Below are 60,948 nucleotides of genomic sequence, written 5' to 3'. Positions count from 1 at the left end.
TTACCAAGATAGTGTTTCTAAAATGACGTGTATATACACTCGAATATAAATGTTTTAGTAACTTTCGTTTGGATTCCTGATAAAGATATATAACAATCATATTCATTAACAAATTTTAAAATTGTCGAATTTTTAACTAACTAGTAATTATATCTATGCTTATACAATAATATTTTTATAACTTTGATATCATCTAAAAATGAAAACGCAAGCTGCAGTCTATAAAACATAAAAGGTCTTCCAATGTTCACAGAAAGCCCTTCATGGTCTGCATAGAACTATCCTATCGAAACTAGACGTAATGGTGTAGTCATATCTGGATTCATCCACGTTGTTTTCGTGTGACATTTTACAGCGCCACCTGGGAGTGAAAATGTTTTCTGTCAAAACATCAATGGTCAAACGGGAAGAAATTTCTAAAAGGCACACTCCTACAATGACGCAGATGACAAGATGCATGTTCTAACATAGTCTATCTGTAATCATAGACAATTTAGCGGGCGGGCAGTGGCATTAGCAGTGTTTGGTAATTAATTTTGAAATTAGGACGTACATGTAGATAGTAAATCTGTTTATTACATACTTAGGAATAAATACAGGTTTTTGGCATATGTGATACAGATGACATCACACAACTTGTATCGGCCTCTGGGGCTGATACAGGTTATCAGCTCTCTAGGGCTGATACGGAACCGTATCACACCCCTTGCAGAACTCATCTGCCCTTTATCGTTTTTACAGAAAAAAAAGAACATTTGTTAAAGTCGACATTTTTAAGTGTAGTTGAAAACTTCAAATGCTAGCAAATGTTTTGTTTTTGTTTTGATTTTTGAGATGTTTGAGATGTTTGAGATGGTTGTCATTATTATTGTCATTATTGTCATTTTCATTGTAGCAGTTTACTTTTAGAACCTGAGAATATTCCAGTTCTGTATCTACATATTTGTTAAAACAATCACATCTTATATTTTTATTTTAATAATATAAGAACAGACTACTTTCACATAATATCTAAAATCAATATGTTCAAGTTGATGTTGTTTTTTTTTTAATTTTATTAACAAGAATGTAATAAATATAACAATAGATACCCTTTACCATATCACAGTCTGTATCAGCCCTCGACAAATATCATTCCTCGGGCCTTCGGCCCACGGGCTGATTTTGGAGTATCGGGCTGATACAGGCTGTGATATAGAAAAGGGTATAGATTTATTTATGCTCTATAGAACTAAACAGAAAGCTCGCAGTTATAAGCTACCTAGTCAGAGTATACCAGTGAAACGACGAAAAGTGACCCCCGTCAAATATTGACCCGGGGGTCAAATTTCTACGGAGAAAACTGACCCAAGGTAAGTATTCTATAACAACTAGGGTCCTTTTTCTACAGTAGAAAACCATTCCAGACCTCTAGATCTACGACCCCAACACGTTGAAAACTGACCCTCATAGAATTTTGACCTCGCTTATAAACTACATAGAAAATATGAAAATTAGAGGTGATACGTGATGACATTCATGTTTGGCGAGGGGAAAGGGGGCAGCAAAAACATACTAGTATAAAAGATGGAAGCTCCCGTTTTACCCTGTAACATATATAGCATCAGTTTGAACAAAAAGAGATATGTATTTAACTTTAAGTACTCACCAGCTTGCATTATGTTGCCCCTTTGCTAAGCCATTTTAGGGATGTGTCCTCCCCCAAAAGGTACATACATGATGATGCGTTACTGGATTTTCAAAGACAGTCAAAGAAAAATATATGCATTTTCAGGACGATAGCCACATTTTTCACAGATTGAATTTTCACGAATAAAATCATCAAAAAGGTCACCATTTAAACTACTAGCATTGTTTCTTTATTGAAAATGTATAATATATTCGTTATTGTTGCAAAAAATGAAAAGTTTATTTTGAGTTTTGAAATATTGTTTCTTAATGGAGTTTGATAAAGAAGACAATGTTGGGAGACTTCTGATATCCAAAGGTAGTTCATTCCATTACTTAATTGTAGAAGGTATAAAACTTCTTTAAAATATGATGTAGGTTTTGCTTGAAGAATGACAAAAGTTAAACCATCATGATATCGCAAGGAATAATTAAGTAATTTCAGGTGAAATACAGGATTCTAAAAGATGTTGTACGTAATTTGGCACCATACCATTTACCATATTATAAAACAAGATTAATTCATGGACTTTCCTTCTTTCTGACAACTTATCCCACACTGGTTTAGATTACAGAGTAATTTAAAGGAACATGGTCAGGATTTTGGTCCACAATTATTTTTCCGATTTAAATGTTTACAATGCTTCAGTAATTCATTTTTAATAGGCAATCAAAATTTGAGTGTCATTCGTTGCGTTATAAGCGAGTTACAAATCTAACTATCTAAACAAAGCTTTGTTTACCTTTTGAGTGTTGAAGTGAAAATTCCAGATTTAGACCTAAAATGAATGTGTTAAACGTTAGGAACTGTTTATTTATGCTTAAAATGAATAAAAAGATAGACAAAATTAATCAGCTTGAAAAAGATCTTTTACTGGTATATCAAACCTATGTAAACAAAAGCATGACACAAGCTTTGTTTACAAGACAATAAAATGGGAGCCCTGTATCTTGCGTATAACTCTACAACTGACTCTCAAATTTCATTTGATCATTAGAAATGCATTCCTAAAGCACTGTAAACAATAAAAACATACTTTTAAACTCAAACTGCTCTCAGGATCGGACAATACCTAAATATATTTAAAATACTTGTTTGAGAAAAAGAGACCAATTTGTTTATTTCAACCAACATGAAATGTCTCAAAATGGGTTGCTTTGTTCAATTCTGATATCAAAGTTCCCCCATAGAAGAAAAATTGTTTCCTAAATATACAAACAACAAAATAAAAAAAAAACTCTACTCTTATCAAATGATTAATAGGATCGCTGAATCAAATTATTGGAGAAGTCAATGTTACAGTGATTCATAAATTACATTATATTAGACTATGCACATGTAATATTTTACATGATAAAATATTGATTAAACCATTAACATTTTACATGTATTAGACCGAATGCTGTTTACCTGACAGATGCAACTTGTCTCAAATAATCTTTTATAATATTTGTTATATACCGACGTTTGCAAGTACATAATGTACATTTTAAAAGTTAATTTTGATTACAATAGAGATCGATTAGATTCATGCTAAATAGATGGAATTGTCTATATAGTATTCTGTTTCCTTTGTTCAATTTTAAATTTGAACCTTCAGAATTTGTGACGTTTATACTGTTTTTAAAAACCTGATGTAACAAGATAATAATTTTGTTAGAAATGTCCAATGAGATGTTGCACGCAAGCGTGGATTTAAGGAGTGGGGGAATTCAAACTTTTTAAATTCACTAATCAAATTTGCAGATGAAAGGTCTAGATCCCCCCCCCCCCCGCCCCAGTCTTTGGCAAACATTGTTATCCCCTGGATCCCCCTCCCCCACCTAAGTATAAAATTTTATGGATTCATGCAAGTGATAAGATGTGCCCAGATTTCAGACCCATGGTAATTAAATCTCTCATGGCGACATAAAGCGTGTTAAATATTTTCTCTTCCCCTGTAAATTAAGTGGTATTTCTGCATACAGTAAGTACAACTTCATTTTGATTGATAGCATTCCTATTCAGTCATGGTTTGACAATTAATGTAAACATAATTATATATTATATATCATTACTCCCTCCCTACCAAGTCCCCAAACCTTTCAATGTTGTTCTAAATTCGGGCCTATCTTAACTATCTATGTCAAAATTTAGATGTTATATAAGGTACGTCTTTTTCTTCTGTGCCAAAATGTAAGGAAGGGGAACATTTTATATTCAGTGATCTTAAATTAACAAAACATGACTATACCTTTTAACTTAAAAAATTAATAGACAGACTGACATAATGATGATAAGCAAAACAGGTGATCAGAAAAGCGCACTCAAGCTAGTTTTTCAAAACAATCTAGGAATCAAGCCTGCAACCCCCCTACCCCAATCCAGCACCACCCCTGTTTCCACCTTAAAGAAAATTATAATGATACATAGTCGATATTCTACAGGGTCATATTTCTACAACCCAAACGGAGAAAGATGTCCCCATGACCATATTGTCTACGATGTAATCCAAGAATTCTGCAACCGAGTGAGTCATTTTTCTACGTAGGAAAATGACGCACTGTCAATATATTCTACGGGGGGGGGGGGGGGTCACTTTTCGTCGTTTCACCGAAATTAATGTAGACAGGTTTAGACAGGGTGAATATTTCACTCAAATACACTTGTAAAAGGTTTCCATCATCTTGAATTCGCCCAGACATAGCTGCAAATATGTAGCCCTCTCTCGATATTTTTTTGGGAGGTAGGGCTGCAACTCCATAGGATCTCCGTCATGATGCAAGGCGGGAGTGATTCACTCCCGAAACGGTTTCGGGTCAAATCGTATATAAATGACAATAACATTTACATTTCTTACCTAAACTCAAACATTGCAGTTGTGCATGTCAAAAATTAATCCAAAAATATCAAGTATAGTCCATATATCAATTATTTTTCGTGAATGTAAACAACGAATGTTGAATTTGTCCGCCATGTTTACTGACCTTGATCGGTTTTATTTTAAAGACAGCCAATGAGATTTCAGGAGCAGACCCTTAACTGAATATATTCCCCAGTTTTAATCACAATTATCGCGGTAAATATGAATTTTCTTTATATACCATTTCCTTAAATGATATTTTAGTGATAGAACGCAGTAAGATTTCTTATTTACACCAACATTCACGTTATCAAGCCCTTCAGAACTCCAAGCCTAAACCCCATGAAATCACGCAAGAACGGTCATGGATGCAGAAAAAGACGACTAATAAACATACTGATGTGTTTTATCTTGTTTTGATTTGTATGCGGCTAGCTTGTTTATCCTGAATTCATTTTAATCTAAAGGAAGTCAAATATAAAAACGATCTTTTCAGACGAAATCAGCCGCATGAAAAAATTAATTTTGCACATTTACGGTGATAATATGGAATTGTAGACCTCTCCAGTAAAAATCAGACAGATATAAAAAAAAATCTGAGAGGGCTACGTTAATGAAGCTAGCCCAGATTTTGATTTCGCAAAGTCTTAATAAAATTTGTACACTGACAATGTAGCGAAGTGGTTAAAATTGAAATGGGGCGAATATTTCTCTGTATACAGTAGTTAAATTCATGAATACATTCATATACTTAGTTTATTGCCTTTAAATTAACTTGTAAAAAAATACCAATTACCTACAATTACATTAATTTGTAAACTGTTTCAGTGAGGCGGATTCTTTGGTGACTCTATCAATCGGGTAACGAAAAAATAAGAATTAAAAAATAACGACGTGACAACATTAGCATTGGCAATTTCGATCGGGTTTGGTATGTTAAATAACATAAACGCCAACTTCGTTACTAAATTCTGTCAAATAAACTTTCGTTTTGATTATCATGGCAACATCACACGTAGAGGAACAAAACTTGACTGATGAGGTATCATTATGTTCTATATGTCTAGAACAATATAAATCACCAGTTAGTTTACATTGTTCACACTCCTTTTGTCGAACTTGTCTCTCAACACATATCAAATCGTCATGTGGGGACTGTGACCCGCCTCTTGGATTTCCGTGTCCTCTGTGCCGCGTGTTTATTCCGGCACCAGGGGAAATAGCTCAGTATTCTGTGGACGAATGGGCGACCAAATTTCCTGAAAACAAGTTCCTTACATCTGTAGCAGGTGTTCGTCTTATTTTGTGCAAACCATGCCAAGAAGACGGAGAAGAGATGAAGGCAAATAGCTGGTGCAAGGATTGTTCTGAGGCGCTGTGTGAAGATTGTACAAAGTATCACAAAAAATGTCGACCTTCTCGCCAGCATATAGTCATTTCTATCAGCGAATGGTCAGACATTTCACAAATTCCAGATACGTTAGAAATATGCGAGACCCACGGTAGTCGAAAATTTGAACTATTTTGTAAAAACCATTTCCTCCCATGCTGCTCTGTTTGTGTAACCACAGATCATAACAATTGTTCTTTCTGTCAACTAGAGGAAGTTGGTAAAAATTTCATAGAATCTGAAAAAGTAAAGGTTTTGCAGAGCGGAATTGAAAAATTCCGTTGGAAAGTGGAAAATATAATTGAGAAAGAAAAAGCAAACATAAACCAAATTGATGACGTAACTGACACATTTGCGAAAGAATTATCAGATTTTACAACAAATATAATTCAGGCTGTGAAAAAACTAGAGGAAGAACATTTAAATGAACTCTCCAAATTATCGAAGGAAAGCAAATCTAAGCTTCAAAATTCTGTGGATTCTTTCGAGCAAAGGCTTCTCTATCTCAAACATTGGAGAGAACTATTGTCAAAGGATCTGTCGAATGAGACGGCATCAGAAACAAAAAGGGTACTTTCATACATTAAACTGAAGAACATTCATGAACACCTCCAAAAACTGAAATATACAAAGTTAAATATTTGTATTAAGACCAAACTATTAGACGATGTGAAAAAACTTATTAAATTGCCTCGTCTTGCTGATGTGTCTGCAAATGAGAATTTAGATCAAGTTAATTTAAATGTAAAGAATATTGATTACATACATGCTAAGGTGAACAAAATTTCTGAATTTACAATAAAAGGTGCTAATATAAAAGGTGGTACTTTTATGAGTAGTGGTAACTTGTTCTTAGCTGACTTAGATGGAAGAAGATGTATTCTTTGTGACACAAATGGAGTTATTTTACAAGAAGTGAAATTACGAGAAGAACCTTGGAGCGTATTTACAGAAGGTCAGAAGATTTTTGTAACGAATCCTGATAATAAATCGATTTTGAAGATAGAATCTACTTCACTTGAAATCAGAGAAACCGTTCCTGTTGGTTGTAAGTGTCATGGAATAGCTACGTCTGGAAACACAACCGTCATTGGTACTGGTAATTCTGTTGAAATCTTTGATAAAGGTTTTGATGTTACGAGACGAAGAATACTGTCAACTGGCCTTGGCGGTGTTTTTGGCGTAGTAATAGACGTAGAAAAAAATGTAATTTTTAGTAGCTTTCATCAACACGTTGTTAAAAAGCTAGACTTGCTGGGAAATGTTTTGTTCACCTATAAACACAAAAAGCTCAAATGTCCATATGGAGTAACAACATTCATTGAAGGAGATATATTCATAAACGGCTTCATCAGTAACAACATCCATATTTTGTCAAGGGATGGCAAACTCCTACGTATCGTGGAAGGAGTAACGCATCCAAGGTACATTAAATTCCAGAATGCCACACAGAGATTTTTTGTAAGCAGTGTAAACGGAAATGTTAAAGTCTTCGAATTCAATGAAAGATGAATTTTTATTTGTCCCAATCAATTGCTGATTATGTTTTTATGTATCTCCGAACGATCTTCAAAAGTCAATGTTTGATGTCTCTAGTTGTCTCTATCTGTTGGATATTCTACAAGAATGTTTAGGAATTGATCATGTCTGATGAAATTAGATAACGAGGTGATGACTTTAAATGATAGTAGCTAATAGGTATTCAGTGTTTTATTATTACTTTCATTAAATGTATAAACTTCATAATTTTTGTTTCATTGTTTATAAAAGGGAAAAATCAGAGTTTGAATTAAATACTTATGCTTTCATTTTCAGCAATAACTGGGATTTATTTACACATTTAAACACGATGCTAATTATAGCGTCATGTTAACATATTGTATACAAACGAGAACACAAATTATATTTCTCATTCAGTCCTATATATATCATCCGATGCTTATGGTTTTGTGCGTTTTAAGAGATCATGTATATCTCTTTCGAAGCGGTGTAAATGCCAAACTTCAATTGAATTTTTTAAATTTAATTTCTGTGAAAAAAAATTTATCACATATTTTTATCACCATTGGTGATAAAAATATCCGAGTTGTCACATTCTATACTATTCGAAGCAATGATATCTTTCCTTTAGAAAAACTTAGATTATTTAGATACTTAGATACAAATCAACATTTGTACATGACATGTCAACTAGTAAAAATAGAATTGTATTCGTACTTGAATTTAATTTAAAACTAAGACGTATATTTATTCTGGTGTTTTCGGATATTAAAATAAATCTTAACTCTCAATATGTTTTGGCAATAACAATTTCAATCATATATTTAAATTTCTTCAATTGGCTTCCCTTTTTTAAAAGAGATGTCATCAATATCCTGTAAATGATGATAATTTTTAATTCATGATGGGTATATGATGTATCATACAAATAGCATGACTTTTACACGCTACAACTGTTAGACACTATTGATAAAGAAACAGATCTGATAGAACCGTCTATTAAATCTCAGAGTTCTTCTAATGTCCGGAAAATGCCTTTAGTGGTCCACATGGAACTGTCTCCTTCGTAACTAGATATGATGGTGTTGTCATATCTGAAATCTTCCAGGTCATGTTCACGTGACATTGTATAGCGCCACCTGTATGTGAAAATGCTGATCAGAGTCACAATAGCTATAATTAGAAGACACAGTCCTACAATGGCACAGATGACGAGGATGTTCTCCAGGGAGTACCTAGTCCCCACACTCCATCTGTAATCATAGATAGCAATGAAGCATGAGTGATAAATGAAATATTGTTTAAAAAAAGGTAATAAATTGCTTCGAAAAGCTTTATTTTTATGATATTGTAAAACGGAAATCAAATCACTTTTTTACATATGTAAAGCATACATTCGCGTTACTCTCCGTGTACAGCGATGAATCTGACGCTAAAGAACTAAGTAAAGGTGATGAGATGATAATCAATTAATGTATACTTAATCATATAATTAACAATTATTGCTGTTTTTCGATAAATACGATGACTTAGCTACCCTCGAATACAATATTCACCTCGTCCTCCGGGCTCGATGAACATGGTACTTCTCGGAAAGCTAAATTAAACCATCGTATTGACCTTAAAAAACCCAAAACAGCAATAGTTGTATGATGTTTTCATATTTTCATAAGACACATAATATATTTATAAATATATCTAGAATATTTAGAAGTTATGCCCATCATTTTGTAAAAAAAAAAATATACACCATGGAAATGTCCTGCTTTAAGTACATTTATGAAGAGCTAAATTCGCCATATGGTTTAGCAATTGACAAAGAAGGATGAATATTCGTCAACGGAAAGGAGTAACAATGTCCATATATTGTCAATGTATAATGTCAAATGTCAACAGTTTTGGTCAGTATCTTGCAGAAACAATCTTGTTCAAGAGATGTTTTTCATCCTCAAACGTACAAGATGGTCGCACACCCCCTTAAGAAATACATGAAGAGGAATCATTACTCAGTAGATATAATATAGTATTATATATGGATTAATATAAAAGAAGGTAAATTAACAAGATGGTGTTGCTACAATGGTGTGCATGTACATTCGGAAACAAAAGTTTTCATTCAGTTAACTTTTGTATGAGTTCCAGATAGAGATATAAAACAATCATATACATTAACAATTTTTAAAAATTGTAGAAGTTTGAATGTACTAGTAATTAATTCCATGCCTTTGATACCATCTACAAATGAAAACGAAAGCTACAGTCTATAAAAATCTAAAAGGTCTTCCAATGCTTACAAGGTGCCCTCTGGTCTGCATAGAACTATCCTCGAGCTCTCGAAACTAGACATGATGTAGTAGTCATATCTGGATTTCTCCACGTTTTTTTTGTGACAATTTATAGCGCCACCTGAATGTGAAAATGTTTTCAGAGTTAAAACATCAATGGTTAAATCTGTAGAAGTTGACAGAAATCCAGTGTTGTGAGGTTCGTAGTGACATGCTATAGTCAGAGAATACCCGAACTAAAATAAATGAGGACAGAGTTAAACAGGGTTTGATTTCGCCCCATATGTTTTTAAACTCTTTACACTTGCAAACGGTTTCCCCCATCTTGGAATCGCCAAGACACAGTAAGATATATACACTCTTTCTACAGGTATTAATTATAATAGAAATTGGGGGGGGGGGGGTTATTGGCCAACTCTTAATTCAATGTGTATACTGACAATGAAACGAAAGGGTTAAAAAAAGCCGGGGGCGAATGTTCTCTTTATAAATTATAAATCTCAAAACCTGCACCAATGAGCCAGAATTTAACAAAGGTAGCTCACTACACCGCAATATATTTTCTCAAATCAGCAGAAAATTACTTGGTTATGATAGATATCATAATGGATAAGAAGTATTTAAGTCTAGTAGGCAAACAAATATGAAATTTTGGATGAAAATTTTTAATTCAGTTAACATAAACAAAAGCTCCAGGCGGATTTGAACTCATGATCTGCCCTTCAGAAGCCCAATACTTTATCCATTGCGCTACGACGCTAAACAACCCAATCGAACGATATAAACAGTTTTAAAAAACGTTTAAATCGCAATCTTGTGACGTAGTGTATTAAAGGTGTAGTGAGGTACCTTAACCGTTTTGTAGAGGTTTTCTTGCTTACAAATATAGTTCATTTAAATACTTACTTAATTGTCTGCTAAATTAACTTGTATTTAAATGGATATCATTTCTTGATATCAAGATAAATATTTCGTTACTTCAACGTAATCATGTCATGTAAATACAATATATCTTCTCGTTATACCAATTTTCATGTACTTATTATTATTTCAAATAATGAAAAGATTTTTTTTTCATGTTTACACTTTTTCTATTTTAAAGGTCAACAAAATTAATTTGTAAATAGTGTCAGTGAAACGGATTCCTTGGTGAGTCTATCAATCGGGGAACAAAATATAAGAAATAAAATTCAGAAGCAACGTGACAACATCAGCATGGACAATTTTGATCGGGTTTGGTATGTAAAAAAAGCATAAACCGCAACTTCGTAACTGAAATGAACTTTCGTTTTAGATTATCATGGCAACATCACACATACAGGAACAGAACTTGAATGAAGGGGTATCATTATGTTCTATATGTCTAGAACAATATAAATCACCAGTTAGTTTACATTGTTCACACTCCTTTTGTCGAACTTGTCTCTCAACACATATCAAATCGTCATGTGGGGACTGTGACCCGCCTCTTGGATTTCCATGCCCTCTGTGCCGCGTGTTTATTCCGGCACCAGGTGAAATAGATCAGTATTCTGTGGACGAATGGGTGACCAAATTTCCAGTAAACAAGTTCCTTACATCTGTAGCAGGTGTCTGTGTTATTTTGTGCAAACCATGCCAAGAAGACGGAGAAGAGATGAAGGCAAACAGCTGGTGCAAGGATTGTTCTGAGGCGCTGTGTGAAGATTGTACAAAGTATCACAAAAAATGTCGACCTTCTCGCCAGCATATAGTCATTTCTATCACCGATTGGTCAGACATTTCTCAAAGTCCAGATAAGCTAGAAATATGCAAGACTCACGGGGGTCGTAAATTTGAACTATTTTGTGAAAAGCATTTCCTCCCATGCTGCTCTGTTTGTGTAACCACAGATCATAACAGTTGTTCAAATTTCTGTCAACTAGAGGAAGTTGGTAAAAATTTCATAGAATCTGAAAAAGTAAAGGTTTTGCAGAGCGGAATTGAAAGATTCCGTTTAAAAGTAGAAAATATAATTGAGAAAGAAAAAGCAAACATAAACCAAATTGACGACGTAACTGACATATTTACGAAAGAATTATCAGATTTTACACAAAATATAATTCAGGCTCTGAAAAAACTAGAGGAAGAGCATTTAAATGAACTCTCCAAATTGTCAAAGGAAAGCAAATCTAAGCTTCAAAAGTCTGTGGATTCTTTCGAGCAAAGGCTCCTCTATCTCAAACATTGGAGAAAACTGTTGTCAAAGGATCTGTCGAATGAGACGGCATCAGAAACCAAAAGATTCTTATCATACATCAAACTGAAGAACATTCATGAAAGCCTCCAAAAACTGAAATATACAAAGTTAAATATTTGTATTAAGACCAAACTATTAGACGATGTGAAAAAACTTACTAAATTGCCTCGTCTTGCTGATGTGTCTGCAGATGAGAATTTAGATCAAGTTAATTTAAATGTAAAAAATATTGATTACATACATGCTAAGGTGAACAAAATTTCTGAATTTACAATACAAGGTGCTAATATAAAAGGTGGTACTTTTATGAGTAGTGGTAACTTGTTCTTAGCTGACTTAGATGGAAGAAGATGTATTCTTTGTGACACAAATGGAGTTATTTTACAAGAAGTGAAATTACAAGAAGCACCGTGGGACGTGTTTACAGAAGGGGAGGAGATTCTCGTAACGAATCCTAAAAATAAATCGATTTTAAAGATAGACTCTACTTCACTTGAAATCATAGAAACTGTTCCTGTTGGTTGTAGTTGTAATGGAATAGCTACGTCTGGAAACACAACTGCCATTAGTACTAGTAATTCTGTTGAAATCTTTTATGATAGTTTCGATGTTACGAAACGAAGAACACTGTCAAGTGGCATTGGCAGTGTTTTTGACGTAGTAATAGACGATGAAAACAATGTAATTTGTACTAGTCCTAGTAAAAACGTTGTCAAAAAACTAGACTTACAGGGAAATGTGCTGTTCACTTATAATCACAAAGAGCTAAAGTATCCATACGGAGTAACCACAGACAGTGAAGGAAATATATTCATAAACGGTTTCATCAGTAACAACATCCATATATTGTCAAGGGTTGGCAAACTACTACGTATTGTGGAAGGAGTAACGAATCCAAGGTACATTAAATTCCAGAATGCCACACAGAGATTTTTTGTAAGCAGTTTAAACGGAAATGTTAAAGTCTTCGAATTCAATGAAAGGTGAATTTTTATTTGTCCCAATCAAGTGCTGATTATGTTTTTATGTATCTCCGAACGATCTTCAAAAGTAAATGTTTGATGTCTCTAGATTTCTCTATCTGTTGGGTATTCTACAAGAATGATTAGGAATTGACCAAGTCTGATGGAATTAAATAACGAAGTGATGACTTTAAATGATTGTGGCTAATAAGTATTCATTGTTTTACTAGTACTTTCATTAAATGTATAAACTTCATAATTTTTGTTTTATTGTTTATATTGGGGGAAAAATCGGAGTTTGAATTAAATACCTATGCTTCCATTTCATTTTCAGCAATAACTTGGATTTATTCACACAAATAAACACGATGCAGATTCTACCAACAGGTTAAAATTGTGTGTACACACAAGAGCACAAATTATATTTCTTATTCAGTCCTATATATTTCATTGGATGCTTATGGTTTTCAATTTAAAAATTTTATTAACTTATTTCTCATCTTCTCAAGTCAATGGTTACTGATCCGCTTCGCTCTACCTAAACCCTTGACCGAATAGGTAGAATTTGACGGGGTTAAAAACCTCGCACGCTGGTTGGTGTCATACAAGTTGGCATGATCCAATAAAAATGTTGTTTTAGTATGTTAAAGCAATATGAGCTGTATTTTTTAGAATTTTATTTTGCTGCAAAAACCTGCTAGTATGATAAGTCTGCCTGTAACTTAAACTTTTATGATAAATAAGATTTGAAAAAAGATCATTAATTTTTGGCAGAAGAAAGATTTCACTTATAAGGAATATATAGCATATCAATTTTTGTACAGGACGACAATAATTCAATTTTGCTCCAATTAAGGCTTCTTAATGGCTTTTCCCACAAAACAGAGCTAACAGAAATTTTAAAACCATGATATTTTTTGTCATTTTAGAAGAAAATAACATTTTCTTCAAAAAAACATTTCAACATGAAAATTGCAGCTCATATTGCTTTAATTGTAAATTGATCAATGTTGAACCGTTGTCAAATGTATTTAAGACAGACTTAGTAAGTATTTGACTTACTAGTACTGTTTTCGACTCCTAGTCCGAGTGAATCCATATTTTCTACAAAGAATGTGGGCGCTTAAGATGTAGATTCGGCAGTAATCTGGGCGCACAAGGAGAGTGAAAATTTCATCAATTGATTTTGAATATTTTTCGAATTATAACCGTTATCTGGTTTCTGTTGGATGTGGAATGAGTGGAAAAATATTTGAAATGCAAAAGGTTTTATTATAATATGGGTCTAAATAAAGCAACACGATGCAATTCATGCAAAATCCTACTTATTTACAACTGTTTTTAAATGATTTTGTTGTCTCTGGGTCTTCTCTCCACAAATTTGAAACGTGTAAAGGTAACATATTTCAACATTAAAAATGTCGCTTTTTAAAAAAAAGATGGAGAGATGACCCAGAGATGACTGATTATGTACTTTTTCAAATTATTTTTTGAAGGATAAAAAACAAAGTCCATTGATATGACAGTGTTGTTTCAAACAGTACTTTATAGAACATATATTGACAAGTCTCCGTGGCTCAGTGGTTTCGTCCTGGATTTAGTGAGTACATTCATTCAGTGTTTTGGGTTCAAATCCAACTGGTGGTATTTTTTAAAAAATTTAAACTTTTTTGTTTTAAATGTTTGTTATTATAACATGATGTTGAATTATAATATACCGGTATATTTTAATTTGTTTTTATTGATTTCTAGATCTGCTGTATGAACACTATAAAAAAAATTCTGTTCTTATTACTAGTTTTTTAGGATATACACAATATAACTTCATTAAAATATGTTTTCATTAACATTTCCAACTAGTTATCGGTTTACCTCTCATTGCCATTTTTTGAAAGCTTTGTGGGTTTTTTAATAACCGGAATAGCCATGTACTTCGACTCTCAACATAATATATTTTTGTTGAAACCTGTACATAGCCTTTCGAGGTTATAGACATTTAAATCTTAATTGATTCGTGTCGAGGATTCCTGCAAACTTACAATCTTGTGCGCTCACTTTCTTTGATTTTGTTCATGGGAGAAGCCATATTGCTATATTGTTTCTCTTTATAAAGCATTTTCTGATTGGTCAGAACAAGAGGTCACAAAAGTTTAAAAATGATTACTCTCACTAGATGGCGAAATCGTTAATCCGCGTATGTTTGATCTTTTCGGTCAAGGGTTTATGTAGAGCGAAGTGGATAAAGATGTTAATTTCTGTGAAAAAATTGTAGAGAAAAATTATTTGTAAGAGCAGACAATACCTAGAGACACTGGTTACCAATATCGGTTTGTGTATTTCAACCTTAAATTAAACATCAAAATCAAACTTGTCTACTAAATGTATAGTTAATAATAACAATAGTGATAAAAATAACCTATTTGTCTCACTCTATACTAACTGAAGCAATGATATCTTTCCTTTACAAAAACTTAAATTATTTATATCCTTAGATACAAATTAACATTTGTACATAATATGCTAATTAGTAAAAATAGAATTGTATTCGTACTTGAATTTAATTTAAAACTAAGACTCTTTATTCGGATAAATAAATCTTAACTTTTAATATTTATTGACAATAAGAATTTCAATTAGATATTTAAATTTCTTAAATTGGCTTCCCTCTTGAAGAGATGTCATCCAAATCCTGTAAATGGTGATAATTTTTAGTTCATCATGAGTATATAATGTATCATACAAATAGCATGTCTTTTACACGCTACAACTGTTAGACATCAGACAAGGAAACATGTATCTGATAACCGTCAATTTAATCTCAGATTTCTTCTAGTGTCCGGAAAGTGCCTTCAGTAGTCCACATGGAACTGTCCCCTTCGTAACTAGATATGATGGTGTTGTCATATCTGGAATCCTCAAGGTCGTGTTCACGTGACATTGTATAGCGCCACCTGGATGTGAAAATGCTGATCAGAGTCACAATAGCAATAATTAGAAGGCACAGTCCTACAATGGCACAGATGACGAGGATGTTCTCCAGGGAGTACCTAGTCCCCATACTCCATCTGTAATAATAGGCAGAAAAGGAACATGAGTAATAAATAAAATATTTTATTATACCTATATGATTATTCTATATAACGCAACATCTGATTGGTTCTAGACAATCACGTGACCGGGCGACAAAACGTCGTGTCTCCTGGGGAATGTCTCACCTCTTCGGAAATCTTGGGTTTTTTTTCATCCTTAAAGTATGAAAAAGCCAATATACGCATATGATGTTGACAAATATGATGAAATCAAAAATATTTAATCATTTAAATTCTCTTTATGCTACAAAAACTAATTTTACTATACTTGAGTCGAATTTTTGAAAACAAAGATAGACAATCAGAAAAAAAAACCCACCAAAATCACGACGTTATTGATTTCGCCAAGTCGAAAAATTATTAAAATCGATGTATGTTGTATAATCATCTGTTGTTCGGTATAATAAAACTTTTATTGCATGATTGTTCGGGAAATATGAAGATTTATTCCCCTAGAAAAATTATATTTCCCGAGGGCTATTTCTTGGGGGAATAAATCTTCATATTTCCATCATCATCATGCAATAAATGTATAATATTAAAAAGGTAATAAAATGCTTTGAAAAACTGTTTTTATGGTATTGTAAAACGGAAATCAAAACATTTTTTTAACATACGTAAAGCATACATTCGCGTTACTCTCTGTGTACAGCGATGAATCTGACGATAAATAACTACGTAAAGGTGATGAGATGACAATCAATTTGATTTAATGTATCAGTTTGTCACTAAATTATATAATTAACTATTATTGATGTTTTTCGACAAATACGATGACTTAGCTACCCTCGAATACAATATTCACTTCGCCATCCAGCCTCGATGAATATGGTACTTCTCGGAAAGCTAAATTAAACCATCGTATTGACCTAAAAAAAAAGCCCAAAACAGCAATAGTTGTATGATGTTTCATATTTTCATAAGACATATAATAGATTTATAAATATTTCTGTTAATGAAATAGGATCCTGTATCATAAATAAGCAATACAATGCTTTAATGGAAAGTCATGTCCTCGATATTACATGTATATACCAAAGCATACATGGCTATCTTTATAGATTAATTATTGATTTAGGAATACGAAAGTTTATCCTTAAAGCATATTATACTGAGCGTGCAATTGCATACGCTATAGGTTATTAAAGAAATTGACGGAATGTAGATATGCATAATGAGTTGTTGGGGAGAAAAATAAACCTAAAACATTTTTGAGGATGGTTTTAAACACTCTTATGTACGTAGGTTAGCGTTACACTCCAAATCTACCCTAGACACGTTCGCTCAACTTCTATTCTGAAGTATATACATGTACATGTAGATATTCTCACATTTCATTTTATTGGTTGTATATAATGTATATAGTTTCAAATGAAAGCCCATATTATCAGTGTAAAATCCAATGGTAGCAAGTAGATACTCTTAGTATACAATGGTGGCCTGCATATACTTAATTAAAAATATTGTCAGTGTACAATAATCCCATTTAAGCATTTTGATATAACTTTCATTGTAAATTCCATTGGTGTTTAAAACGTATACAAATTATTGATATTGAGACATTGCACTGCGGCGTGTAGAAACAGAAATTGTGCATTTAGAAAGGTATGTACAACATCAATAACATTCATGAGGTAAAACTCTAACCGTGGAAATCTCGAACGCACTCAATAAAATGGAATGTCCTGCATGACATTCCTTTGAAATACACTCTTACTGCAGCTAGCGGCTGAGGGAGGGATATAGTGAACCTTGAGGAAATACTGTGAAGTCAAAAGAAGAAGCAAGACGAGGAACAGTACAATTGGTATTATAAGAGATGGGGAGTGCCTATGCCATCAGCAGTATTAGGGAGATAATGTTGGAATTATAGTACTTAAAGTAAATCTGTAATATGAATCCATTACATTGTATTGTGAATTTCGCGGTAACAGAATACTATAGTAACTAGTTAGTGTAAACCCTGAAAACCCACCCACCCACCCCCGGAAAAAAATCAAATTAAATTTTCAAAACCTGTACCAATGAACCAGAATTCAGCAGAATTTCATCCAATATTTCACCCTTTTGTACACGGATCAACGAATCGATTTACAATCAGCAGCAACACAAACACACCGTTGTTGAGTTAGTGAAAGAAAAAATCATTGGTAAAATAACGGGAAAAAAATGAAAAATGATATTCACCTGTGATGATGTTGCACTACCTTTTTCTTGCGACCCTTCAATCAATATACGTGTAGATGGGTTTCACTGCGCTGTCCTCTCGTGTTATCAAGATGTTCGGAGAGGTGAATCACAAACCTGGCATCTCGGTCGAGTTATTTTTTTTTCTTCTTCTTCTTTCTTTTTGATAGATGCCCAAATGTGTTTAATCAATAAACGTGCGGCCGCAATGAATAATTAACCTGTGTAGAAATGTTTCGGGGCTCCATTAATTCACCGCCTATCTATCCATATCGACCTATATTTGACAGCTGAAGTTGTCGCCGTCTATATGTTTATTAATTGATGAGAATCAAGATAAATACCAGTAAAAAGCTGTGTGTAAACGTATTTCAAAAGTATCAGTAATCTACCAGAATTTCTTCATAGATTCTCTCTCTCTCTCTCTCTCTCTCTCTCTCTCTCTGTGTGTGTGCATGAGGAATTGGGTTTGTAGACCTGTACTCTTTTTCTATTAAAAAAAAGGACTACATGTATATACCGGTATTTCAAACTCTCTCTTTCTTAATATGTACGTACATTCGTTCGCTACTATCTTTTAAAAAGAAAGTTGTTTAAATGTTGATAATACATATTAAAAAAAGATAATACCAGTATAATATTGATGTTGACTTTATTTAGGTTGCATTTCAACTCTTTTTAGACATCAAATAAAGCCCGAAATAGCTGCAGTTCTGTAGCTCCCAGTCTGAAAAAATTCGGATGGACGACCTGGGAGCCACAGTGCCACCAACTGACAAAAAATTGTGTATTGCGCACAAAAATTTGCGCTAGTTTTGGAGTGATTAACCTTATTTATAGCGAGCGCAGCTCGCCGGCGCGCAGCGCCGGCTAGCGAAGCGAGCTCTAAGAACCAGTGTGCGCGGGAAAAAGAACGAGCTAAACCTACAGTTCATCAAACAAAATTTTTTGTCTACGTCCCATAATGCTCTCTAATGTTTTCACCCGTGGTGCTATGCCAAAAATGGCCGACTTTTAACTCGTAATTTACGGTGACTTAAAGTTTGAAGACACGTTTTGAGTACCGCATATGCTTTGGCGAGACTCAAAAGATTTGTTATATGCTTCCATACCTTCGTATTGAGTCGAGAAACGTAAACAAAGACGAACAAAGTCATGGATGACGTCACAGTGCACTCACGCCATATTTCCCGCGATAAATTTAGAGGTGGATCAAACATCTGTAATGAGTGTACTGGCTATTTCAGTATAGTCTGCGATACCTGCCTCCTTGACATATGATTTGTTTTTAATCTTTTTTAATATAGAGATTATATATATATATACTAGCAAGAGCCATACTTTACTGTCATATCGATCCATTTTTAAGCTAATTGTGCATGCATGTACAGTAGGCAGGTAAGTATGTGAGTAGGGAGGAAATAAACAATAGGACATTTTGAACTAAATAAAAAGGAATAAAATGAAACAATAAACAGGTAAACAAAAATTATGTAGATATTGCATATAGTCAGACCATTAAATTTAAAAGTGGGAAATTACACACCTACAAACAGGTAACGGGCTCTCTCTCTATCTCTCTCTCTCTCTCTCTCTCTCTCTCTCTCTCTCTCTCTCTCTCTGGGTAGGGGGTTGCGCTGTATGTATCATGACCATTAAAATTTGTACCTTTGGCATACTCATTGTAGAGCAATACTCTCAAAAAATTGTTGACGTTCGTTGATACCTAAATAAAACTATAAGTTGACAATGATGCAAGGTATGTGTAATTCTTGCTGCGCTCGCTAGAACGGTAGCACCGTAAAACATATTACGCCAATCCTGTGAAAACAAATCATACCATTAAATTCTTCATGCAATGTGTTTACTATTGATATCGCCTCTTTACTTGCCTCTGATATTCTTTTAATCACCCAGGTCGTCCATCCGAATTTTTTCAGACCGCGAGCTACAGACCTGCAGCTACCCCGAACATTGCGACACGTACAGTAGGGATTCTTTTACCGTGATATATATAAGTTTTCTTTTATTCTGGTGTACAGAGCATTCTATGTAATATGGAGACTCAGAGAGAGAGAGAGAGAGAGAGAGAGAGAGAGAGAGAGAGAGAGAGAGAGAGAGAGAGAGAGAGAGAGAGAGATTTATTCTTTATTAAACGCATGCATGTGCGGGCCATAACAAGAGGGTTAGTAAGAACAAGATCCCGCTAAAAAGACTCAAACAATAGGCTTGGACTTACCGCAAACAAAATTAAATCGGCTGGAGAAAAAAAAATCTGGATCCGCGCATGGTTGGCATTTTTTTTATTTACCAAAATACCTGTATATTTGCCTTAAATAGATAGTTTTATGTGGAAGAACTAAAGAAATACTATATTTAGTAAAAACTCTTATTAACTGATTTCTTTGTATATAGCAGGTTCTTTAATTAGTGATTGCCTTAATTCGGATTTGATTGATAATTAGTCCCGTTTTAAGAATTCTACACAGATTTTGTAATATATTTCAAATGCAACTAAACTGAACGAAATTGGTATCACAAAATATCACTTTGAAATCAACCGAAGTGTTAAAGCTATACACGCTATAATTTGCGTCAATTTTGAATAAAGGGGAAAATGTATGTGTTTGATTACTAATAAAAGTTACCTTTATTCTGTTAATTATAATGCTCAATTCGATCACGTAACAAATATATCAAATATTAAACAATAAAAAATATTTATTTTCCTGCCAGGAAAGTAATGCCTCCTCATGAATATCAATCTATCACGTGATATCGACAGCTAAATTTAGCCTATCATACCAAAACTGGTGAAGGGTCAACATCTTCATAATTGTGATAGTTTCACAAAGGAAAGGATATTTTCAGTAAAGCATAAATTTGTCCGATATACGAGTACAAACAAAAGAAAAAAATACAAGCCTGTGAGTAGATATGAATACTTCCTTTAAAGAAATGACGTAGACCTGTGTTTTTCCCCTATGTGCTATTTATAGATCCTATAAGTGTTAATGCAGAAGTAAGGGTATCGTGGATAGCAAGCGTATTTTACTCATTATACATGTATGTATTTCAAATTAACAACTGTTAAGCATATTAAAAATCAAGTTGGATATTTAATTAGGCAAACAATAACGACCACCTAGTTCTCCGCGGACATGCGCAATGAGGTCGGTTTGCTCTTCCTTCATCAATATTCATGAAAAGGTATATTTTCCTGGCAGGAAAATAAACAATTAAAAATCTATATCTTTGTAACGAGATGGAATTCACCCTTGTAATTTACAGATTAAGGATAACTTTTATAAGTAGACAAACACATGCGTTTTCACTGTCATATAAAATTGACGCAAATTATAGCGTGTATAGCTTTAATGAAAATTTGTTCCGGAATAAAATCGCCCATACGTTTTCTTTTTTCTTAAGCGTTCGGTTGCTATTGATTAACAAGCGTTGAAATAACATTGATTAGTTTGTTGTATGGACTTGTAGTCGTTGTAGTTTGATCCGTGTGCATGAAATTGATCTCAGGGGCACAGTTGGGCTTATTTTGATATTTCTAGCAAGCATTGAAGAAGTGAATAACCATGGGGTTGTTTTCCGGAGATTTGTTTCCAACGAAAATAAGTTTTATAATATTTATCTCGTATATGGGATTGTTTATAAACCAAGGTTAGTAGTTGAAGCTCTTGAGGTAAAAAGGAAAATTAATCTAAATTGATTGACTGATAATGAACGATTTAAATGAATTTAAGATTGTCAGCATTTTAGTAATTATTGGTAAATGAATATTTACCCAAATGGCCAAATCATACAGTACTAATGTAACAGGGTGGGAGAAATAATGAAAGCCCAGACCAGGATTTGAAACCGGGTCCCCTGAATCTCAAGTTAGATGCTTTACCAACTAAACTATCTGGCAGTCACATTTTACCCCTCGAAATGATCATATGGCATTCTTAACCGATCAGCATCCAGCTTCTTTCCCTGTGTTAATCTGTCAGTTCCAGGAGTTTGCTTAGATTCAGATGTAACTAGATGGGAGAAATAATGACAGACTATAGACTTGGATTCTAACCCTGGTTACCTGAATCTTTAGTTGATACTCTACCAACTGAGTTTTTTGGGAACGGATGATTGAACCGGTCTTACCGTTACACTAAAATAGATACATATATATATAACTAACATTTATCCTGCAAACGGTTTACTAAAATGTGTTGATTTTTTTTTCCTTGTGTGATAGGATGATTTTGCTCCTCTAAGTTTGAACCTTTATTTATAATGGTATAACATAAATTGTTATTGATATTTTACGTTCAGGTATTTTGGTGACTGCTTCTAAAAACAAGAATAACACCTACAGCTACAATACTGTCACAGTCGTTCTGCTGACAGAACTCCTGAAGCTGGTTGTTTCTACTGTTGTGTATCTGAAAGAGTAAGTCGCAGACTTTTATGATTTTTCATTTTTTCTTTTGAACTCTGCATTTAATTTAAGATTAAAAAAATACATTTTAAAGTAAACTATCATTGTTCTCACATTAAATGATCAGTCCTTTTGGACTATACCGGTACATTAAAATTTTATACATGTATTTGTAAATTAAAAAATAAATCATTAATTAAAAACCCAGAATTGACTACTATTGAAATAACTGAATTGTGCATTGAAAAATTAATGTTGCTTACTATTTAAGTTTTTCATTTTCTTTTTTTCAGTAATCCTGTGTCTAGCTACTTTTCAGAAATCTACAAACATAGAAGTGGTAAGCTTGTATGAATTCATTGACAAATGTATTTTATATTACCCAAATAAGTTTGTTTATAGTTTCTACCAGCTGTGTACATAATTTACAGATATTTATAAAATTGATTTGCAACAGATTCCAGGTTCTGATAATGTATCTCTGAACAAAAGGGCTTTGTTGATGTTTGATTGCTTGTAGTCTGTTCCCAACCAGAAGAAATGTGATACCAAAATGTCAATAGAATTTCTGGTTGTTAATTAATCCTAGCTTTTCTGAGCCAGATGTTTCGATTAACTTTTCTTATTTAAAAAATGTCTAAAATTTGAAGTTGTACAAATAGAATAAAATCATAACTTTAATCAGTGACAGTTTCTTAAATGCAATGTATTTTAATGGATGCAAAAATAATCAATGAATAAAATACATGTACACAATAAAAACTTCTTTAGTGAAAAACATATACACGTTCAAAAAGTGCTAAAAATTAATAATTAGAGGAATCAAGTCCAGTGTCTGCCTACAAATTATATACAATGTGCAAGTAAATTTCATTCTCTGAAGTAAACAGTCAAGAAGACAAGAAAGAAACTATAATCAGAATTTCCAAATGTAGAAGCGACTGTAATTTTTTTCTAAACTTGAACTTAATGATATTTATCAGTGGTCCCTCCCCCAGCTAACCCCCCCCCCCCAAAAAAAAACCCACAAAAAAAAACAAGAGGGAAGACAACATTACCGCAGCTACCTAAGTCCTTTGATAATTCAATACTATAAAAAGATAATAAAAACTCTGTGAGCATTTTATCATTATATTCATGACAATCAGAAAAATCAAACATCAGTTTTTCTAGTTACCTTGCACATAAAACATTGATGAAATTATGTTTTAAATATTGTAGAACCTGTTAATAGGCTGTAAGTTTCTTGCGCCCTCATAAAAAGCCTATGGCCACCGATTTATAAGCTTTGATATTGTATAAGATGCCGTAATTACGTACATATGGTGACTTTCAGTGCATTGTTCTACATGTGTATTTCCAGTGCTGCTGTATTACTTTGTCCCGGCTGCTTTGTATTGTTTGTACAACAACCTACAGTTTGTAAACTTGGCAACCTATGACCCCACAACCTATTACCTTCTTCTACAGTTCAGAGTGGTTGTAACGGGAGTGGTATTTCAGGTTTGTACATTAAATGTTATTAAAAAGAACTTGGTTTGTCATGTGATCAAATCCTGTGAAGCTAGAATGGTTTCTAAGAAGATTTGTTCAGGTACCAACAAGTTCATATATCCTTTTAAACTTTTCAAGTTTGCTGTTCATACATGAACCGTTAAGTCCTAATTTTTACATTTGAGAGTGTCAAGCTGTTCAGAATTTTGAATGTTGTAACCATGTTTTTCTATTCTTTATTATGCAACATAAATTTTAGTAAAATGATAATTGTTACATCATCAATATGACCTCTTGACCCATTTTAAAATAGCTCCCACAGAAAGGTTTTGATCTTCTTTAGGTTCATATAAGGAAACATATTTGCAAATGTAAATACATGTACATAATACATTGTATTAATGTTATGACAATCTTTCCTTGTATATGAGGGAAGTATTATGTTGTTAATAGAAATTGCTTAACACAGATAAAAGTAAGGTCCATGAAAATATATTTTAGTTATTATTTTTATTGATAATTATTCATCTATGATCTATTTTCAAGTAATATTTAGTAAAAATATATGCATAAAAAAATTCCAATTACAATTAATTCTTTCTTTAAAATCCATGAAAATATATTTTAGAGATTTTCTTTATTGATAATTATTCATCTATTTTCAGGTAATATTTAGTAAGAAGTTGAACAGGAACCAGTGGATCTCGCTGATTTTCCTAACCTTTGGTTGTATCATCAAGGAGTATGGCCATGACAGCAAAGCGTCGTCCGACTCCGCCTCTACCGCCAGTCCCTTGGCCGCTTACCTTAACCCCCACCTTCTCCTCATCATGGTCCAGGTGTTCAGCTCCTGTTTCGCTGGGGTATACAATGAGTACCTGCTGAAAGATAAAGGGGTGGATGTCCACATCATGTTGCAAAACGTCTTCATGTATCTGGACTCCATCGTATGTAATGCTGTGGTGTTAGGATTCAAGGGAGAACTTTCCACTGCGTTCACGCCCCAAAATATCTCCGCCATTTTACATCCGGGAGTGCTGATCATTGTTGTAAATAATGCCGCCATTGGGATTGTTACCAGTCTGTTCCTTCGTAACTTGAATTCTATTCTAAAGACTTTTGCCAGTGCACTTGAACTAATGTTCACAGCTGTGCTGTGCTGGATGATTTTTGGCATTGCTATAGACATGTATACTGTTATTGCCATTTTCATAGTGTCTGCTGCTACAGTATTGTATGCTCAAAAACCAGTTGTGAATCTTGCCAAGACTGACATGCAACCACAGTCTGATGCTCAGAAGGAATCTGTGTAGATTGCTGACTGTTGAATTAATGTTTCATTTTTGAAATGTTTTAATTTATACACAGCCATGCCAAGCATGAAATCCTCTTCTTTCTTGTGTGCAAGATACAATCTGTGTGTACATGTGTGTGCCAATCTTTTATATTAAATCCTGTTTTAGCCTGTTTATCATTGTATCTGTGTAATACATTGGTAAATCTGTAACTGACACATGTGTGTATGAAAGCGTAAATGTATGTGTTGTATACATTTATGTATGTATCTGCTCTACATTATTTGCAGTGTTGTATTACATGTAAGATTTAACTTCTTTTAAGACCCAATCAATAATAAAATGCTATTGTTTTGAAATTATATTATGATGATGACATTAATCAACCATTCATCAAATGTAACTTAAAGTTTAGTTAATGTTGTAAGTTGTTAATAATAGAATGCTACAGTCTTAAAAGTATCCTTTGATGATGACATTTATCAACCCTTTTCACATCTACATGTAGCTTTGTGTTTAGTTTATGTTGTACATGTGAACACTTATAAGTATATTAACATTTTTGTATGTCATAGTCATCTCACCAACTCATTGATACTGTACAAAGTAGTCGAATGCTTTTATTTTTATCATAGTCCATCAAATTTCCTATCTTGAAGGTTTAAGAAAATTTGGTTTTTGTGTAAATTATATCAGTAATCATAATGATTCCTACAAGTGGTTTTTTTTTCTTCATAATATTAAGATACATGAACTATTATATAGTTCAAATCAATCTATTATATAATTCAATTGATATATTCTTTTAAGTGTAAAGTTTTTATTTGTATTTTCATCATTATTTGTAATGTGTGTAAATATAAAACATACACTTGTAAACGTATTCACACATTTGGGATTTTTTTTTTGTTCTTTTTGAAACTGTTAATTTTTGGGTTTTCTTTTAGTTTGGTATTAAAGCTCTTAATTTTTGTCATAATGGAATGATCAGGGTGTATTTCTGTCTTTGTCATTTCTTTATTAGCTGTATGAAAATATACGCATCGTTGTGTGTAGATATGCTCGAGTCAAGTAATGTTGAGTAGGTACTGGTATGTTCAAATTCATTTTTTTGAAGCTTGTTAATATTCACATATTGTTGGGAAAGTTTCATGTGTCTTATATGCATTTAATTGGTGTATTTACATGTACATTTATTAACTCTTCTGTGATATAATCAATTAAGGGCAACAGGGAAGCTACTCTTACATTGATTTGAAACAATCTTATGCAGATAAAAGCTGCATATCAAGTAAATGTATTTGGATACTACATGTAATTTTAAAAAAATAAAAGAATTGACCGGAGTCTCTACTAAATGTTTACTGAATAGATTTTGTGTTGTCTCCCAGAGTAATTCAATATTCTAAACAGAAAACAATTAATCTTGAAGTAGCGTTCCAAAAGATCTTGATTAGCATTGCATGTTACAATCTACTTGTATTAGTTGTCAGAGTTTAATTAATTAGTCATAAAAATTTGATTTAAATCAGATTGAGTATCAAAATTAAATGTCCTGTCTTCATACTTCTATTTTTTTTTTAGCATCAGTTTAGTCTGGTGTACTCTTTATTTGATCAATGTCCGATTGGAAGAGGGAAGTGTTGTAACTCCCAGGGCAATCCAGTTTACAAAGATACAATATGATATTTGTCTACGAAATCACCTCTCCTGTCGTACAATGTTTTGTTACAAATTACCTTATATAATACTTTTATATATTTCGTAACAATTTTGATTTATTATTAAAATTTTTTAATTCATCAACTTTTTTTCGCTATACAATGATAGATAAAATTATATGTTTAATATTCGCTTTATCTGCTAGTTTAATTATTTATTAGTTAAAAAAGATTTAACCTTTTTTGATTGGCTTAAATGTATTTTTGTTATTGATACAATACTCCTATTGAAATACATACATTGTAAATATTTAAAGACATTATTTTTAGAAGTGCAATATAGTAGCATTTTTTAAATGCTTATTTACTGTTTATACTTTTCTCAACTCGCTTATGAATAGCTATATGTATCAACACCCTTACAATGAGTCAATAACGGATTCAATTTTTTTTTCTACTACTGCACTTGGTTTACTGTCTGGTTTTTTTTCTTTCTCATACACAACTTATTCATATGACGTTGAAGACCATAGGTTGTCATACAAGCTTAAATGCATGACCAATCTGTGTGTTGGCCTGATTAAATGCATCAATCAGATTTGAATGTTTAACTTACTTATTTAAAAATCAACATTGTGTTACAAATTTACAAATTGAAAAAAACATCTTTAGTTTTTCCTCACTGGTACTTGTTATGATGAAGTGTAAATGAGTAGGGTTCATAAATATCATTAACTTTCTCACTGTTGCTATTTCTTATCTTGAAATTCTCCAAGAACCTATTCTCGCCACTTGTTAAATTGTAACATTTCATCAGAGACATAAATTATGTCTCTGGTTTCATTGCAATGGCAAGAATTGTTCTTAGACCAGTACTTTTTTAACCTCAAAGATGGCAGCCATCGGACAGCAGTTCTCAAAGTGTGGATTATACTAATATCATTGTATGGTCATTGTCAAGATCATCATCGGCCGTTTTCAGCCAATTAATAGTAGAACCATTTTAACAAGAGCTTGGACTTTTGGTTGTTTGTGTCAAACAACAACGTGATATTTGCCTGTCTATTTCATTGTAGGCCACTCAGAAATCAACAAAATTTGTTTGGCTTTTCAGCTAAGACTATGCAATCGGTGCATATTTCACTCGAAACCAGCCTCATTTTTAACTTGTTTTGACGCAAGAAATACAGTAGACGGTAACGTCCTACTGAAAGTCCGAGGCCTTGTTAAAATAGTTCTAAACCTCACAAAATATGATTTTTATTTGATTAGTAATATGATCTATTTTTAAAATCCAATTTCTTTAAGAGGGCTGACTGGTTGTTGCCAAGGCTATATTTACCTCCTGTAACGAAGAGCTTTGTATAAAAATATAGGAAAATGTTAAAATTTTAAAGCTAAAATATTTGGGATTTTTAGGGCCCCGCTCTGCGGGCGCCCTATAGTGATCAGCCTGTCCTTCGGAGAACTTTTGTTTTTACTGTAAATGATGTTATATTTTTAAATATCATACTTAACAGTTTAAGCAGATCTAGCTGATAAAAAAAATATTTGTTTACTACTCAGTTTCCTTAAAGATTAAACCAGATAAAAATATGTTGGCTGAATGTATTGGTCCTTATCAAATCAATAAAAAATTGTTTTACGTAAGCAAACTTCACTTATACACCATTTATTTGTTTATAAGATGATCAAATCAAAAGTCAAAGATCTGAAAGTATTTAAATCAAGTATTTAAAGCAAACTAGGTAGAGGCAAGAGTGCGTTCAAAGATAGTGAATACCCATTAAAAAGTTAATAAATAGGAGAGTAGACGAGCGCGCAATGTATCGACATGCAATAGTTGTCAGGAAATGGAGCAACAATTGGGGTCCTTCAGACCTCTCAGTTCTGTGTCACGTGGTGAAAAACCTTCCGTCGCTCGGGATCTAACTATTTCGAACGCCTCTCCCTCGCTTACATTTGGATGGTCTCTCATGTAGTCTTCTTTATCCTTTTCCAGTATTCTCGTTGCCTTTTCGTAGTATTTATGAGTATAATACTCTTTTCCTTGCCACTCATTTTCCTTGATTAGTTTAGTAAGAATATCATCAAACTTTCTCACACACTCGAAAGGAATGTTTTTCGGATCATCTCCGAAGATGACATGTCTGCTATTGCATTTGACGTTTAATTTAACAATTTCAGGAGCCTCGCACATCATTTTACCTAACTCATTCTCATCATTTTCTAATTTGGAAATGACAAGAATCATATATTTATACGCACTTTGTCCCAATAGATCATCAAGCTTTTTAAGCATCTGCAGGTCTTCCTTTGTGATCCTCTCAGCAGCCGACAGAACCAAGACAATGGCGTGGAAACCTGGGGACGTACAGTACAAGCATCGCCTGATGTCCTCCTCCACGTTCACGGTCGTCTGCAGTTCTTCTGGCGAGTTTACACCCGGTGTGTCGTAGATTCGATACAGAAACCCGTCTCTAGCGGCTGATCCATATTTGCATTGCCTTGTCACTGATGACCAACAACGTTTGCTTTCGAACTTCGTTTTGCCCAATATGCCGTTCCCGCTGTGGCTTTTGCCTGCTCCAAGTTTTCCAATGAGAACTAGAGCAAAGCTCGTTGCAAAGCAACGAGTGGGTCTTCCGTTAATGTCGGAAGTAAAGCTGGAAGTTCCTGTAAGAAGCAGAGCTCTTAAACCAACAACAAGAGTAACTTAAATAAAAAGATGAAAAAATCGAATTATTCCTGGTACGACTAAACAAAATCCGAATGATTTTAAGTACGAATTAACAAAAACCTTTTTTGATTTCAAGAACGACTTAATAAAAAAAATCCGAATGTGTTCAAGTACGACTTGGCAATTATTTTTGATACGAGTTAATTTAACTTTTAACTTTATGCTATTTTTTAAACCAAGAACGTGGAATCAAAATTTCCGGAAAAATCAATTTTTAAACCCCAATATCTCTGTAATACATCATCCAATTCAAAAACGGTTTTCGGTGTTAGATTCAGCTTATTTAGCTCTACAAAATACATATACGTTTTTTATTTGATCAAAAAATTCAAATTTTCGAAAAATTTGATTTACTTCCGGTTTTGACCGGAAGTGACAGATTTTCATTTCCAGCCTTATTACAGAGGCAAAACGATACTATGTACGAATTAACAATTACCTTAACGATTCTAAGAACGACTTAACAAAAAAATAATTCCGAAGGTGTCAAAGTACTTAACAAAATTCGAATTATTTTTGGTACGAGTTTGAACTTCACGCTATTTTTGAAACCAAAAACGCAGAATCAAAATTTCTGAAAAATCAATTTTTAAACCCCGATATCTGTTATGCATCGTCCGATTTAAAAACGGATTTTAGTTTTGTACTCATGAAAATTACTGTAGGTTACATATGTTTAATTTTTAATATTGAAAAACAATGAAAAACTAAAAGAAGACGCACATCGGCCACATCGCTCACCTGAGGAACAATAGGTATGATAAAATCAGCTTAATGGAGTCACAATGCAAACTACCTGGACAATGTACAATAATACATGTAGATCCTGTATAAACAAAATCCATTCCCCCCTAAATATTCTTATGTTTATAATCATTAGTTCCTTTTCTAAAAGGATGATTTTATATTGATTTTATAGTCATATCGCATATTGAGTATTGCAGTTCTCAAAAAGATCCTTAACAATAGTTTATATATGAGATATAAATCTACATCAAACTCTGAACCTTCTTGTGAGGCCAAAGAACTGTCCTGGGGCCAAAGTCTTAACAATCATTTTTTTTTTTTTTTTTTTTAATAATGATTTTATTTGAAATTACATACAAATTGCTTGAGGTAATACCTCCGCAGAGGCCCTCTTTGTATACCTTACCTGGGGTGCCAGGGGCCCCCTGGATCGGTAACTATGTAGCAAAAAAAAAAATGAGGATACCTTATACATTTATATTTTTACAAAGTAAAGTTAATAAAGTGAAGTAATATAATTACAATCATAGTCGCTCATACACATATCTAACTTAATAGTGCGAATTTATCATTTTTTTTTTCCTTATGTAAAGATTTATCGAAAAAACACTATATATATATATATATATATATATATATGAAAACAATTCTAAGTCATAATTTAAATACAATTTACGAATAAACATGTAATAGGAATTGACAATTGTGAATATAGAGAATATAAAATGCGGCACTATGCGGTAGGACTTGCTTCTACAGTCACAGTTCTTTTTGTCCTATACCGAATAAAAGTACGAGAGCCTGGTCGCCCTCTAGTTCATTATATTCTATTACTAATAATACAACATTATTGTTATTACCATTTCATATTTTACAATTTACAGCATTTCAGAAAGAGTTCTAAGTATACAGTAATCAAAATTGACAGTTTGTGCTTGCTGATTTACAAGGAAAAAGCTTGCAAGCGATGACCTTAAAAATAAAATTAGGCCTTCATTTGTGACATTGTCTTCTATCAGTTTACATTTCATTTTGTATTTAAAAATTTTACATGCAATGAAGGATATTACATTGTTTAAAACTACATTGCTTTGGTTTCCGTTATAAATGAAACCCAAAACAAGATGTTTCCAAGCAATATTAATTTTAAGTATAGCAGAAACCTTTTTCCAGATGTTTTTTACAAGTATACAGTCGAAAACCATATGTTTTGTATTTTCAATTTCTCGACAATACGTACAAAATTTATCAATATTTTTATTCCATTTGCTAAGGTATAGATTATTTGGCAACAGATTGTGCAATAATTTAAAATTAAATTCAGCAATGCTTTTATCATTAATTTTTACAATTTTTTCATCATATATTTTTCGCCAACACAATGAGTTTATGTCGCTAAATTCATTTTTCCATTTACTCTCCATGATAGGTTTTTTGGATTTGTCATCAAGTAGTATTTTATAGAAGAAGCCAGATTTCGTTTTACCGATATCTTTTATTTCTCCTTGTAATTTAAAATGAAATTCATTTTTGATATTTATATATCTCCTCCTGCTTGTATCATTATGTATTTTAGAGTGAAAAATGTTTTTTAGTGTTAGATATTCACAAAGATAATTTCTTTTCGATTTTAATATAGTAGCTATTTCATTGAGCGATTTAAAACCATTATCATTCACAAGGTCTTTCACATAATGAAAGCCGCTTTCGAACCAGTTCTGAAAATATAAAACTTTTCCCTTGTATTTAAAGTTTACGTTAAACCAAATATTCTGCCGTAATATTTCTTCCACAGTATCAATGCTTTTTGGAGTTTTGCATTCATTAAATGCAGTAAATACCTCTTTGTAGAATTGTGGAAGTCCTTTCAGACTATTAAAATCAGAAGTGTTTGTTACATTTGATTCTAGAATATATTCGATTTTCATCTTATGATTTGCTAAACATGCATTTAAAAATTTACTTAAATTACTCTTATTTTGTGTAAGTTTTGAAATCCAAGCTGCTTTAGTAGCTTTAATTTTGATTTCTGGGTCAATTATTCCTATACCCCCCTCTTTTATCTCACGAATTAATGTGTGCCTTTTGATGCGTTCACGATTGCCCCATAAAAAAGAAAAAATTAGTTTATTTAATTTTTTAAAGTAATCATTTCCCGGATTTTCTAAAACCGTTGCAGTGAAAATGATTTTTGATAGAATAATCGAGTTTACAATTTGACATTTACCGAAGATAGTAAGCTTTCGACATCTCCACGAATCCAGTATCTTTTCAAATTCCTTTAATTTACATATCCAATTTTTTTCGTTACATATATTTTTGTTTAGTCCAACATATATACCTAAGCATTTTAAAGTATCTTTATTTATTCTTACTTGATATACGTGTGTTTGGCGATCTAATCTTTCTCTAAGAGGTCCTAAAATGATGCATTCCGTTTTAGTCATATTTAAATTTGTGCCTGACATTTTGCCAAATTTTTTTAAAATGTTTAGCGCATTTTCCAATGAAAATTGATCTTCCAATGTAAATGTACTATCATCAGCATGTTGTATACATTTAATTTCTTTTTCTAACGAACTAATTTTGAACCCTTTTATATCTCCACAATTCTGTATTTTTAGATTCAATATTTCCATTACGAATAAAAATAATAAGGCTGATACTGGACAACCCTGTCTTATTCCACGTTCCATTCTACATTTCCGTGACAGCCAGCCATTATTTTTTACATAAAAACATGGGTTTTTATAAAGTATTTGTATCCATTTTATAAAGTTCGGCCCGAAATTGAATTTTTGTAGTGTTTTAAATAGGAAGTTCCATTCAACCGAATCGAAGGCTTTTTGAAAATCAGCGAAAAGTAATATGCCATCTTTGTTATTATTTTCACAGTACTCTAGAATATCTAATATAAGTCTAGAATTATTACCTATAAATCTACCTTTGATATACCCTGTTTGGTTTTCATTTATTATATTATCCATTACTTTTTGTAGTCTTTTAGCAAAGACACAAGCTATGATCTTGTAATCTATATTAGTTAAACTGATCGGTCTGTAGTTTTCTATTTTTTCTAGAGAACCCTTTTTATAAATAAGTGATAAAATTGAGCATTTTTGTGTTGTGGAAAGTTCACATTCTTCGAAAGAATGCTTCAGAGCATTGTAAAAATATGTTTTTAAGTGTTTCCAAAACATTTTATAAAATTCTACTGGTATACCGTCATTGCCTGGAGATTTATTTTGTTTCATATTGTAAACTGCCTCGGCACATTCTTTTAAAGTGGGAAAAATTTCAATTATTTCTTTTTCTTTATCTGATATTTTGTTTTCAGGATTTATTTCACTTAAGTAGTTTTCAATATGCGCATCTGGGACGCGTCTGCTCGAATAGAGATCATCATAAAATATGTATAGTTGTTTCAAGATTTCATCCGTTGTAGTGTATATATGTCCATTATTATCTACCTTATTGATTACATTATGAGATTGGTGTTTATTTTCAAGCCTAAGAAAGTAGGACGTATTTCTTTCCCCTTCATCGATCCACTTTGCTCTCGATCTGATCTGTGCGCCTTTCGCTTTATGTTTGTATAATTCGTCTAACTCGTTTTCTAATTCTCTCTTCTTTTTGACATTAATTTGTGCATAATCAGAACTTTCAATTTTTTCAATTTCCTTTTCAATCGATTGAATTTTATTTCTTATTGTTTTACCTTTTTGTTTACAAAAATTTATACTTAAATTTCTTATCTGTATCTTAATTAAATCCCATTTGATATGCGGATTGATCTCATTTTCTATTTCATCTGGTAGGTTGTTTAAAAAGTCATTCATTGTTTTAACATAATTTGCATCGTGTAAAACAGATACATTTAATTTCCAAAAGCCTTTTCCTCTTGTGTTACCCGATATTCTAAACTTAAAAACTATTGACAGGTGATCACTCAGTCTGCAATCATTCACATTGGGAGCTTTGCGTAAAAATATGTTCTCTGGAGTATAACAAAAGTGTTCGCTCGCTATTACATAATCTATTCGACTTTTTGGTGTCCCATTGCCATCACACCACGTTAGACCTTTTTTGTCGGATTTTAATTCCGACCACATATCATATAAATCAAATCTCTGTATTATTTCCCTGACTATTTTCCCACTTTTATCTTTTTCATTTTGTACGCTACAGTTAAAGTCACCAACAAATATTAAATTTTCTTCATTCATTGCATATAGTGATATCCATTTAGCAACCTTTTTAAAGAAGTTAATTCTTAGATTTTCTAAGTTTGGGGCGTATACATTTACTAAAGTAATAATATTGTTGTCATGTTCAATATTCATTAATAAAATTCGACTATCGGCAGATTTATGTAAATTTAGAGTTTTAAAGGCAAAATTTTTGTGAAAAAATATTGACACACCTTTACTATGTGAAGATTCAGAAAAATTATGAACAGCAGAACCATGCCATCTTAAATCATAAATACTCTGTTTTTTATCAACAAAATGCGTTTCTTGTAAGAAAATTATATCACATTTTTGACTGTTTAACCAATCATATAGAATAACCCTTTTATCATAACTATTTAACCCTCTACAGTTCAGAGATGAAAACTTAATACAAGCCATAGTCTACATGTTTATTTGCTGGATTTACTTGATTTTTTAACATACCCATCCAGGTCTTTCTGGTTGGCTTTGCTGGCGTTGTTAACTGTGGTTTTAACAATCATAAAGAATCATCAGGCTGATTAGTTTCTGAGAGGAAGATTTTTAAATATTTACTCTATATATTCCTATGTTGAACTTTGACCCCCCCCCCCCCCCCCACCCATTGTGGCCCAAACATATCCCCGGGGTCATGATTTTCACAACTTTGTATCTACACTACCTGAGGATGCTTCCACATAAGTTTCAGCTTTCATGGCTGATTAGTTTCTGAGGAAAAGATTTTTAAAGATTTTCTCTATATATTTCCATGTAAAAATCCATTCCCCTATTGTGACCCCACCATACTACCTGGGACTATGATTTGAACAAACTTGAATCTACACTACCTGAGGATGCTTCCACTTTAATTTGTGCTTTTCTGGCCTAATAGTTTCTGAGAAGAAGATTTTTGAAAGATTTTCTCTATTTATTCCTATGTAAAACTTGATCCCCCTCTTGTGGCCCCTCCCTACCCCCGGGGACCATGATTTGAACAAACTTGAATCAACACTACCTGAGGATGCCTCCACACAAGTTTAAGCTTTTCAGGCCGAATAGTTTTTGAGAAGAGGATTTTTGAAAAATACAAACAAATTTTCAATAATTCTCAATTATCTCCCCTTTACAGAGGGCGTGGCCCTTCATTTGAACAAACTTGAATCCCCTTCACCTAGTGGTGGTGCTTAGTCCCAAATTTGGTTGAAATCTGCCCAGTGGTTCTTGAGAAGAAGATGAAAATATGAAAAGTTTACAACAACGACAAATTGTGATCAGAAAAGCTCACTTGAGCCTTTGGCTCAGGTGAGCTAAAAACAAAATAAAGGAAACATAATTGCATACTTTTATTGAAAAACAAATTTTCACAGCTAAGAATTGTAAATTACTTTAAACAGCCATAATTTTGTTTGTTATAATTTCTTATCAAACACAAACCACAACAAGGCATGATGCTTTCCTAAAGTTCCATTACAGTAACTGTTCATGAATTATCCGATTTAATTTTTACTGGTAAATAGTCTGTAGAACAGATTAAGGAATATGCATGTGGGTAGAGGTGACAGGTTAACCTCAAGAGCTGAAAAGAATCAACAGGTAAAAACCATGTGGCCACCAATAGCTGAAATTAAAAAAATCAATAAGCTGCGTTAATACATGTACTGGTATAAAGTTTACATTAACATATGCATAGTATTTCTGAAAAAAATACACTGACCATGCAGTGTAATTAGTATGACATATCCAGATACGTGACATTAGATGGCACAGGACAGTTTTTTTGATACATTTCATAAGTAGCCTGGGGACATGTGTCTTCGGAACCCTGTAACTGGAATTTCCTCAGTTCCCATTCAGCACAAATACCTTTAATTCACTCTTTATAAGGCCAATCACCAATTTCTGAAGAAAATTACTAGTCAAAACCTGTAAAATTTTCTACATACTGGTTTTTATGAGATTTTGACCCTTCCATATTTTGCTAATTTTTCATGATTTTTCAGCTTTTTAGACCTCCCCCAGCCAATTCCCTGCAAAGGGTTGAACTTCCGTACAATGTGCATGTTGCACCATCACATTTTAGAAACTTACCAGTGTATAGTTTATAATGCCCCATCCACCTACTTTTCGTGTTTTTTACCCTCCCGTCTGTAACAGTCATAGCTGCAGGTTTCACATTTTACTTCTGAATCTCATGTACCTAACATATGGGGCCTATATATTGAATATCAATTTCAACAAGAGACATCCCTCTAAGTAATGATAATCATTAAAAATCATTTCATGAATTTTAGCAACACTCATAAGCCTTTAAGTACAGCAACTCTCAATTTTACAAAAATATTGACGGGTACTTTATCCGAAACTGTCCCTTGCTACCTTTAACTTACACTAACATTCTCTGAAAAGTCATCTTGTCTTAAACTTACAAAGCTTATGCTATTCTGAGAAAAAGTATACCTCATTTTGCCAATTCCATTAAGGATTAAGAAAAATATGGCCATTTAAGTGAACCCAGCATTTCCACTTTCCTCTATTTAACACAGATTCATAGGGCTCTCCATAAATAAAGCATCTTTACCTAATCTTATAGAGGTCAACTGTTGTTCAACCTCCCTAAATAAGAAACCTTATTCAAAACTACATACATATACATGATATTATCATGACAAAAGCATCACATCACTTAGAAATACCATTACAAGTATACCCTCCCCCTATTTTTTGATTTTCCTAAGAAGCATTAGTTTGAACACTTTAACCTAATATTATGAAACTTGTGGCAATTCCCCTAAGTCATTTCTCACACATATTTAAAAACAACCATCACTGATATTGAAAATTGATCTTTTCTTGGTAAATGGATGAAATGTAACATTTTTTTTTCACAAAAAGACATGCCGCCATACATGTGATTTCTTGTTTTCATGAAACAGTAAGCTTATAATCATATTTAGTGAGTATCTTATTTATTCTTGTTTCGAGTCTCCTTTTAACTTTGCTAAAATAGTAAGACCTACCAGTGTGATGTCTGCTCTTAATTAAAATGAAATTCAAACACAACCGGGTACCTGGGGACGGATGAGAATTCCATGATAAATGTTCATATTTATGTTTTTCCTACATTTTTGTACATACATACAATAAAAGGGTAAACATTTGTTGTTTCTTGATCATTTCGAAAGTAATTATTATAGCAGATGTTATTTCAAGGTCAAATGTACATTCCATAAACAATTTTACAAAGCTTTGGATTTTAGTTGCACAATGAAAAAATGAGGGATTGCACGATAATACATGCTCATTTTGAAATTTAAAGCATTGTTGATTTCTTTTCCTAGATAGAGATATGCACAAAATGATGTTGCTCTGTGAGGCTTTGCCAAGATTAAAAGCATGAGAGAGAGAGAGAGAGAGAGAGAGAGAGAGAGAGAGAGAGAGAGAGAGAGAGAGAGAGATCTGAGGCACATGTAGTAAAAATTATTACATACATTTGTCTTACTGTAAGAATTGTTTACAATGTAGATGTGTTCTGCATGTAAAGTTTACCTAAAATGAATCAATAAAATTCAATATATATTAAGGATAAACTAATCTCAAAGAATTTACAATGTTCTGTGAAATATTCAAATCTTGAGAAGAATGTTTTATAGATATCAGGGAACATTAACCTAAAATCTGAACTTAAAGTTCTTTTCATCTTGCACTCTGTTTTACATGCTCTTTCACAGGCGATAATCATATAACGGCGAGCCAGACAAAAGTTCTAATTTTATTTAGACTGAATATTTACCATGTCAAATATATTTATTTAATTAAGCACAAGCCTGTCTGAGTTCTTTAATTCATTAATTAAGTGGAGGTGATATGGTAAAGATCTGCTATTTTCAAATATTTAGGGTAAAGTTATCATCATGCAAACATGCACTCTAATCACAACATTCTACTCTTGTGTGCCTTTGGACCCCCACCCCTTTTAATTGCACTGTTTTACAGTGTGTGGTGTGTTGTGCAATACAAAATAAGACATACATATAAATAGAAATTCAAAAGAGTAGTGTGCAAAACATACACGTGAAAATACATTGGACAGATAATATCCCGAGATTTCTCCGACTCAAATGCCCGCTTTTATATTGTTACGCACGTCAAAAGCGGAGGTTAGAGTCAGAGGAATGTCGGATTAGATTGAAAAGTGCACAAACACTTTGAAAAGAAAAAGTCAATACGACATATCCTGTATTGAAACATACCTTTATAATCTGTCATACGTTAGTTGAGCTGAAATTTCCACTATCGCCGTCTTGCAGGCCATTCTTCTGACACACCGCTATCAGCTGTTGTTCGCAGTCAAAACATGGCGAGTTGACATGGTGAATCGTACGATAATTATTTCGATTAAAACTAATAAGACTAATAAAAACTAACAACGTAATTATCGACCGAATTAACGAAATTGTTTCAATAAACACTCTGATTAACTATATAAAAAAAGAGTTCGGTTTTATGACCTGTACGAAATCTTTTCAGCAGGAGTTACTTTAAGTGTGAATTTTGCACTATTTTTAAAACCAATAACGAGGAATCAACATTTCCGGAAAAATCAATATTTAAACCCCGATATCTCTGCAATGCAGTATCCGATTTTAAAACTAATTGAAGTTTTGTATTAAGCTTTGCAAACTATACAATATGCATATAATTTTATGTTTTTTATAAAGTTTTATGATCAGTACGAATTGTTACAGTAGAAGTTACTTTCAGTGTGAATTTTGCACTATTTTTGAAAACAAGAACGTGGCATCAAAATTTCCGGGAAAATCAGTTTTTAAACCCAGATATCTCTGTAATGCATCCTCCGAATTTTAAACGGTTTTCAGAATTAGATTCAGCTTAAAAAGCTCTACAAAATACGTATACGTTTTTTGTTTGATCAAAAAATTTATTTTTTCAAAAAAATTGATTCGCTTCCAGTTTCGACCGGAAGTGACAGATTTTTATTATATAGCTTCATTACAGAGGTAAATTGACCAAAACATAACCATTGAAAATTTCAAGCCTCTATCTTAAAGCGCTTTATAGAAAAGTCCCGGACAAAATGACTTTTTTAAAATTTTAAAAATGACGTCACGTCAAAACGGAAGCGACGTTGTCTTTAAAACTTTAACATCTTTGAGGGACGATAACTTGCTAAAATCTCTGGAAGTTTCATTGAAATCGGTTGAAAACTTTTTGAGTTATGAAGCAAAAAAGGAGTCAGAAAAAAAAGAAAAAGTATAATAATAATAAAAAGAAACCGAAGAAAAACAAAAGGGTCTTCCGTTGGAAAACGGAAGACCCTAATAATGCGTCTTTCCTTAAGTGCGATTGCCTGGGCTGTGGACCCTTGTTAAGAAGAAAATAACAAAGCATAAAACTTCATATATAGCATTGTGAAGAACATACAGAAAAATTGTGAAAGTGTTTCAATGAATTCTACCTTGAAGTTCTTCGATTCCTGCAGGCTTGTGAACTGCCTCAGCCATATTATCTAAAAATTCAAATATCAACATCAACACTGAAGAAATCATAACAAAAATTCATGACGAGAAGTTTTTTTATTGATTTGATAATGAAATTGCATAAAGTGTTTCCTAGGTTTTTTTTTTAAGGAAAATTTTACATATCTATGCCCAATTGTAGAAAGGATTATACATTTGTGTCGAATGCAATGCATCATCCCGGAAAGCTGAAGAATGGCCAGCAATGGGAACATTTCAACTTGTAACCATAATGCGACGTGCCTTTTTAATATACATTGCACAGGTACATTATTTCCATATCGGTTAATAACTACTTTTTTCGTATATATTAAGGACTTTGCTAATATGCGTTCAAACGACCGAAGAATATGAAAGTGGATGTTACTTATCAAAACGGATTTCCTATGCATGGAAACTACAGACTTATAGCATAATGTTATGTTGTGCATGACTTTGTCAAAAAGGATGTCGCTAATTGCCTTCGTTCAAGGTTATTGCAACATTTTTATTTTTTGATTTGATTGAGTCCGGAAATCTGGCAATGTTACTTTGAGATCATGATTACACTTGTGTAGCAATGGTAATTGAATAGCTGAAGTAAAAATGTTGCAATTGATTTTGTTGTAATATATACTAATTTTACAGATCGTGAAGTATTTTTAGATTAATGAGTATAGAGCATGACCTTCCCGCAATATTTAACAAAAAAAATGCGCTAAGGACATTTCCTTTTTTTATTTTGGCTTTTCCGTGTTTAATATTTTTTTTTTTATTGTTGATACACAATTTTTAGTTCTCCTACTCACCTGATATAAATTCCTATTGATAGAATCAAAAAGAGATGTTAATATAAAGAGTAAATTAAAAGACTATATCTTTGATGATTCAAATTAATTGATACATGTACAAGCTATGAAGGTAGCTACCACTGCATACACACTGTTTATGATGCTTTTCTTCCTCTACATCAGTCTTACTCATCAACGAAAGGAAACATTCGATTGGCACAAAAGTTTGGATCAGATAATGAAAAAGTTGATTATACTCGAATTGAATTGTATAATTTAAAGAATAAAATACTTTCTTTGATGATTCATTCGGGATATGAAGGTAGCGGCATTGCAGAAAAAATACATAACCCGCGTTAGCGGGTTATGTAAATTTTTTCTGCAATGATCGCTACCTTCACAACCCGCATGAATCATCAAAGAAAGCATTTTAATGTTTATATTAACATTTTTCTTTTAACTAATCAATGAATTGATTATGGAAAGTTAGTAAAATTCACTAACTTACTGTTAGTGTACATAAGTACAAATGTTAGCTAAAATAAACATCCGTCTCTTGTGAGACTTTGAGTCTGACATCATTATGGATATTTCGTGCAGTCCGTGATTTTTCTTAGGTTGCTGTAGGCTTCGAACAATTGATAAACAGGGCGTGTCAATTTTAGTACTGACAGTTTCTTGTCAGTTTCAGCCGCTGTATATTTCAACGGGGTGTGTAGATTTCAGTCTGGCTGTTTCTATAGAGCTAGGAATTAACTATAAATTTCCGTAAGAAATATAGGTAATAATACTTGGTAGATGTAAATATATTATATATTATGTTAGCGATTAAAAAGGCTTCCCTCCCTCTGTCCCTTCTTAATTGCAAACATTTTACTTACCTATATATACTAGTAATCAAACTACATGTATAATAAAATTAGGAAAGTGGTGTCTTGTATACTGAAAATCCCGGTAACGCGATTTTTGTAGCAGGGAGTAAAATTAAAACCAGAAAAAAAGCATAAACCCTCAACAAAAAAGTTACAAGTTTTGGGGGGGTTTTAAGTTAATTAAATCATATTAGAATGTAAAAATGATGGCATCAGTAAAGAAAACACCCCAAAAAATCGTTTTGTCATGTTAAGAGGAAATGTTATTATTAAACCATCTAGCCGTGGATAAGTACATGTATGTTGACAATATCTGGAAAAACCGTTGATTTTTTTAAAAAGTAACGAAGAGCATTACAAGTATAGCTGGAAACACGGCATCATATCGGCAGAGATGATTGTAATAAAATAAACCCAAAGTTATTATGTTTCTTGACTCATAACATGTTCTTAGTCTAGATTATTAGAAAGGTCGACACATTTCTTGGCCATATACCAGACAGTGTACATTTGCTTTATTTCGTTTAGATCACATGGCTGTATAATTAAAAGCGAAATAAATGCAATGATATGCCCCAAATATCTGCGATCAATCACAATCATTTTTGTGTTTAAATGTAAAAAAACTGCGATTATACGCAATAAAATATATATCTAAATGAAATGAATCAGCGTTGTAGACAGATAACAGAGTGATTACTATTAAATTGTAAATTTTACATGACAAACAACATGCAGTACTTAAAAAAACAAAATGGGCATAGCATGCAGTGATAATCTTAGATCAGAATAGAATACAATCGATAAAATTTTGCTTACTTTATTGACATCTGAAGACCGTACTATAACAAAACACTTGTTAAAACCAAACAATGCAGCGCATTTAGATTCCCGCTGAGTGTTTAAAACGAGCTGACGAAGTGTGTGTACGATGTACTAGTATACTTGTCGCCAGGATTTTCATGAGACTTCCTTAAAACTTACAATAATGACACCACGTTCAAAATGGCTGCGTAGTAAGTGTTAATGGTAAGATATTTTTTCAGCATTGTCTTTGATTAACCATCTTATTAATCAATATCACTTTAGGTAATATTTTGAGATAACGAATGTAACGGGCAAGATGGGTGAGTAAGTTGAATAAAAAATAGATTGACGATGTACTTGAGTTCACGCCATGTTTGATGAAACTCATGTAAGAAAAAGTAAGTTAATGTTTCGACCTTTCATGAAAGTAAAAACAAACTACGTATTAATAGTAAATGCAATAGTTGGATCATTTGAATTTGAAATTCAACCCAATGAGACACCGATTTTAATTTTTTGAAATTGAAACATAATCAATTTTTCTGTTGTCAGATATATCACCACTGAAAATATCATTTCAACAGGTCTACATTAATATTAGCGTTTGCAGTGTCTACATTGCAATGCCATGCATCATGGCTCAACTGTAGCTGCTATGAGTCTAGACCTGTGAAACATTCTAGTTTGTATCTTGAAAAAGACCCCATAATTTATAAAATTCATTTGAAGTATTGTCTTTTAATCTTATCGAACTTTTGTAAAATCTAAAATTTTCAACCTTACCAATTTTTAAAATCATGTCTGCATGTCGACTTATCGTGCATGTTTATGCTCTACTGTCAGTCCCCTTTTACGTTTTTATATAACAATTTTTCTGCCATTTACATTAATTATATTTCCAACCCGTTGTGCAATGGCACAATTGTTTATTACATCATAATTACTTGCAGTGTTTCCTTTAACATACTAGTTACTATCGTTCAAACTAGGCTGAATAATAAAATCAAATTACCAGATTATATTTTCTTCTTCCTTTGTCATATGAGATCTTGCAGCGTCTACAGTATGCTGAAATTTTCTTAACAATGATTCAATGCACAAGGAAATAAATGTTAATAATCGATTATGTAAACTCAGTTCTTACTTTATACTTATCAGAAATATAAGGAAATATTACAATTTTGTACTTGTGATATAGTTATACCACTTGCCGTGCTAAGCAAACAAAAGTCCCTCGAATCACGTTTCAACAATTAATGTAAATAGCTTGGCGGACATTTCCTTATGCATCTATGTATTTTCAGTAAGTTTTATAATTATATACAAATGTTTAGCTTTGAATAACTGATTCAATATTTTGCAGGTACAACCATGGAAATGTCCGAATTCCCAACCCAAAAGGATGTTCCAGTCTCTTTGGTTCTCGTTGTTGGTGGGATAGGGCAAGGTAAAAGTTCCTTCATCAATTCTGTTACGGAGAATAACGAATGCAAAGTAGGGGACACTTGGGGTGTCGATCAAACCATAACGAAAGAGGTCCAAGAAGTTGACTTGAAGCGAAAGGATGATATTATTACTTTCATTGATACACCCTCACTTAGGACGCTGAAATCTAGCCCTAAATTTCAAGACTTGAGCAAAACTGGATTCCATGCTATTGTTATTGTATGTTCCGTGAAGTCATATAAACCTGGATCTCCAGTGTTACAAGAAGTGAACAATTTGTTTGGAGACGATATTTATAGATATGCGTTGATTGTTCTAACTTTTGAGGACTACTTATCTGATTCAACTGTCGAGGAGTTTCTGAAAGCTAACACGGAATTGAAGGAATTCTCGAAGAAAACGGGAGATAAATGTATTGCTTTCAATAATTCACTAGAAAATGGGAGCGAAGAGGCCAGTGAACAGAGGAAACGCTTCTTTGTGTACCTTGACGCAATCCTCAGACAAAATGATGAGCAACCACTGCAAAGAAAAGGCGCATGCGCACAATGTTGTGTTCGACTTTGTTCGTGTTGTCGATTGTGTTTAACGTGGTGTAAACAAATCATAAATGGGGATAGGTAAGAACAAAGCGACACCGGAAACCATATACCCAGCTGAGCTTTCCCAGTGGATTTCTCTGATATTCCTCTTTGACATAACATAAACCGCATTAACGATAATAGCATTTTGGTGACTGATCTTTTACAAATAAAATATTTCATTGATAATTTTCTTAAACGACAACAGTCTGTTATCAAAATACTTCATGTTATAATATTTATATTCTGTATGATAAACGTCCAAACTTTGAACAGAATTGATCTGGTGCGTTTCCATCATATGACGCCATTCACATGTAATTAATCAACTTAGAAAACTTCTTATTACTTTTAAATAATGCAAGACATTTAGAAGAGAAATTAGTTTATAGCCAGTATATATTTTTGTGTGCAAAAATTCGCTATTTGGATGCTAAATTTTTATCTCAGAGAGGCATATTTGAAAGACTTAAGATCTATGTAACGGATAGTATCATACATGTATATGGATTTAAATACCGGAAATTTAGTTAAGAATACACGATTCTTTTCATAAAGCGATACATTTAATTTGTATAATATTTGTTTATGGTAGGATAAAAATATGCAATTGGCATGTCTAGCCATTATAAACAAATCGATTAGGTTAAACGGGTCAAAATCTGTTGGCAGGTTAACATATAATCTTCATAATTTTTTTAGTCTTACGCCCTTTATACTAATTTTTGACTGACCAGCGTTTAGAGTTCAGGGTATATTTTCTTCATGGGAACTATTGTTGCCATTATTGTGTACTTCGTCATCTTGTCTACAAGCAATTTTCTTTTTAAAAAAAAACAGATAAAAAAAATACACATTCGTTCGTAAAGGGATTATTGGGGGGGGGGGGTGCAAAAAAAAAAATAAATAAACATAATTAATTCACGATTGTTTTAAACACTCTAAATGAAGGAGACCAGCCCTAAAGAAAGTGAAACATCTTAAGCTTATTAAATAAGTTAAACTATTTATAGTATATGTATATTGAGATTATTTAAAGAACATCAGACCATATAAAGCTGTATTTCAACCTTTAATTACAATAAATTAAACTACTGTACAGTACACAAATATGCAACACTATACACAAGAATGAAATCTGACTAATTGTTTCGTCATCCCAGGGTTAGTCGCCAAGACCATAAAAAGAATTAAGTCAAAATGCAAAACACATATATACATGCACTTTATAATATAATTTCAAAGATTCAAAGAACTTTTTAAGCGAGTTTATATGTTTGCGTATGATGCAAATTTGAAAACATTTAAAGATATGACTGGAGAGAAACATACTTATTATTTGCAGTTTTATGTTGCATTTACGTTTAATTTTTCCGGAACCTGGATATAAAGTAACGTAAATTTAGTGTAAGTTCAGTGAAAATTGTTCAAGTATTGATATGAATTGCAACGATCAAATCAATCGTTCTTGGTTTTAATATTGGTCAACCATTAAACATAAATCATCTCGTTACGTAATGTAATTCACGATTTTGTTTAAAAACGAACGTGCTTATATGCAATGTACTTACATAGCATATTTCAAAGCTTGTATTATTGCCTCAACATGAGTTTTCTTTAAAGAACTCATAAATAATTAGTGTTTATTTCCTTTTATACAAAAGCCGCGGCTTATTTTCAAGGTTTTAGGGTATAATGAATAAAAGGTTTATAATTATATTCAGTGATATTGTGCCGCATTTGCCAATAATTTGTTAAAAATAAAATTCAGGAGTACATCTATTATGTTCAACATAGTCTATGACATATGAGACGTCTAAAACTAATGCGATTGTAAAATTTGTATAGGCTACAATATTTCGACGTTTTGGGCTGAATTAACACGTTTACAGTTGTGTCATGTTGTAAATTTTGAATTTACCGGGTGGCAGTAAATACAAAATTTACAACATGACAACTTGAAAATTTTGTATTTACTGCCACCCAGTAAATTCAAAATTTACAACATGACAATTGATAAAAGGTAGAAGGACTACAAAATAAAGTTAATTCAAATAAAACACGACACACATGTAAATATTTTGACAAACTATTTAAAGAATGGTAAAATAACAATAATTTTGTCCAACCATTCCATATTTGTTTCTTTCTATCTAATTTATTTCGCAAAATAACAAGTTGATGTTATACGCGTAATTATAAGTGCAACATTCTCATTCATCCTTTTAAATCTCAATAAAAGCATATCAATGTAACAAGCAAATAAAGTATAATATAATTTGAAATAATAACTCATAAAATCAAAAATCAAAGTATACCATGGAATCTCTCTCTCTCTCTCTCTCTCTCTCTCTCTCTCTCTCTCTCTCTCTCTCTCTCTCTCTCTCTCTCTCTCTACAGGAAACGGGGTTCATAGGTACTCTTTTTGTGTAAAAGATAGTATATTTTTTTTCCAACCCCCTTATAACAAGTATATATAATCAACTTTGCGAAATGCAACAAAAAACTCCAACCTCATAACCGGGGGGGGGGGGGGGGGGGGGGGGGGGGGGGGAGGGGTGGATATAATACATTAAGTGAAAAATCGTTAATTATACTATTTGAAAGCGAACATAATTTAATGGCTGGATTTTAGAGCTTAGAATCCAGAAGTAAACAGTTGCAAAAAAAATGAACAGCTGTCATAGAGGATTTCTAAAATCAAATTTATCTCCTTAAAATCAACCTAATATGATTAAAGAGAAAACAGTACTTATAAGAAATTGCAGCATCCGTTATAGACTAAAACATTATATACGTACAGTGTGAAGTTTACAATTTGTTTCTTATTATACACAGCACTACTAAAATTCGCCGTTGTTTCATTAATATTCGACGGCATCAGTATGTAAAATCGTTGTCAATGGCTTTACAAATAAAATTTAACTTATATAATTTTTTTCCCGATAATCATCTGATTTCGTGTAGATTGACCATACAGCGACATCTACAATAAATTGTTATCAACAAATAAAGATGACACCCCAATAATAATAAATCATGTCATCTCATATAATGTCAATCAAGTTCTGAGCAGGAGTGCTATGTCACACAGAGAAGTGAATCACAATACTAATCACTATCACTACAGTAAACACAACACCAGCTATACACAAAACACGTCGAACTGAGATCTTTGGTGTCTTCTTTGATAGTGGCGAAACGTTTCTCTTCAGTATAACATCTAAATGGCTGAAAAAAGAGTCTCTCTGCTCAGTTGCTTTCGGGCTATTTTTCTCAGCTGTATTACACATAGTTACAGCCTCCACGCCTGTTTTCTGCAAGAAGTCCTTTAGTTCCTTATTTGTGTTTAAAAATTCCTGTAATGTCGCATCCTCCAAATAATCTTCGAACGTCAAAACCACCAACGCATAGTCTTTTAATCCGTCCCCGAACAAGTTATTTACCAGTTCTAGTACAGACGGACGAGATTGCGTGAATGCTTTGATGGAATAGACGATCACAATCGCTTGAAAACCATTCTTGTACAAATTCTGGAATCTCGCGTTTGACTGCAGTGTTTTTAGTGAAGGTGTATCGATAAAGATGATTCTTCCATCTTGACCAGTAAAATCGACTTCCTGTACCTCTGAAGTTATGGTTTTGTCCACTGCCCATGTTACTCCCACGGCGCATTTGTCCTCTCCCATTACAGTGTTGATAACCGAGCTTTTCCCATGGCCTGTGCCGCCAACAACAACGACCTTGGGGGGAGAGGCTGCTTCTCTTGTCTTCATTGTCGTTAGCTCTATGGAGCTTTCCTCCATTAAACTGTCGGACTTAGGATGTCTCTCTGAAATGTGAAAAGATGTTAAGCCATTAAGGAAGACTTAATACATGACTGTATATAATGTAATCGATAGTTCGTCAGGCACGTAGCATTGGGGGGGGGGGGGGGCAGCCCCCACACTTGTCCCCCCCCCCCCTCCCCACTTTTTTGCGCAGACAAAGAATTTACATACAAAAAATTGAATTAACATAGAGTTACCCCCCCCCCCCACTTTTCTGGGACCATATAAAAAATTGAATTGAAAAAAAGGAAATAAACAGTGAAATTGAAGTTAAAAGTATACTTGTACATGTGCCTCCTTTTAATACATTTCTTTAATTATTATTTATCATGATAACACCAGAGACAATTGTACACATTCAAATCCTAATTTTTAATAGACCAATTTTGTGTTTATTCTTTCTCTGTGGAACTTTGAATCCCTCCTGACGCCCGATTATTGGTCTAAAGGTCACGATTTTAATAATTTAGAATTTACATTTAATTCATATAGTCTGATTTAGCTTTATTACCAATAGTACGTATGGCATATCTGGTCGACTGGATTTTGAAAAGATCTATCCGACTTTTACAGTTTTGTGATTATATTCCCTTTGAAAAGTATTTGCTTCTCTATTTTGATAATTTAGATACCCATTCCCATAAACGTGATTTGTATCAAGATGAACCCATTCTTTGGCTCAAGTATTGGTCCTTAGTTGAAATTACGATCAGGTTCCATATGTCAATTTTTTTCTTTTCACTATATATTTCATTGAAAACCAACATTTTTCAAAGAATCGTTAAAAATAACCCCTTCACTGATTTCGAAAAGACTTGGATTGATAAATTTAGTATTCCTCTAGCTTTTTTGGCATCAAATTTAAATATTTTTGCAACCTTCAGTTCTTGAGATTTGATATTCACAATCAAAAGTAAGATTTTTCAGCTCGCATATTGCAAAGGATTTTTAGTAGAGCATTTAAAAAAATATCTTCGTGTTGTGTTTGATATATCAAATTTTACAAAAAAGTTGTCACAAAACCAATTCTATGTATTTTAAAAAGTGCAAATTGAATCTACTTTAATCAATAAAAATTTCTTCAAAATCTGACAAAAGATAACAACAAAAGCCCTTTTAAATACAAGTCTTGTTTTCAATGAAATATATCGGGAAAAAAGAAAAGTTGACATACTTTTGGCACGTTATTGTGTACTTTGTGTTATACAGTAGTTCTAGAGATTTATAAATATTTGAAAAGAATTTCCTTTCTACAGGGATTGATCCAAAAGTCACACTTTACTTAAACACGTTCACTTTAGTTCCATTGAATAAAATAAAAAAAACCTTTCTCTACATTACATCCAGCAAAAATTATTAAAATCGGCAATGTGTTTTTTAAGATCCATGTTCAATTACCTAAGGAGTTGAAGAGTTTTTCTCTAGAGTCTACAGAATTCAGAATTATTCTCAATCGGATAAGTTTTGAATATTTCACGTCATGATCTCTCTCTCTCTCTCTCTCTCTCTCTCTCTCTCTCTCTCTCTCTCTCTCATGTACCAAAACTTTATACTCGTTTGGAACTACTGGTGTGCTGTACAGGCACATAGCATAATATTCGGCCTCTCCTACCTCTTCTCACAGCAAACAGTTTTTATGGAAATTTAAATTAGCATGGAGTCCCCCCCCCCACACTTTTTTAGAGATGTAAAAAAAAATTAAGTGAAAAAAGGAAAGACTGAACAGATGTTTTATGTGTATGTTGCAATCTTAATTAATATAGTTCATATTTATGTTGAACTCCGAGGTGAAAGGTCAGTGTTGTACGTGATACAATGTACAAATGTAATGGTTAATAGGACTAAATTCAGACTTACTACTAAAATATGCATCATAATTTTTTTGCAATCAGAGGTATCCTCTGTAGATGTCTTCAAGTGCTAGGGGGCTAGTGTAGTGTACGTGAATACATGTATGTGATAAATTTAAGGCTTTAACGTTTTCGTTAGAAACACGTGCATATGGTCCACGTATTACAATCCTTTTTTTTTTAATTAAAGGACAACTTGTTATAAGGTTACATGCACAACCCATTCCGATTCTGCTTCCCTTGAAGGTGTTTTATGCAATGTCTGAACTTATTTAGCCTTCCGGTTCAGGTGAGCTAAAAAAGAAATCGATTTTAGGTGTAAGAGTGTGGGGGGGGGGGGGGGGGGTGGGGTAAAAATTCCAAATAAAGAGAACTAGTCTTCTTGTTGTCCCCTATGACACTGTTTTTCTATAAGGGCTTGACATTGAATAAATAGTCAAAACGTCTGTATACTAGATTTATTTTTATGCCTAAACAAATCACTTCTATATCGTAAAATATGTGTACATATGGTGTCACGGAAATAATATACGGTTCGCGAGGAAATAATATACAATTTTATCACATTAAATGGTAAAAATACTTACCAGAAGCTCTGTAATGCATCGGCTACTGCCTAGGCAAACGATACCAACGCGACGTTGAGCAGTGATGGATAACACATACTTTGGAATGTGTGTATGTGTGTGTGTATGACGCAGCAAGCCAGACAGCGGTTCCCATAATGCCACAGGATTTGATGAGCCAGCCGACTCAATTCTCTAAGTAAGTACATTGCACAAGAATTGAATCTATCGACATTAATAAAATCTGCTTGACGGTTTTGATATGCTGTTTGATTGTTTTGTTGCAATATTTGGGCGTAATTGATTAAATTCTTTTATACCAAACAGGTATACATATAATAATATTTATGGGGAAGTCTATTTATACTTGGTGGTAGCCATGCATGAGATCAATTATAGATGCACAGCAGAGGTATTTTTACAAGACAAGAGTCATGTTCTTTTATATGCTGAAATATAAAAAAAATTATGATGCTTTCGAAAAGAAGGGTAGGAATAGCTAGCTTTGATTATTGGACAAGGCGATTATAATTACCGAATGCCATTTATGTACTGTACAAAACGATGCACAATATACATTATAACAATAACTTCAAGTTGCTAATTCAACTACGTTTATCTATTAGATTAAAAGATAATGAAAAACAATACCGCTTACCTAGATTAGGTAAGCTGTATTTTTTCATGAAAAAAAAATTAATATATGACGTCAGGTGCCTGTGGCAGCTTTATATTTATCTTCATTCCAGAAGCAAGTTCGCCCCGTCCTCCAATGTTTGAATCGGTTCATAGAACAGACGCTAGATTTGAAACAATTTTAGGAAAGACAAAGTGATTGATTTATTTGATCGACGTCCTTGTTTTTTTTTAACGTTTTTGTTTTTTATGTTTTTGTCTTAAAATGGTAACCGTCTTTATCATTTCTTGGTACAACATCGGCAGCAATTTCATCCATTGTTGGAAATAACTTCAACATTTACCCCAAGTCTAACATATTGTTAAAATTAATGTGTGAAAACTTAGTAGGTATGAACTACTTGTAGTATGTAGTCCATTAACTATCATGGACAAACGGTCCGCGATCCAACCTGAAAACCGATAGTTTTAAATTTTCCGAATTTTAAAACTTTAATGTAATACATTATCAACCAATAGTTAAGTTGCACACGAAATGAGATTCTGACGAGAAATGAATAGGACCGAGGAAGGCCGTGCTGATTTCTAAGGAGTGCTTGTGTCCTAGAGGGGCTAAGCTATAAATTGCCTGGCGCATGCTGAGAGGCAGTCTTGGCCTAAATACGTAAAGAGAGGAATACCTAGGTCATTCTACTTGAACATGTTAAAAAGATTATATAATAAGTTTTTCCTTAAATGCTTCCATACATGTACAGTATATTTTCCAACCTTATTCCTTCCCTAGAAATTTATTCTAAAGAAAATTTAGTGTTACCAATAGCCATTTTTTTTATCTAGTTGGAAAGTTTGTTGGAAAATTCTAAATAAAAAAAAATAAAATTTAGGTGTTAACAAGTTTTTCTTTCATTTCTTATTTATTCATTTTTTTTTTATTTTTGTTGGACCTTATGTTCGTAGATTTGATGGGCAATATGGCTGCAAAAGAAGCTGACATAGAAAATTCTTCAGGTGTGTATGTTTTTACATAAAAATTGTTATTGAATTTCAAGCACTTTGTCTTTTATCAAATAAAGTAGATCACATGTTTACACATTTTATGGGTAATATTGCTACGCAAGATACTCGGTGAGTAAATTCGGGTATGCACACTCATAAAAACTATCTTGGAAATTTTTTGTCTTTTTCAAATCATATTAACAGATTTCATGGATGATATGGATTCGCAAAAATCTGGTGGAGGAAAGTCGGGTGAGTAAATTTCTACATTAAATGATTTATAAATTTCTATTAGAGTTTTGTTCAAAGATAGATATATTTTTAAATGTACATTTATTAATCTAAAACAGACGGCCGTCAGTCACAAGAATCTGCCATGCAAAAAGAGAAGCCGTCTGCGTCTGCTGAATCTAATAGAAAAATAGAAGAGAGACGGGTTATTCTTGTTGGCAAACTTGGAGCAGGCAAAAGTCACAGTGGAAATGGAATTTTAGGAACTAAACAATTTAAGAGTAAACAGTGCTGGTCCTCTGTAACTCGGAAATGTGATTACGGTACGGCCGTCAGGAATGGAATTAGATATCGAATTTTTGATACACCCGGAATTAACTCACCTAAGAATATCAGTAATGAAATTGATGTAGAAACTGAAATTCGTCGATGTTTATTCTGTACGTCTCCGGGTTTCCACGCCATTGTTCTTGTTTTGTCGGCTGCTGAAAGAATCACAAATGAAGATCTACAAATGCTGAAAACCCTTGACAAGATGTTAGGTGAAAGTTCGTTTAGGTATATGATCCTTGTGGTAACCAAATTAGAAAATGACGAATCTCTCTTGAACGAGATGATTGCAGCAGCACCGGAAGTTGCGAAACTAAATGTTAAATGCGAGGAAAGACGAGTTATTTTTGGCGACGATAAGAAAGAAATACCACCAGAATGTCTGCAAAAATTTGATAAAGTTATAACAGAACTTATTGAAGAAAATACAAAATACGGTAAAGAGTATTACAGACACAAGTATTACGACCAAGCAACTGGAATACTGAAGCTAGATAAGGACGATTACAAGAAAAAGCATCCAGAAATATCCGATAGTGAGGCTTTTGAAATAGTTAGAAACGAAGCAGCAGTTGGGCGTTCCCCACGGGATAGCGAACTTCGAAAAATTACAGATTGCTATTGCGTTATTTCATGAAGGTGTATGTCTTATTTTTGTAGAATATCATAAATCTTTGTCTGGTGATGTTTATGTTTATTCTCTCAATTTGCTATTTCGCTGATCACTATTGGTCTATTTGTATCGTTTTAATAGCTAATCACTGTTGTCGGAAGCAAATTGAAAATGGGGGGGGGGGGGGGGGGGGGGGGAGTATAACTATACTTCCAAAAAAAATTTTCCCCTCGAAATCATGAAAATTTTAATCCGTGTGTGTGGGGAGTGGGGGTGGGGGGGGGGGGGGTATACCTCTACTTCTAAAACATAAATTTACCTACCCAAAATTCTCCCCCCCCCCCCAAAAAAAAAATCATGAAATTCCTAATCCCGGGGTGGGGGGGGGGGGGGAGTGGGCATATTACTCCAACTTTTTTAATCTTTTTTAATCGTTAAGCCCACCCAACCCCCAACCCCAACCCCCTGGTTCCGACGCCTATGCTAATCTTAATTATAAGTATCTTTGATATAACAAAATAAGGAGAAAAATTCAATATTTATTTGTTTTATATGATATAAAATGGTTTTGGGCAGTTTTTGGTTTATAAACTGCGAAGCTGTTTTTTTTAAAAAGTGTAAAGTGTTTCAAACAATTTTATATCGCATAAAACAAATAAATATTGAATTCATTGCTTATTACCTATTTTTTTCTTAATAGCAGATAAAACGGTCATTTGACCTTAAAAATGACGTCAAATTGTACAGAATTCAAAGGTAACATTGGGGCGGATTGATAAGTTTTTGACATTAGTTTTAACTTTGACGTGGGCAATTTAATCTTTATATGATATAAAACAATTTTTAACCAGTCAGAAATCGCGTTACAACCAGAATTGAATTGTTATGAGTTAACGCTCCTTTGTCAAAAACCAATAATTTCTTCCTTTCCAATAGTCAATATTTTGGTCAAAAAATATTTTTCCGTTTTAAGTGTTAACAATGTTTTTGACATTAGTTTTAACTTTGACGTAGGCAATAAAATCTTTATATTATATAAAACAATTTTTAACCAATCAGAAATCGCGTTACAACCAGAATTGAATTATTATGAGTTTACGCTCCTTTATCAAAAACCAATAAATTCTTCCTTTCCAATAGTCAATATTTTGGTCAAAAAATATTTTTCCGTTTTAGGTGTTAACAATGCTTCAGTAAGGCATTTCTAATCGTCAACTAATTTGAGTGTCAATAGCCGACTTACAAGCGAGATACAGGGCTCACAGTTCTTTGTTACGTAAACACATGAAATGAATATGACAAACGCTTAGAACTTTTTGATATTTAAAACATTTAGCAGATAAAGATTTGCTTGAAAAAGAACTTTTCTTGGTATATTGAACCAGTGTAAACAAAACATGGCACGAACCTTATTTACATACCAACAAATTGTGAGCTCTGTATATTGTCTATAACTCTTTGACTGAAACTGATTATTAGAAACGCATTGATAAAGCATTGTAAATAATAAAAAACAGAAAATAAATTTGATCAAAATCGTGACCATGACCGTTTAAAGGTATCTATGCCGTTTTAAATGAAAACTTTAAAAGAGAGAAATATATTCACTTTCCATTAAGCTATTTACTTTCTGCAAATTATACAATTTAAATCAAACGCATTTAACAGTTTTTAAGTAAGGAATAAGGAATCATTCTTCGAGTATTTTGAGGTGATAATTTTGGTCGGGGCGTGATCAAATCTAATAAAGCCCGAAGGGCTTTTTGATAGATTTGATCACGCCACGACCGAAATTATCACCTCATAATATTCAAAGAATGATTCCTTATAACTTATATTTATAAAATTTTAAACCATTGTACAATTAAATATTTAAATATGAATAAGCAAACCCTGCTGGCGCCTCAATTTGGCTTTATGAGTTATATAGTACAAAGTCGATACATAGTATTGTCACAGGCAAAGACACTGGAAACTGTAAATATAAGAAATTCGAGTTTATTATTTTTTTTGACCGGGCCGGTCAATAAACGCCCAACTTTAAAATATTCTTTAGCATGTGATGTGAAAAGCTAATTTTAGAACGTACACAAGAGGTCGTCGCGGAAACGTGGTCGGTCCATTGACAGTGTAATAACGCGTTCGAAGAGAAAAGAAAGAAAGAAACAGTTTGACAGAAAACGTAGTAAAATGAGAATTTAAATTGAAGACCCCTTTGAGCGGTGGACACGTGATAGAAAGTTCGTGTTTAACTATGGGCGTGTCGGTTTCTTGCGATAGACAGGTGGGTCATGCAGTTGTGTGTTTTCTTTTTTAAGAAGATATTTAATCATAAAGGAAGAGAAGGTTATGTGTATGGTACAATATTCATTGTCTGAATATAATAAAACTTATATAGCTATCAATCGAATACTTAAAATCTATAAATTGTATATGTTTTGAGTCGAGCGGGCCCCAGACGGGATAATTTTGACGCTCTATTATGACAATACATGTTGTCAATGTATGAAAAAAATGGTCTCACCGATTGTCTTCGACACCGATACGCAACCATCCTCATAAAATGCAGATAACAATATCTGATATTTTTCTTTTTACAGGCACAAACCTGTTTGAATTCAAACAAATGTAAACATACCTGTCGTATTAATACCTCGTTCTTCATGCTGCTTTTATCCATTACTATTCCCGCGCACATGCAGAAATCCCCCACGTTAATCGTTTATGAATATGCATAGGTAAATCGCCGTTATTCATTTTCAAATTATGGCTAGTTACTCGTTGATATTTGAAAATTGCAAAGTTTTCTATAAACTTCTTTTTCATATATCTAGTCATGTTGACAACATTTAGGTCTGGTTTTCAACATTGCAAAAAATGCCGTTAAAAACGAAATATATACTTAAATATGATTTCATTATTCTAAGACGGACGCATGCTATTAATGAATTTAGATAAATTCATTTGATCATTTTATAACAAATATATCCTGTCATCCTGCTTTGGGCCTGTGAATCGCACTTCATGAGTTCGAATCTATTTAGGGCTTTTGTTTACTGAATTGAAGTTTTGAAACTATAATTTTGTAAATCCAAAATTGACCTTTTTCCGCCTATTTGACTTCTATACTTCGTATCCTTCATGCTGTCTATCATAATAAAGTTAGTTTTTGTTAATTTGTGAAACCATTTCAAGGTGTAGAGAGCCATCTAAAAGGAAAAGGAACAACAATGATAAATTGTAATTGTACCCAACAGTGATATAAGCATCATTTAATAATCATGATTATTAATAATCTGAACAGACAAGACAGTAACATTTTGCATTAACAATGATTTTAATGAACACCTAGATCATAATTTGGACAATGTATAATCTACTCTCTATATTCTGATTAAATCTTTATTGATCATACTAGTATGACATATATAGTGCACTGGTTTTTTTATCCAATACAATATCTACCATATTGGGATTACATGTATCTTTCAATTGAAATGGATCCTCACAGTTTCAAAAGATCTAGACTTAGTCTTAAATGTTATGAGGATTAAATGCACATACTTGCACATTCTATGATAAAAGTACATACACAAAGTTTTGTACTGCATCAGTTAGGAAAACAACGCGACGTTCAGCAGTGATGTACAAGATATATCACACATGTAACTTAGGAATGTGTGTGTAAGTGTGAGGCAACGAAACAGACGGCGATTACCCATAGTAACATAGGATCGCGTGAGCCAGCCGACTCCTGTCTCTCAGTAAGTGTTTAAGGTATTTAATCTATCTAAATTAATAAAATCTGCTAGAAAGTTTCGTTAAACAATTTGATCATTTTGTTGCAGTGGATGTAATTTTGGTGTAATTGTTAAAATCATTTAACCAAACAGGTATACATATGGCAATATAACTGAGAAAATATTATTGCCCCAAGAAAGCAAGCATGTGAACATTAAGCTATATTTACATCTACCGAGCATTTTTTAGTTTACTTCTTAGATTAAAAAAACGAACTTTTTCATAGCTCTATAAAAACTGACAGGGATTTTATTGGTTACTTAGATACATAGTAATGGTTATTTTGTGGTGTCCTTTTACATGCCGACATAGAAACAAAATTTATAAATACTAGTATGCTCTCAAACAAAAGGATAGGAAGGTAAGCTTTAATGATTTGACAAGACGATTGTATTTACCGAATACCAGGTCCTGACTATACAGCGTAAGGGTTAACCAAATGATGCCTCATATCACTTTGGAATATAGTATGCCTGTAATCACAGCACAAGACTTTCCGCGACCTCATTCCTTGCTGATCTACATATGCACATATATGAAGAAAATGACAGATTTAACTGTAATTCCATTCATCCGGCCGAAAAAAGGATATTGTACATGTAACTACAATAACACCTAGTCTCTCATTCATTGTAACTTCGTTACTAATTTATCCAAACTTTGCTGCGAGTTTCTCTCTCTCTCTCTCTCTCTCTCTCTCTCTCTCTCTCTCTCTCTCTCACACACACACACACACACACACACACACACACACACACACAAGAAATCATATTGACGCAAGCGTCAAATGGGCCGCAAAAAATATAATTGTTGTATGAATCATTGGTTGTTTACAGAAAAACACACCACAAAGAAGAAAATAAGAGTTGGTTGTACTAATTTTTATGGTAAATTTTAATATACTTTCAGCAACTTGTTTTGAAGTTTAACATTTTACTATTATCATAAGGAATCGATCTCGTTACTATAAGCATTTCTAACGAAAATTTTATGATCATTGCCATAGTATGAAGTAATGGAGAACACATTGATTTGTACATTACTCTAATACAAAGTTCAACACATCATTTGAAATTTATCTTGGAGATTATGTATTTCAAACCATTTTGGTATTTTTGTTGTTGCATTGTATTGAATAAAAACTTAATGCATTAGTTTAATATATGATTTCAAGGGACCTCATAATAAAATAAAAATGGATAAGTTCAAATTTTCCAGTCAATTCAAATTTTCATTTCTGTCATATTCTTGCGTAAATAATTGATATAATGTCATTTCATGATATTTTCTACCACATTTTACATGGAAATATAATAAATACACACGCAAAGTCATTTTATTTGACACGGCACATAGAAATTCAAATATATCATTTATATAAAATTTAATGACATTCAGGTCTTTAGTTTTGCAGGTCTTTAGTATGTCCCGCATACCGTTTTGAAAAGAATGACGAACTCCGAAATTTTTAGTCTCGTTCAACCAGACACTCGGCTGTGTCCGTAAATCTCCGACGAACAGAGAGGTTCTCTGCTCGTCGGAGATTTACGGAGACAGCCGAACGTCTGGTTGAACGAGAGTCTCGATAAAAACGCGCCAAATACGACAATCTACTAAGTATGACATACTTTTCATTTACGAGTAAAACAAAAAATATGTGATATTTTCTAAAAGGCATAAAACATATTTCTACATGCAAATTTACTTTTAATTCATAAAAATAAGCATAAAATTAATTCTACTAAAAAAGAACTATCCCGCAGAAACGCAGTAACAATATTTAAATGTGTATCAAATAACGGACCGCCTTCCGGCGGCCCGTAAATAAGGTTTAACGATGTGTGTTTTGTTGTGTTTTGGACTTTTGCCAGCTTTGATGGTGATCTTTATCCTCCTCTCCATAATGTCATGATTTTTATAGAAGAATCAGACACTTTATTTGAATTTCAGTTGTAATTTAAACAATTTTGTAAAAGGTAAGCTGAATTTTTCAGATGATTAGGGGTTGGGGTTTATGGTTTTGTTTTTTGTATTTTGTTACTTTTTTCTTTTTCTTTTTTTTTTTTTGGGGGGGGGGGTTCTTTGACTCTGTTTTAGGACAGGGTAAGTTTTATTTTTATTATCTTTGTAAAACGAATGCATTTTATCGGCAGCAATTTCATTTCAAGACAAAAAGATTTATTGAAATTAATGAACTTTGACGGCAGACCAAGTTATAATCAGAAGAAAAATCAAATGCATGACCAGCCAAAAGTTAGACAGAAATGAGATTCTGTATATGGGGAATAAAGAGGGCAGACTAAGGGGATACAGGTTTGTTTTGGTTTGTCTGTGTGCTAGACAGTCTGATTAATTAAAACCACCCCTTCTCCTTACACTTGTCAGGGGGCCCTGATGAGTGTAGGGAGAAGAATGGGGGGGGGGGGGGGTAATCAGACTTTGTGCTAAACGTACTAAACTTTAGTTGTCTAGCACCTGCTTAGAAGCAGTCTTGACCTGAAGGGAAATAAATAATACCTTTCATTTAAAGGACAGATAAAGCTACTTTAACATGACATTGTATAAAAAGTATCTTTATTATATTATTTCTTATTACTTTCTAAGCAACGAAATTTCTTCCCAAATTAGTTTTTTTTAAATTTTAAAAGAAATTTATTGTAATGTATAACCAAGCGAGATGGAAGACATTTGAAAACATTTGAAATTTACGGGTAAAAGACGGGGTTTTTGTATAATTTACTTTTAACATTAGGGGTTATAGGGTTTTTTCTTTCTTTCTTTTGTTTTCTTTTTGTTTGTTTGTTTGTTTTTCTTTTTCTTTCTTTTTTTTCTTTTGGGGGGGGGGGGTTCTTTGCTATGAGCTCAGCCGCTCTAGAGGTAAAGAAGACTTTAAAAGTGAATTTTAAAAAGTGAAAATTACAATGCAGCATTTTACCTGTTTCATGCAGTTAAGGGAGGCCGATAAATAATAAATATTCTATTGACTTACAAAGTTGCACATAGATATTACATGTATTTTCATTTGACATTCTTACCTTAATCACGTAATTTTGGATCTAAATCATTCTTTTTGCTATACTCCGTCCCAGATTTCTGCTTTTACCACTTCTTGAGTGAGATCTTGATAATCATAAATACGTTTGTGCCCGGTCGAACCTTCAACAACCTAAGAAAAATCCCGAACTGCACGAAACAACCATGACGATTTCAGACTCAAACTCCCATTTAAGACGACTTGGCTGTTTCATTTATCTAAAGTCTGATTTACATAAACAACGATTTATTATTTTTGCTCATTCTTTACGATCAATTCATTAATTTGCTAAAAGAAAATTGTAAATATAAACGATAAACTGCTTT

The 60,948-nt window shown here is 32.9% G+C and overlaps 5 protein-coding genes and 2 long non-coding RNA genes across 7 annotated transcripts in view; 4 read left to right on the top strand and 3 right to left on the bottom strand.

Moving 5' to 3' along the window:
• Positions 1-10,964: 10,964 nt before the first annotated feature.
• Positions 10,965-13,087, top strand: LOC117689415 (E3 ubiquitin-protein ligase TRIM71-like). The gene has a single exon (XM_066088957.1). It carries the CDS (start codon positions 10,987-10,989, stop codon positions 12,889-12,891), a length of 1,905 nt encoding a protein of 634 aa, XP_065945029.1. The 5' UTR covers positions 10,965-10,986; the 3' UTR covers positions 12,892-13,087.
• A 2,318-nt stretch (positions 13,088-15,405) lies between these two features.
• LOC109621065 (uncharacterized) lies at positions 15,406-18,551 on the bottom strand. Its single transcript, XR_002201651.3, has 2 exons — positions 18,143-18,551; positions 15,406-15,931 (listed from the first exon to the last, which is right to left on the bottom strand). It is a non-coding gene; the product is annotated as an uncharacterized lncRNA (long non-coding RNA).
• Positions 18,552-21,603: 3,052 nt separating this feature from the next.
• LOC105346932 (UDP-galactose transporter senju) lies at positions 21,604-27,165 on the top strand. Its single transcript, XM_011455720.4, has 5 exons — positions 21,604-21,817; positions 22,469-22,586; positions 22,868-22,914; positions 23,938-24,077; positions 24,734-27,165. Exons 1-5 carry the CDS (start codon positions 21,733-21,735, stop codon positions 25,379-25,381), a joined length of 1,038 nt encoding a protein of 345 aa, XP_011454022.2. The 5' UTR covers positions 21,604-21,732; the 3' UTR covers positions 25,382-27,165.
• A 1,515-nt stretch (positions 27,166-28,680) lies between these two features.
• LOC105346933 (GTPase IMAP family member 4) lies at positions 28,681-43,522 on the bottom strand. The gene is made up of 4 exons (XM_066086998.1): positions 43,492-43,522; positions 40,199-40,249; positions 40,063-40,104; positions 28,681-29,631 (listed from the first exon to the last, which is right to left on the bottom strand). The coding sequence occupies exons 1-4, from the start codon at positions 43,505-43,507 to the stop codon at positions 28,871-28,873; spliced, it is 870 nt and encodes a 289-aa protein (XP_065943070.1). The 5' UTR covers positions 43,508-43,522; the 3' UTR covers positions 28,681-28,870.
• A 404-nt stretch (positions 43,523-43,926) lies between these two features.
• Positions 43,927-44,924, top strand: LOC117689005 (uncharacterized). Its single transcript, XR_004601366.2, has 2 exons — positions 43,927-43,966; positions 44,072-44,924. It is a non-coding gene; the product is annotated as an uncharacterized lncRNA (long non-coding RNA).
• Positions 44,925-47,821: 2,897 nt separating this feature from the next.
• LOC105346672 (uncharacterized) lies at positions 47,822-48,511 on the bottom strand. Its single transcript, XM_066087286.1, has one exon. It carries the CDS (start codon positions 48,509-48,511, stop codon positions 47,822-47,824), a length of 690 nt encoding a protein of 229 aa, XP_065943358.1.
• A 2,466-nt stretch (positions 48,512-50,977) lies between these two features.
• The window catches only part of LOC117689002 (GTPase IMAP family member 8), an 11,958-nt gene continuing 1,987 nt past the window's right edge, over positions 50,978-60,948 (top strand). Inside the window, exons 1-4 of the mRNA XM_034468515.2 lie at positions 50,978-51,180; positions 52,575-52,625; positions 52,818-52,865; positions 52,964-53,809. Of these exons, the coding sequence (XP_034324406.2) occupies positions 52,580-52,625; positions 52,818-52,865; positions 52,964-53,809 (940 nt within the window). The 5' untranslated portion in view covers positions 50,978-51,180; positions 52,575-52,579. The remainder of the gene's footprint in view (positions 51,181-52,574; positions 52,626-52,817; positions 52,866-52,963; positions 53,810-60,948) is intronic.

This window comes from Magallana gigas, chromosome 6 (assembly GCF_963853765.1).
Source record: "Magallana gigas chromosome 6, xbMagGiga1.1, whole genome shotgun sequence".
NCBI classification, from domain to species: Eukaryota; Metazoa; Mollusca; class Bivalvia; order Ostreida; family Ostreidae; genus Magallana; species Magallana gigas.
The sequence above is the reverse complement of the archived record's forward strand: the minus strand, read 5'-3'. Positions and strand labels throughout refer to the sequence as shown.

Excerpts from the sequence above, each read along its gene's own strand:
- LOC117689415 (XM_066088957.1), top strand. The coding sequence starts at position 10,987 with ATGGCAACATCACACATACAGGAACAGAACTTGAATGAAGGGGTATCA.
- LOC105346932 (XM_011455720.4), top strand. The coding sequence starts at position 21,733 with ATGGGGTTGTTTTCCGGAGATTTGTTTCCAACGAAAATAAGTTTTATA. Across the intron at positions 21,818-22,468 it reads GGGATTGTTTATAAACCAAG|GTATTTTGGTGACTGCTTCT; the intron begins GTTAGTAGTTGA and ends TTTTACGTTCAG. Across the intron at positions 22,587-22,867 it reads ACTGTTGTGTATCTGAAAGA|TAATCCTGTGTCTAGCTACT; the intron begins GTAAGTCGCAGA and ends TCTTTTTTTCAG.
- LOC105346933 (XM_066086998.1), bottom strand. Across the intron at positions 40,105-40,198 it reads AGGAATCGAAGAACTTCAAG|GGTCCACAGCCCAGGCAATC; the intron begins GTAGAATTCATT and ends CTTCTTAACAAG. Across the intron at positions 29,632-40,062 it reads ACTTAAGGAAAGACGCATTA|TTCTCATTGGAAAACTTGGA; the intron begins TTAGGGTCTTCC and ends GCTTTGCTCTAG.
- LOC105346672 (XM_066087286.1), bottom strand. The coding sequence starts at position 48,511 with ATGAAGACAAGAGAAGCAGCCTCTCCCCCCAAGGTCGTTGTTGTTGGC.